The following is a 51,513-nucleotide window of genomic DNA, read 5'->3' as shown; positions in this document are numbered from 1 at the left end:
GCGCCAAAAAGCTTTATTGTGTAGCATAGCAGAATGTTCCATATCTTGTATGTTGCTATAGATACCGGCAAACTTCTTGAGCATTAAACAATGGAGTGGGAGAAAGTTCGCGCATCGTACACATTGGACACAAACGTCAACTGATTTACCAATCACGCGATATTTATAAAAAATAGAATGTTTTTGTTGTTCGATGTGTATACGTCTAAGCAAACTATCTCCTTAAAAATATGACGCCCTAATAATTAACACATGGGCGAAACAAACTTCGTAGAAATTACCTTTGTACTTTGCACTTGTTTTGTTTCAGTAATTATTAATATAACGAAAATAATGTTGTATTCTTTCTAGCTGGAAAGCTGCAAATTACGTTGTCTTAATAACATATGTACGTAATGTATAAGTAATATCGTGTTTTGAGAATGGGGAAATGACATTACTTCTTCCATAAGGGTTACGGACAAATTAGTAAATTAAATAACAGAGATATTTGCTGACAAAGTCTCTGTAAACATAATTAAAGCGGATTCCCGCATGTGATGTCGTCTCAAGGTATAATTTCGCGCAGTAAACCCGGATTTCGCAAAGACCTTCCAATATCCTCTAAGGGGAATTCAAACGAAGTAATAGGAGATTTGTTTCTGAACAAGTTATAAAACTTAAATTGTTCACGGAGTCGATAATTATGTTACCACATTGGTGTAGTAGTTAGAATTTTTGACTTCACATCGTAACGCCCCAGATTCAGATGCTATTAAAGTCTTAAGATTGGCAGTTGGTGGTGCCATGCCTTGGATGTTGTAAAATTATGGTTCATAACTGATCCAATGGTACTCTAGACATGTCGGACAACTTCCCTGTTGGCGACTCATAGATTTAAATAGTATTAAGTATGAGCTATAGGTTAAATATGAATATTGTTTGGTAATTAAGTATGAGCTATAAGTAAAATAAGAATATTGTTGATAGCTCATAAGTAGAATTTTAGTATAAATAAGTTAGATAAAAATATGTAAATAATTCAAGGGAAAAATACAGTTAAATAAATAAATAAAATGCTTCGCCGAATAAAAGGGTCGCGTAGCTCTCGTCGCGGTATACGCGCGCAGATTTCTGTAAGCGCAGCTCTCGTCGCGGTATACTGTTTGAGTACTTAAGCTCGGCGAGATTTACGCAAAATCCTCTTTTTCCTCCGCAACGAACTGGGACCCAAGAATAATCGGCGAAGCAAGAAACAAGAACAAGGCGCAGTTTCATTTCAAGACAACATCCTACAATTACGCACTAGCAGGGGTGCGTGGGTTGAGGCGGTGCCAGCGATACGTCAAACCGTCTCGACAAAACGTACGTAGTCAAACCCCACCGGTATTCAAAGCCGCGCCGAGGTTACTTTGGTTACTGCACGGGTGTTCTCAAACGAACATCTAAACGTCTAATCCCGTGCAGGCCCGAGTCTCTGAGGCGACGTCGGGATTGGCTAGAACAGTAGTACGTACGAAGTCAAACCCCACCGGTATTCAAAGCCGCACCGAGGTACTTTGGTTACTGCACGGGTGTTCTCAAACGAACATCTAAACGTATAATCCTGTGCAGGCCTGAGTCTCTGAGGTGTCGTGGGGGTTGGCATCAACAGTGGTCCTTCGAGCCGGATCCTGCAACGGTTGTCATCAAGAAGTGAATACTGCGAAAAGAAAATGCCAGTCACAAGGTCACAGAACGGGATGCAGCGAGGGGAATCGACGACGACTGTTACCTCCGCCACTACGTCCGAAGTCCGGACCACAGGCGAAGAGATAACGATAGAGCAGTCCACGTCGACGAGCGCAGCCAGCCAGCCAGATCAAGCATTGACTCTGGCACCAGCGGGTTCCACCCGGCGGGCCGCATCGAGAGCCGTATCCAGAGCCAGCTCAAGAAGACAAGCCGAGGCCAGAGAAGAGCTGGCTCGCTGCGAGCTGCGGGAAGCGCAGGCAGCAGCACGCCTGGCCAGATTACGATTAGAAGCAGAAACGGAAGAGGAAGACTCCTTTATAGAAGACGTCAACGATAACCATGAAGAAAAGGTGGCAAACTGGATGCGCTCATCGGCACAAAGGCCAGAAGAAATAGAAACAAAGAGCGACATTCGAGCAATAGCTGACGCAATAAAGGAAGCCATGACTACACATGTAGCGCCGCAACCGAAGTACATTCAAGAGCTGCCGATATTTGAAGGCGACAGCTCCGAATGGACGGCGTTTCGAGTCGTATATGAAGACACATCTCCGATGTTCTCTGGCATTCAGAATATGGCGCGGCTACGTAAAGCGATTAAAGGCACAGCGAGAGAAAGCATTAAGAGCCTCTTGTACTCAGAGGCGATGCCAGAAGAAGTTATTAACGCTTTACGCCGAAGATTTGGTAGACCCGACGCACTGGTGCTAGCTGAACTGGAGAAATTAAAGGCGCTTCCCAGAACGACGGAAAATCCCAGGGACATATGCGTCTTCGCTAGCCAAATAAATAACAGCGTGGCCGCCATAAAGGGATTGAAGAGACCGCAATACCTCTACTCACCTGAAATCGTGAAACTTATAATAGAGAAGATGCCTCCAATTCTCAGATTCAGATGGTACGATTTCACGGCTGCGAGGGAAGAGGAATCGTTCAGTGATATTCAAACGATAAGCAACTTCCTCAATTTAGAAGCGGACAAATGCGGCGCATTCGCGGTACTCGAAGACAGCAAAAGCGTACGACCGAGCGCAGCGATAAGACGGCCAGTGAAGCAAGCTACGTATAATATCGCTGAAAGGTGTAGACCTGAAGAAATCAAGTGCCCAGACTGTGAAGGTACACATAAACTGAAAGACTGCCAAAGATTCCTAAAAGCGGCAGTCAACGAGAGATGGGAAACAGTTAAGAGGCTTAAGGTCTGCTTCAAGTGCCTCGCTGGGAAGCACCGGAAAGAAACATGCCGAAGACCACCGTGCAAGTTGTGTCGAAGATGGCACCATAGCCTACTACATGTGACGTCGGAGAGCGAACAATGTCACGAAGAGGCACCGCCCGAGACAGCGACGGTCAATACAATAAGCACACCGAAAGCTATTCTTAAGATGCTCAAGGTGGAGATATACGGACCGGCTGGGAGCAAACAAGTACTGGCGCTGCTAGATGAAGGCTCAACGGTGACACTGCTTGATGAAAACGTGGCTTCGAGCATCGGCATTAAGGGTCCTCGCGAAGCCTTGAATATAGAAACTATCGGCGGAGGGCAAATGAAAAATCACGACTCCATGATTTTAGATATCGAACTGAAAGGGATCAAGGAAAGCGAGAAGAGCACACTTAAGCGGGCAAGAACTATCAAGGAGCTCAAATTAACCCCTCAATTCGTAGATAAAAGCCGACTAAAGAAGTGTCATCACTTGCGGGGCTTACTACAAGACGTGTGCTACGAAGCTGAGGCGCCGAAGCTGCTCATTGGCCAAGACAATTGGGAGTATATTGTCTCATTACAAATACGACGTGGAAAGCCAGGGCAGCCGGTGGCGTCACGAACGAAGTTAGGATGGGTTCTCCACGGCTCCGACAGCAGTGGCGTGTCGCCGATCAATTACGTGAACACATGTGCACACGCCAGCGTCGTCGAAGATAAAATAGATCAGTTGGTGAGGGAACACTTCACTATTGAGTCTTTGGGGGTTCAGCCGAAGAAGCCTTCAACGGATATCGAACAGCGAGCACTGGACATATTGGAAAGAACCAGCCGACAGTTGGAAGATGGCAGATACGAGGTCGGACTGTTGTGGAAAAAGGAAGATGTATGTCTTCCAAATAACTACGCAGCAGCTTTCAACAGATTTCAAGGCATAGAAAGAAAGCTGCGTAAGGACGCTAAATTAAAAAATGAGTATAGCGCGCAGATAGACAATCTGTTGAAAAGCAACTACGCTGAAGAAGCACCAGCCGACTGCACATCTAACAAAAAATGGTACCTGCCTCACTTCCCAGTGGTTCACCCTCTGAAAAAGAAGCTGAGAATTGTTTTCGACGCTGCGGCCAAATACAACGGAGTCAGCCTTAACGACGTTCTGCTGTCCGGCCCGGACTTACTACAGTCAATATTTGGAGTGCTACTGCGATTCCGCCAAGGCCCTGTAGCAATAGCGGCCGATATAAAAGAAATGTTTCTGCAAGTGAAAATACGTAAAGAAGATAGAGACAGTCTCAGGTTCCTATGGCGAAAAGACAAGGAAGTGCCAGTGAAGGAATACAGAATGACATCAGTGATATTTGGAGCTGCGTCGTCGCCTTGCACCGCTATTTATATAAAAAACAAGAACGCAAAGATCCACTTACATAAATATCCAGAAGCGGCGCAAGCAATAGAGCGCAATCACTATATGGATGACTATTTGCAAAGCTTCCACAGTGTTGACGATTGCAAACGAGTAATGCAGCAAGTCGACTTAATCCACCAGAGGGCGCACTTCGAGCTACGAGGATGGGCGTCGAATAAGAAAGAGATCGTAGAAGCCGACGGCGAACAGGAAGTGCACCTAGGTGAAAACGAAGAAAAGACCCTGGGACTGAGATGGCTGACGTCAGAGGATTGTCTTGGATTTAGAAGCCAATTTAGGAAAATCCCTAACGAGGTAGCGCGAGGCATGCAGACTCCAACAAAACGAGAAGTCACGGGAGCTGTGATGTCTACTTTCGACCCACTCGGACTGCTATCACCCATTCTCATCCAAGGAAAGAAGCTCATTCAAAAGATATGGCGCAGTGGTGTTGGATGGGATGACCAAATCACTGAAGACGACACCGAAGCTTGGAAGAGCTACCTAGAGCATATCGGTGGAATAAAAGACATCCGACTGCCGCGATGCATGTCACCATTCTGCACTGAGGGGGAGCTGCATACTTTTACTGACGCGAGTGAGACAGCGTATGCAGCCGCAGTATACTGGCGAACCAGAGGTAAAGGAAAATACTTGATAAACCTCGTCGCCGCCAAGTCAAGAGTAACGCCTCTGAAACCAACATCTATGCCGAGGCTTGAACTGCAGGCAGCTCTATTAGGTAGTAGACTTGCAGACTCAGTGGCAAAAGAACTCGACCTGCAGGTTACAAGGAAAACGTTTTGGACGGATTCGAGTGTGGTACTTTCCTGGATAAAGGCAGATCCCAGAACGTTTAAGACCTTCGTAGCTCATAGAATTGCGGAGATAGAGGATCTGACAAAACCGCAAGACTGGAGATGGGTGCCTACAGCGCAGAATCCTGCCGATGATGCGACCAGGAGCCCACCGGAAGAATTTAACGCGGAACATCGGTGGTTCAAGGGTCCAGATTTCCTGTCAAAAGGCGAAGAAGAATGGCCAGCTCCACGAAGTTTTAAAAAGGAAAAATGCGACGAAGACAGAACGATGGAGCAGGTGAATACACTTCGCCACAGTGAAATTACTCCGGTTCCCGAAAACTTATCATCGTGGACAAGATTGTGGAGATCGACTGCCAGGGTACTACAATTTATCGACCTATGTAGAGAAAAGAAGCCGTCGAACCTCGAGCGCTGCAATAAAAGTGCAAAAAAGAGGCGAACTTACCTTCCGATCGGCGAGACACACCTATTACGAGCGCAGGAAGTTCTAATCGCCCAATGTCAGCAAAGCAGCTTTGAACAAGACATTAAAAATCTCAAACAAGGGCGCACGACGGAGAATCGAAGCCAATTGAAAAGGCTAGACGTCACTATGAAAGACAATCTCATAAGACTTCAAGGTAGAGCAAGAACCGTAGCGGGCGTTGACAACGACTATTTAACGCCCATAGTACTGGATGGCAGGAACGCCATTGGGAGATTGATGATTAAACATTATCACGAAAAATACAACCATGGTAATCAAGCCACAGTAATGAACGAAATACGGCAAAAATACTGGATGTTAGGCCTGAGATCAGTGCTGCGTAGTATACAACAAAACTGCCAGCACTGCAAGCTAAAGAAGGGTAAACCAGCGGAGCATCCGGCGGGCAACTTACCTCAAGAAAGGCTGAGGCATGGTGAGCCCCCTTTCACGTGCACAGGTGTGGACTACTTCGGTCCAATGCTCGTGGCGATCGGCAGACGAAGAGAGAAGAGATGGGGAGCCTTGTTTACATGCCTGACCACAAGGGCAGTACATATCGAGATAGTGCCCAGCCTGACGACGGACTCTACTATAATGGCGTTAAGGAGATTCGCTGCTCGAAGAGGAATGCCAAAGATAATTTATTCCGATAATGGAACAAACTTTGTTAAGGCCAGCAAAGAACTCCAAACAGCCATTGAAGAGCTTAAAAGAGAGGAAATCGTCACAGAAGCAGAGAAGGTTGGCATACAGTGGAAATTTATTCCTCCCGGCGCACCAAATATGGGAGGAGCTTGGGAACGATTGGTGCGCTCCATTAAGGTCGCACTGGACGCTACATTAAAGGAGCGCGTTCCACGAGAGGAAGTTCTGCATACGTTGCTGTTGGAAGCAGAACACATGGTTAATTCCAGACCAATAACGAACCTAGCTGACAATTCGGAAGAGGAGGCGCTAACCCCAAATCACTTTCTCATTGGGCGATCCAGTGGAGCTGCACGCGTTGGGCATTTTCCTGATGCAAAGCTGGTGGGCAGAGACGATTGGAAGACCGTCCAACGACTCTCTGATCACTTTTGGAGGAGATGGCTACGGGAGTACTTGCCCACGCTACTGCCCAGGAAAACAACAGGACGACGGGAAGGCGAGCAGCTGCAGCCAGGCGATGTGGTTCTTATCGTAGATCGCACGCTACCACGATGCACTTGGCCCAGGGGAATCATCGAAACCACGTACCCCGGGCCCGACGGAAGAACCAGGATCGTGGACGTCGCGACCAAAGGTGGAGTGTTACGAAGACCATCGTCGAGGATCGTCATCTTGGTGCCTGCGAAGTCGCCGTGCAGGAATGACGGTGCTACGCACGAGGGGGAGAATGTTGGCGACTCATAGATTTAAATAGTATTAAGTATGAGCTATAGGTTAAATATGAATATTGTTTGGTAATTAAGTATGAGCTATAAGTAAAATAAGAATATTGTTGATAGCTCATAAGTAGAATTTTAGTATAAATAAGTTAGATAAAAATATGTAAATAATTCAAGGGAAAAATACAGTTAAATAAATAAATAAAATGCTTCGCCGAATAAAAGGGTCGCGTAGCTCTCGTCGCGGTATACGCGCGCAGATTTCTGTAAGCGCAGCTCTCGTCGCGGTATACTGTTTGAGTACTTAAGCTCGGCGAGATTTACGCAAAATCCTCTTTTTCCTCCGCAACGAACTGGGACCCAAGAATAATCGGCGAAGCAAGAAACAAGAACAAGGCGCAGTTTCATTTCAAGACAACATCCTACAATTACGCACTAGCAGGGGTGCGTGGGTTGAGGCGGTGCCAGCGATACGTCAAACCGTCTCGACAAAACGTACGTAGTCAAACCCCACCGGTATTCAAAGCCGCGCCGAGGTTACTTTGGTTACTGCACGGGTGTTCTCAAACGAACATCTAAACGTCTAATCCCGTGCAGGCCCGAGTCTCTGAGGCGACGTCGGGATTGGCTAGAACAGTAGTACGTACGAAGTCAAACCCCACCGGTATTCAAAGCCGCACCGAGGTACTTTGGTTACTGCACGGGTGTTCTCAAACGAACATCTAAACGTATAATCCTGTGCAGGCCTGAGTCTCTGAGGTGTCGTGGGGGTTGGCATCAACATTCCCTTTGGAGTATAATCGCTATGGAATAAAGAGACTCATGTTCACAGACTTGTATACTGCAATATCTGCTGCGTGCATGGTCATTCTCTATAGGGTCCAGCTGAATCGGCATAGAGAACATTATTATTCAGCCAAAAGAGCAGTGTGGTGACTAAGATTGTCATCCCTGAGGTCGTAGATTCAAACCCCTGTTCACCAATGTAGTTTATGTCTATGTGCGCATTTAACACTCGCTGACGGAAAACATCGTATGAAAACTGGCATGATTTTTGAGCCAAAAAGTCTTTGACGGCGTGTGTCAGGCACAGAAGGTAGCTCACTTACGTAAGAAAAAAAAAAGAGTGTGTGTACTTATGAACACATGTTAGAAGTTGTAATTCTTTGGCGTATGGAAAAAAATAACTAAGTGATTAACGATAAATATTAAAATTAATCAATAAAAAATTTATTAGTAAATACTATCACATAAAAGGCTGTAACGCCACAGAATAAGTGGCGAATAAGCGAAAGGTAAGGTGACCCGCAAAACAAACTCGTAGTTTGGTAATTTCTAACATCTGATTTATTCATTGAAGCACACACATATAAGAAATGGAAATGAAATAAAGGTATTAAAACTTATATGCGACAACTATCTCTACTCCCACAAGTATTTACATATATAATACTTTAAGTAAAAGAAAATTAGATTTTCAAAGTTCCATGTGTTACAAATCTATAGTATTGTACACACATTTATAGTTTATGTGTGTATATAATATTTAGTAATGCTTTTGTTAATTTGATGGCTAGAGCCAACCATTGTGGTAGCGTTTACCTAGTGCAGTATACTTGCACTTTTAACTAAATCACTATTTTGTCTCTTACAAAAATTTAGTTTATGCTGTGACAAAAAGAGACCGCTTTAGTTATGCAATAATACTGTTTATTTTAATAATAAAAATCTGTTTATTCATTTTAAGTACATATACATTACAATATGTAAGATTTGGGAACCCTTTTAAGTAAGAAATACCTGTGTCAGGGTTCCTAGCTCTTCCATAACAAACTTAAGTATAAATTCCTTAAAATATATTATATATAATCTAATTAAATCTTTTCAACTGTTATCAACACGGCTGAGTGCATGAGTGAGTGTGTGGGTGCAAATGTGTAAGGGAGTGAGTGAGTCAGTGAGTGAGTCAGTGAGTGAATGAAAAAAGTGTGTAACTACATAGTAGGGCTCAAAAGCAGCTCTAACACTGCGTAAGGTATGTTCGGAAGCCAGTCCTTAAAGCGGGCCATAGACGGACCGCATGATGCAGTCAAGACCGACTGCAATATGCGGTTTGCTCAGGAACTGCTCGAGCGGTCCGTGTATTGCGGATATGAATTTAGTATCGAAACTGCAGCCCTGTGATTCTGTAACTCACTTCACGAACTCACACCGCGGTTTTCGCATCGGCGGTCGCTCTCAAATCAGTCGTGAAGCAGTCATTTTATGATTTGGCATTCTGATAAACAATAAACTATAAGCTCCCACCTTATCAGAATGCCAAATCGTAAAATGACTGCTTCACGACTGATTTGAGAGCGACCGCCGATGCGAAAACCGCGGTGTGAGTTCGTGAAGTGAGTTACAGAATCGCAGGGCTGATCGCCGTGCGGCGACCGCATATTGCAGTCCGCCTTGACTGCAACATGCGGTCCGTCTATGGCCCGCTTTAGTCGTATCTTTACATTGCAGATTGTGTTGATAGATATTAAGCAGCCTATTTAATTTATTATTATTTTGATCAAAGGGAATCAAATTTCACGTCAAATATCCGGATTGTCTTATATTAAAAAATACATATAAAGTATTTCGAAGTTGCAACGAGATAGTTTTAACCCAAACTCCAATGAAGAGTTAATTCTTGACGTCACTACCATCGAGGCGGTTTCAATAAGCACTTTAATACAAGTTCAACTAATTTGGGTCCCCACAAAAGGTACGAATGTAAGTTCAGTTGTAAAGTTACGAAGAGATTTGCGGTATATCAATTGTTGGGACCGCTTCTGTTTTGAAATTTAGAAACTTTTCGCATAGTTTAAATAGTCCAGTGTTTTGTATAGTTTAGTAATTACCCAATTTAAATGTGTTATGTATAATCTACACTAATATTATAAAGAGGAAAGATTTGATTTTTTGTTTGTTTGAAATGAATAGGCTCCTAAACTACTGACCGATTTCAAAAATTCTCACCGTTCTTTTCACCGTTGGCAAGCTACACTATTCCTGAGTGACATAGGCTATGTTTCATTTTCAAAAAAATTAGGGATGCTTACTAAAACTTGAATAATCTAACCCAAGGTGTAAAAAAATTAACAAAAAACTTCCTAGAATCGTGTGCGCTGCGAAAACTATTAATGATAGAACAAATTGATGTATCTAAACTTTTCAGGACACATCACTATCTATAAAAAATGTCTCGACAGTATGTCTCTATCTTTTATAGTTACGTCACAATAAGCGTCTTTTTATTATTATTTCTTTATTAAAATACCACTGCTAGATAAGGCTCTTTATTCGTACCTAGGTATTGATCCTTATCAAAATAAATACCAACGTTTCACATAAGCTCCAATTTAATGGCATAACCACCAAAAACACATGGTGGATTGGTGTCCTCCTGCCGTTTCTCTTGAATAGTTTACTACTATGTAATATAACAAAAATCTTAGCCACAGCAACGCTTGGCCGAGTCTACTAGTATAATATATTTTTAAGTAATTATATATTGTTCACGTTCACGACGAAGTAGGTGGACTAACGAATTGCCGAAAAGCTCGCGGGTCATTTCATCGTTTACGCAAAAGATATAGTGTAAATAAACTTGTTAAACCGAAAAACGTTACTTAATTATTTTACATAACTTGATGTTTCGACTACACAAATACTGTTGAAAGCAGTATGACTTTAAAGTGCTCAAGTGTTTACGTAGACAAACGTGAACTCTCCATCCTTAAATACGGATGTTCGACATAATTCTATCACAGGAGTAGGCACAGGCATTAGCTTTACGTACTCATGCTACAGAATATTCAAACACCAACATCCTAACTCAGGGCTTTCGGTTAATTTTTCGTTTCAATTTCGTTTTAAGTAATTGCTTTACCTGTGATTTTAACGCAAGATCTTATGATGAAGTTGAGCAAGCTGCTGCGCTATTAATTTCCCACTATTTCAGTCTAGTGTAGCAGCATTATATACAATATATAAGGGCATATATATAAAAATGTATATATAATTCATAAATATAATTCATAAATATAATTCTCAATAACATTCGAATTGCATACAATTCTTGGAATTGGGAGTAGTGTTGGCCTAGTGATAAGCATGATGATCAGAACTAAAAATCGTGCTTTCGACTCTAAATTGACCCATTTTTCTTTCCTATTATAAGTCTTCTATAGTTTTACGAAACTAAAGTTACACTAGGTAAATAGTTTTAGTATCAAAATTTTTAATAAAAAAATTAGTGGAGCTAGCAGTCACCAATTCCACTTATGTCACTGCTTAACCGTTTCCCCAGTTCTGCACCAGAACTGGTACATTTATAAATGAAAGTGTAAAAAAAAATGCAAAAAAACATTTTAAGTGGTAACAATTAGTTAGTAATTTAAAGTAGACTTAATTATATATTATAATGATTGTTTGGCATATTTGTTGTAAATTTATAAATAAATACTATAACTTTTATTATACTTCCAATAATAACTTTGGCTTTCAACTTAGTTATCGGTGACCAGGGCTATAAAACAAAACATTCGGGACTATTTAGCATATTTTAATTAATTTTTTAATATAATTATAAAATTCGTATTTTCCTTAAATATTGCCTTGGACTACTTGAGATTTTTAGCAATTTTCGCGGCTGAATTAACCTCTCTACGTTAAAGATAGAATCTTGAAGGTAAGCTTTATAGATGAACCCGCAGGCGTAGTACTAGTACAATATAATCCGCGAGATATAAAGCCATTGTTGCTCTTTTCAAGAGAACTCATAACCGTAGATCCCGATTTTATTGCGCTTCTGTACTGCAATATGCCTTTAAAATTGAAGGCTTTATCTTCAATATACTGTATCTGCTATCATTGTTCCATAGACCCTTATTAAAGGTGAGAAATTGTGTGGTTATAATCAACGTTCTGATTACTCTTTTTATGTAAAATGTTATACATATAACCGTGAGACAAAAAAAAAATCCAAATATTGCATTTGGCTTAATAATGGACGGGCGTTTCTACTACTCTTTGTGTAGTATTCTTTCGAAGACACCAAGCATCATTATGTATAACCCTGCGTATGGTGTATTAGTATACTAAACAATAAGTCTCGATTGTGAAAAATACTCACAAAAATTAACGTCTACATGCCTTTAAAACAAGAAAGAGCATTCCTACAATTATGTATTTTACTTGCTTTAAAACTTTGGATTTTTCAATAAATCCCTATCAGATATGACAAAAAATTAATACAAAATGAACAGCAGGTGCTGAATATTTTTTACATTTGACTACGAAACGTTTTCTCGTAAAAACTTACCACTTCATTCGCCCTTATATCGTGTACGTTCGGCTACGTTCGTAGGCTTTCGTCTGGCTTCGTTACTTTGGGCGGGCTCTCATTCAGTCGCCGCTAGCAACGACTACTATCTGACGTGTTTTTTCATATATTTATTTATATACGTTAGTTATAAACCTACAATTACTAAGTAAGTGATAAAAAATTAATTGGAATTTTATTATAACTGTTAAAAGTGTAGTGATAATTTTTTCGGAGTGAAATTAATTTATTGTGAAGGAAAATCACTGACTTAAACTCGGCGGGAATGATGCCGGAGTGTTTTGCGAGTATAAAAATTTGCGAGGTAGGAAGTGCCACTTAATTTTAATTTTATTTTAATATTGAAAATTCTTATTTGATATTTCTGTGTGCACTCAGCTACAGTATAATGTATGTTAAGTTATTCCAAAATTTCATATTCACTTCCATTCGAAAATTATGAAACTGAAATATGTATTTCGACACCAAAAATAGCATAAGAATAGTTTGAGAATAACATTTCACTTTTATTCCAGGTTATATTAAACAGTACGATAATTTTAAACAAATTTAAGTGTCTTTTAAAGAAATAAATCTCCGCTCATGTCGATACAAAGCTTCTTTGTTTTTTAGTCTGTTTTTGTGTTAATTTAATTTATAAATTTATACATCATGTTTTTACATAGATACTTTTCTAGTGCTTGCTAAAGCCATTTTGCTTATAAATAATTGCGACTCATTTTCACATTGAGTTAGACTTCGATACACGATATCAATCGAGCTTTTGTTTAAATGGCTTCATTTTTAATTATTCGTCATGTTAAGATTTGTTCCATTTAAACAAAAGCGAATTCTATATTTGAAACAATTATTTGACCTAATTCTTTTTATTTTTCAAAAAACGTTCTTTTAAAACAAGGAATAATAGATAAGAATTCTTAAATCATAGTTTTTTCGCACATACAAACCTCAACCTGTATATAGAAAGTAATGAAATTTGAAGTTTGAAAATTCCAATTTCCTATGAAAATGGTTCGTTCAATAGGAGACGTCAAGCGTAAATTGTCAGTAAAGCAATAGGAGCTGAGACTTTATTAAAACTACTTGATATGTATCAGAAATTTATATTACCTTTTTGAAACGTGAGGAAAATGAAATCGCGTGGCCCCTTCAGTGGGATTTTCGGATGTATATCTATTAAGTAGCTTTGATTGGCGCATGCCGTACGATATTATAGAAGTATATGTGAATTCTTTCGATTATGGAATAAAGTTTATATTATGTAAGAAAAGGTTATTATTAAAAACAAAAAACCTTAACAGTTGTATTTAAAATACGAATATTTTCAAACTTTAAAAATCTGTCTGTTATGACTCCTATAGCGAGTACTTATAAAAATTTAAATAACGTATTAAATTACCTAATTATAAGGAATAAGTCTTGTTAATCCTAATTAAATTGATATTGAGACGACCTCATAAAGATTTTCAATATAATAATTGAAGCCTTATTTCCTTATCTACTTTACATGATTTTTCAATTACGAATAAAAAGAAAATTGGTTTTCTCGCATTTTACCTAATGGAAATTTTATCAACATGAAATTACAGATTATCTTCCTTATTCATTCCCACGGCCAGTCTAGTTAAGGTTATAAACCCTGGGGTCGCGTTTAAACCCCGGGTGAAAACCAATGTATTTTTCCATGCGCATTTAAATTCGTACGGAAACTAACATATCTTCGGAACATCAACAGCAAGCTCCATGAAAATCTGGTCACTTACTTGCTTAAAGGATCAAAAGACCAAAATTTCCTATTCCCCATGGGGTTTTCGGGACTTTATATTTTACTAGCTGACCGGGCAAACGTCGTTTTGCCATGTATATCATTTATAATTAAAAAATAGGGGTTGATCGTAGAGGGGTGAAAGTTAGGGGTTGTATGTATTTTTTAATGCTGTATCATAAAAAAAGTAAAAACTAAATTATCTAACAATAAAAATAAAAAATTTAGGGGTGGACTACATTTAGGGGGATGAAAAATAGATGTTGTCCGATTCTCAGTTATACCCAATATGCTCACAAAATTTCATGAGGACCGGTCAAGCCGTTTCGGAGGAGTTTAACCACAAACACCGCGACACGAGAATTTTATATATTAGATTTCACAAAAACTAGGACTGGTATTTGAGAAACGCTTTTCGCTTAAAAACTACCGTATAATTTGTTTCGTAGCACACAGTGTGATGACCTGAGACAGATATAGCCATTCGGGTATAAGTTGAGACAATGTATTTGATAGATGTGACCTCTACTTACCACGATTTCTGAAAAACGGAATTATTAAATATGTAGTACTTTGTTATCTAAAATCAATTAAAATAATATTGTAGACGGATTTAGATTTTATGAATAAGGGGGTTTATGGCGTTTATCTTTAGAGCGTGGGGGTAGGGGGTTAGGGGGTCTTACCGCCAAGCAAAGTAGCTAGAAATCTTTCATCCAATTTACCAATTACATTCAGTCAAAGCCGTTTAATTTCTTTTTACGTGGCATTAAATGTTCTACGACATAATTGAATCTCTTTGTGGTGTTATTTATATATAAAAAATCTGTATGATCCAACTTAGGCGGTGAGTTAATTAATTGGTTGGGTACATGATACATGTAAAATCAATTGAAATATTAGTTGCCATATAATGTTTTATAGCTTTCCATAGTCGTACCCGATAAGTTTTTTACTTATATTATTGATATAAGTAAAAAACTTATCGGGCTTAACACGAATGATTATTTCCTTTTGATGATTTGGTATTTTATTTTATTTTATTTATATATTAACAGCTCAATGGCCAAACTTAGACTAAAAACAATAAAATACAATTAAGATTTACAAAATTTACAGTACAGGGTAGCATTACCCTCTTATCCCCTCCAGGTACATATAGTATATTTTAGGAGTATATAGTATATTTTAGGACAGCCCATAGATGTGGGACAGCCCAAGAAGTTTAACGAATATTATAGGTAATTGATTCAAGAGACTATGAAGAGTTTAACACATATTTGGTAAATCAAAAAACTTGGCAATTTAAAAGATTGACGGAGATTTTCTTGCCAGTTCTTCTCGTCCATTTTACACCTTTGATTTAAGAACTGGCCAAAAATGTAAATGAAGAACTCAATCTTTTTGTGGATGTTAATTTTGATTTCGATCGCCTAATATCCTATAGCGATAATAATTCAATGAAATAGATGCATAATTAATTGTAAAACCCGTGGCTGTGTGAGTGTGCTATTTTATACATCTTGCATAATAACACAGCGTAATAATAATTTATCATTTGTTGTTTCCGACGCGACGTTGCAATGCAACAAGAAATCTTTGATGTAAACCGCAACACGCCATCTACTGGTACGAATTGCATTTAATTACAGTTTTGTTTTTGTTCCTTTCATACATTTTAGTGGTTTAATTGCCCCAAAAAGCGGGAAAACTTAAGAATAATCGTGAAAACATCGAATGGATTTCGTAAGGTTTTTGGGTAATATTAAATGAACATGGTTTCGAGTATTTCGCTGACGATGGCTAGTTAAAAAAGCTCAAAGTACTCGGATGATTGAGTTACGAAGAAACATCTTTAAAGAAGTTTATTTAAATGATTTTCATTTCAGAACATCCAATATAACTTTGCTTGGTAGCTATAAGGATTATCCAAATTTTATTAAGAGTTAATACAAAGATAAACACCAAGATGAGGTAAAGATTAAAGTAGACAATGGATTGTGAAAAGGCGGTCTTGCTGCCACGATAGATTACTTAATTCGTACGGGCTGCATGAAATTCGGTAAATTTTATCTAGTTAAATACATCAAAATACCGGAATAATAAATATAATTTCTGACTACTCTACTCCACTCTTTAGTATCGACGATTTATACTCTTCGGTAGTGAATCAATTATACACCAGACTTTGATGACGCCCACTTAGAGTCCTAAGCCCTTTAGCCTAAGTTGTTGTGTGCATACTAAGGTCTTAAATATATTCTTGCAACATTTCGATATCTATAACTCGTAGGTAGCGGTAAGTCTATTCTCCCGTGATTCAATCGTAGGATTGATATTTTTTAAGTCTAGTCAAAATACTGCTAATTGGAATCAATTTTTGCGGTTTCTTAGGCAAGCTTTGTGTAGAATATGAAAAAATAAATCTGAGTCGGCTTAGTTGGCAAAATGTCAATTGTCGATTATAAACCCAAGTGCCGTCCAAACGTGAATCTATTACAAGTTGACTTCATACGGTTTAATGGCGATTTTAAATACAGTCTCAAGAAATGGTTTATTTCAAATAAAATCGCGACTTGAAATACGTCTTGGATAATAACTCTAAGAAAAGCTATGTACAATAATTATGATGAGGTATTTCTATCACACAAATATGTCACCACATGTTCCCCGACTGTTTCATGACAGTCAATTACTCGCTCACCTCGGGCTCGTGTGTGGAAATATAGAGATGTAATCACAAATGAATATTTCCTTAATTGTATTAGGACTTTCTTCTTATAATTAATTTACAAAAATGAACGGATCTAGTGCTCGCATCAAAAGGGGTGGAGAGGGCACACAGTAAAAATGAGTAGAATTTAATGTTTATTTGATTAACTTTTTCATCGCATATGTTCCATCTCTAATCTTGGCAGATTTATGCATATTTTTACGCAAGTAAGACATTTTGGTGCCTGACATGTGCCATTGGTTTTGAGGTGTAAAACAGAGTTTGTTTATTATGTTTTCCTCTAGGAAAACATCTCTAGCTTAAGAGCAAGAGCACGTGTTATTTCAAATCAAATTAAAATATCATTTATTCATATAGGTAACTCAATGTACACTTACGAAGGTCAGTATACAAAAATTATGGTTCTTAATTTAAATTTACGGCCAGTTCTTAAATCAAGGGCGTAGAACGGTAATTGGCCATAAACGGTCACTCTTTTCAATAGCAAGGTTTTTAAAAAAAAAACAAACTATTTGTAACAATTACACCATGCTCCTCAATACATGTTAAATCAAAAAAATAATGAGTAGATAAATAAGAAAATCAAATGTTTCACTTTTATCAGCAAGGCGCAGTGAAATAGCATGTGTAGAGCATGAACTTACATAAGTTTAGAACAACACGCAAACACGTAGTATCAGGGGGAATCGTATATAAAGAACGCTATTGATGTACCGCTAAGCAACGAACAAGCCACACTTTTAACTACCAACTTCTTTCCTTCTCTCAAAATTCAACATACCCCGCATCGTGGACTAATGTGTTTTATGTTTGAATTTCTTTTTATTAAAAACAGAAAACGCAAAATTAATTTCTCGTTTACAGTTTACACTATTACCCCAGCTAGAGTCCTTACAATGCAGTTCCCACAACTGCCAAGTCGGGAGATTAATGACACAATGCTATATCTTGATATTTCGTCAAAGGAAAACCTCCGACTACAAACAATGTGATGGTTTCGGATACATAAAATGTATTAAAATTATAACATTTTGTCTCTTTAAGTAAATTTAATTGAATAACAAAGTTTGAAACAAAACACCATTTCGTATACAGAAATACGTAAAACAAATGAGAAATTATTTTCGTCTAAGCTAAGTTCAAATTAAATTGCACACCTGCCATGTACAGGTGCATTGTATTATATCATACGTATGCCCTGTATTAGGAGAATAAACATTATTAAACGTACCATTTCTCAAATACCCAATGTTTTATCATAATGACAAAACATTGGGTATTCATGTCATATTGTTAACAGAATTGTTGTTCATTTGTTTTTTATAATAACTGCTGATTTAAATAAATTACTACCTGTTGTCTGTTCTAGTTATACTCACTTTGTTCGTGTGGACACAGGTATACACATAGCATCATTTACATAATAGGTAACAGAATATATATTTGATTGATGTCAAAATTCTAAATTTAGTTACTGCCAGTTCTTAAATCAAGGCCGTAGAACGGACGAGAAATATTTATAATAAACATTTCAATTTATATGTACGAACAATCTCAACAATTTAACCTAATAAAAAACTAATAATGATAATTATTAACAAACATTATACTAATAATGATAATTATTAACAAACATTATACTAATAATGATAATTAATAACAAACAACAATTATATACTACATTTACCCTACAGAAATCAATACTTTTGCTCATATAAGCCATTCAATTAAACTGTGTGGCTAAATAGAATCGTTCCAATCACAGATAAATGAAAGGAAATACGTACATTTAGCGCAGTGCGAATTCATTTTATTTCGTTTGTAAGACAGGGATTTTCCTATTTGCTTAGTTCCCGTAATTGCCTCACATTTCAGGACCCACGAAAGTGGGTTTAGCAGAGATGAAATCTCGTTTGTAGGAGCTGTTGTATAGCCTATATTGTCTTTGGTTTACGTATTACAGCTTAAAATAAATCTCTAATTGCTTTAAGTGTGAACTTATTATGTTACTAGCTATACTCTATGGTGTTATACACGTTAATTCGATTTTAGTATAATGTTATATAGATTTCTTTCCTCTTATTTTTATTATATTTTAAAATATTTCATTAACTTAACGTTGCAAATTTCGTCGACTTCATAGTGAAGATTTTGATAAGTTTCAATTTAACCATAGATTCAATCAGAATCTAAAAATGGAATAGCATTCTCCCGTGCTTCAAATACCTTATCAATTAATTGGGTATGAGTAGCGCTGTAATTAAGATATACTCGTATTACTACAGAACATACTACTAATCTAACATAGAGCTAATGGCTAACTCTAACTACCTTAAGACACGGAGATTCATATGAAATATTTTAATTTATTAAATCAAATGTCTATTATTCTATTAGTCAAATGAATGGTCTGACAATTGTCAAACTGGGCGGGAAATTCTTATAAATGGAACGTCATTACAAAATTTAACAATTATGTTCTTTTACTCATATTTGTGATTTATTCTTAATTTATAGCTACAATTTACTTCTGTCATTATTTAATATCCAATCCAACATCCCTATGAGAAAGATTTTGTATCTTAATATCAATATTATTTTCTATATCTTAAGGTGTATTTTACGTTGCACAAATATTTAACGGTAACGGTCAAGATATCCCCCCAGGGAGATATCAGCAGAGCATTTAGTTTGGGCCGAAATACTGTGTTTGGTAACTTTTGTATTTAATAAATTTTTATATAAGGACCTAGAAATTTCGCCATTTTACGATCATTGATTATGTTATGTATAAAATTAAAGTTTTTAACTGAAATTTCTACTTGTAGTGAACAATTATATTTTATACGTAGATATAGCAGTGTCTGTTTGAATATATTTTTATCAAAGCAAAAGCAAGCCTTGACTTGTTTAAGATATCGCGGAATATGGTTAAAAGGAGTATATACTAAGAATATCCATAGCGCAAAATCACCTTCACATACTTACTCTCACTTTTACACCATTTCACAACACAGCCAAATTTGGTATCACTTAATTAAATGTATTAAATATTTTCTATTGCTTGTTCGCTTTTGCAAATTTTTGAACCTTTTTGTATGTAAAATTTTGTATTCCATCTCTGGCTATATTTTTAGTGTAATTGCTTGTTATTATATATAATTTTTGTTAGCTGATTACGAAATAAATATTCAATAAATGAAAGTAAACCAATTCCATAATAATTAAATCTTATACCATTTCCCTCGAAACGATGTGAAAATTCTGCGAACAGATTTCCTACGAGAGATTAATAAAATAAACATTGAATGGGAAATTATTAACAATACATCGGCAATGCACAATATTCGTACGATTTCTGCGACCGGATTGGTAGTTGAGTTTGTTCAACTGTTACCGAGTATTTATCTTAACGATTTATACATCGAATTTCGAATACTATTTAATTATGTTTCCAATAACATTATTAGTGCAGTTCACTTACCAAAACGTGTGATTAATTTATGTGAATTAACACTGTTAATTGTTAATTATCTATATCCATCATACCGAATATATATATCATTTAAAACATATTTTAGTTTAGGAATAGGCTGCCCGATACGATTACTCTTCTGAATAAATATTTCTTAAAATATCTTTTTAGTTTGTTTTAATCATATATTTTTTTGTATTACTTGAGATTAAGTTTCTATAATTTTCTCTTTGATTATGCACTACACTTTCTAAGATTTGGTTATGCACTTGCACTTTACCAATGTTTCTTCTCAATTTTTGTCCCATACTAGAATTGCCTTGAGGAGATCGCTTGGTAGCGATATGGCCGCCAGTTGCATCCCTTAAAATTTGTATCTATTATGTTATTTGATAATTGTAACGAAGTGTATATTAATAAATAATTTAAAACATAACCTAACATATTCCCAAAACCGCTGTTAAAATAGACTTCCTTGATGTTCTTTAATTTCCGTCCATTTAAAGTTGTAATTTGGAACTTGTAACTGTAAATTCTTCAAAATAATTCCTTGTTATACTAAATTAATATTATTAATCCAGTAACTAACCTATATGGGTCTTGATCGTAGATTGTATCCGTTTCTTTGATAATTCTTATGTTGTCGATATTTGGGCTTGAAAGATGCCGGTTTTCTCACGTTTGCGTTAATTGTAGAAGAAAGTGCTAATTATGAATAAAGAAAGATCCATTGGTGCACAGCCGTGATTCAATCACAACACCCTTAAGACTTTATACCAAAACTGGTCTTATATTTTTTATTAATTTAAATTAAAATGTGATTAATACATTCATTATTACATTCCATTCCAGCTTCTATGTGTATTGTAATTTAAAAAGTTTGATAGCTGCTTTCTTTTATCTTCATTTACAAAAGAACTCTACGTAGATTAGTTTTGGTTAAAATGTTTATCAATAAAAGAAAGTGTTTTTGAAAAAATAACAATAATTAATCAATACAATAAAATTTAAATAGGCAATTTTATGTTCAGTAAAAATATTGTTCGATCACAGTCTTCTTTTTATAAGAATAAGTAGAACGACAGAATTACAGAACAATGTGACGAAGTTTTAATCTAAGTTTTTCAACACTCCACTTAGAGCCTCGCCCCGAGTGTAAATGGCTTAAATATAATAAAGCCACAAAACGAGGAAAATTTTGCGTTTCTTTATTTGTTTTGCGTACATAAACTGGTTTATCGCATGCAATCTTTTTACTTAAGGTCAGGTGAAAGATGAAATTATAATTAAAAAAAGTATTTTGATGTAACATTTCCATTACGTGTAATATAAAAATAACATTTGGTTTCCTCTTAACAAAGTTTACCTTAGATTATGAATTTTGACAATATCATAGGCATGGAAACATAACAAGGTACTCGTAATACGGCTTAACATACTGTATGTAATCAAAAATAAGCTTTGATTAAAATAGACACGTTTTTTTTTTTTTTAAAGACAATTCACACCAATTGACCTAGTCCCATGCTAAGCTGGTGAAGCTTGTGTTGTGGGTACTAGGCAACGGATATACATACATATTATAGATAGATAGACATATAAATACATATTTAAACACCCAAGACCTAAGCACAACACCAAATGCTCATCACATCGATGTTCGTCTCAGCCGGGGATCGAACCCGGGACCCATGGATTCGCAGTCAGGGGTACTAACCACTAGACCAATGAGTCGATTTCTCTGTAAGATGAAGCTTATATATCTTCAAAAATTCATTACGTTTCTACAATTCTTAAGCCGTCGTTGGTTTCAATACAGTGTGAGAGCAAAACAAAAGATAGCGCGTTTCGTTTGTTTATCATTGGTTAAACGGAATGATGAATCGCGTGTCTATGATTGGACGAGTTGCTTTTGATTATTCATATAAACTTCAAAGCTTTGTTAGCGATGTATTAACGGGTAGTGTGTCCCGTCTATTGTTATTTTAACTTGATAGTTCAAAGATAACATCGATCTAAAGTAGGGTTAAAATTTAATGGCTAACCGATCAAGTTACGGTGACGCCGCGATGAATGATATAAGATTGACGTACCATTAAAAGCCTAGGATGGCTAAAATTTAAAAATTCTAAATCTTTTATCCAAAGCATTGGTGTTGCGCTGTTGCTTTAGAACTGCGATGCTTTGCCGTTGCCATGAATAACTTTGAAAACAAAACAATAATATTGAAATTCAAAATGCTATTTGCAACTACGGTCGCAATAATTTACTTATTTACTTACCGCAGTCGCAGCGAAACAGTGAGTCTGAGTTCTAACTTTAATTTACTTAAGCGTTGCTTGTTATACGAACATTTTACAGCTAAACTACTGCATCTACTTGACCGATTTGCCGTCAAAGCAAGGATTGAGGGCACTTACTTGGAAGAAGCTTAATAGCTCCGGTATTGATTGGCAAAAGATTACGTTATCTAATAACTGATTTAAAGTAGGTAAGCCGAAACCGGTGTATTATGGGACCCCAATGACGAAACGGGATATGTTTTTGTATTTAGAATAGTGATTGGATCATGCGTAAAAACGATTTTTGAAGTGAAATTCTTTAGGCGCATGAGGGTAAAATTTTTACGGATGAAACGCAATAATAAAATTAGCGTCACGAAGATGTGCAGCGTTTTTGTCTAAGAAAAGGGAGATACCGATTGAGAGAGAGTGAGAAGGGCGAATTACCATATATAAATTCTTTTAGAAATTTATGAAATATTAGTATTTTATATTTTATGCAAAATAATTTATTGAAATCTCAAATGACGAAACCGAAATTAAAAAGCCACGTGTTTATTATCGAAGAAATAAATTAAAAAAATTAAATTTATTATTGTATTAATTTTCGACACTTTTAACGACAGTAAAATTCCTTTTTCCTTCCCTCTAGGTCTCGGAAATCTGTATATATCGGAGATTTGTATAAAACGAACAAGACATAAAACAACAAAGGCTAGCCGATGTTTTTTTACTAATAACATCATCGTGCATGAAGACACAAAGATGAAATATAAATTATAGTTGGTGACGTAATCCTATTTGCCGATATGGTTAATAAATCACAGAAACGATATTTTGATTTTAGGGTAAGATTCAAAGTAAAGACTAAGCTAAGTATGACTTCCGTATGTCAAAAACGACTTTTATTTGATCATGCTGTTATAAGACTTCTTCATGTATAAGATCTATTCATTATATCTGTTTAAATAGGACTATCTATATCATTAATCCTATCGCTAAATTTGAAGTCTATATAATTCGATTTTTTTTATTTATTCCTTGAACTCTGAGGAGGTTAAGGCTTTATGGAAAGAAGTATTTTTTATTTAGTACTTAGGTTTTTATTCCGAAAAAGCGAACTTTCTCTATGAGCTAGAATAGCAAAATGTTCTATATGTTGGTATGTAGCTACTTAAAAGGTAGGCTAAGTAGAATAATCATATTAAGGCTTGCGGGGCAGTTACAAATAATTTTGCTTCTATTGCTTCTATAACATTTAAAAGACCTTCTATAGACAATAAGTACTGATCTTAAATTAGTTTCGAATAGCGGAGACAAACACAGTGTTAATGTTTTTACAATAAAACAAAATAAATAGAATAATTACTAGAATAAACAGGTAACTTAATCATTCACATATAAATTAAAATTACTAGAATCGTTGTTTTGTCTATCTTTGACTGAATATTCAAATTCTTAGAACTCAATTCGATCAGATACAAATTGTTTTAGAAAAAATGTATATAAACAAAGTTCGACATCTCTATCGTTTTATAGTCGAACGATCGAAACTATAAAAGTCAGTGCCAACGAGAATTTCGTTATGCTTCAGGAAATTGGAAGAAGTTGTATTGACTGTTCTCTATTTGTGCCTCCCCGGGTCTTTTTCATATAGGCTTTTATCAAATTAACGAACTCTACTGCTTTTCGATTTTCCTATGTATATTTACTTCGCCTTTGGGAACTGGTGATATTAAGGTTTATAAGTAGGTACATAGCTACTAATATGTTTAAATAATGGTTTTCAATTGGAATTGTCTATGGAAGATAAGTATTGGATATGTATATTTCTCATGATTTTATTATGGACAACATTCACATAAGAACAGTATCTTTATTTTGTCTAGTTTCACAACATTGTTTCTGTTTTATGTACGGATATATTAATCAAAAATGTCTGAAAAAGTCTGGTATGGGATGCAACCTGTTCAGACACACTGGCCCCTTCTCATCTACATGGAACCAACAGCAGAGCTGGTGAGACTTGTGATGCGGCTGAAAAAGCTATAGCCTGCAAATACAGGGGTCTAGGCTCCGAATATGATTTTGTCCCATTCGGTGTCGAGACCCTTGGTCCGTGGGGTCCTAGCGCTATAAGGCTTTTTAAGGAAATATCGAAAAGGTTATTCGACATCACAGGAGACCGAAGAGCTGGCAGCTACCTCGAACAAAGAAGTGACAGTTAAGTATTCTCAACTAATAGGCTAGTATTAGCGTATTGGTTGAGAATACTAAGTATTATTTAATCGGATAATAATCACAAAAAGATAAAAATAAATTCACTCGGCCTCTGAAATAAGATAATTGTTAAAGTTACTCTATGTTGCGTTTCTCACACCTTTACCGTGAATATTTACTGAGTAACTATGCAAAACGCGTTAGTATACGTCGTGTGCTATAATCCCCTTAGTGGGCAACGAACTAGCCAAGTACAGACAGATAACAAGCCATTGCACTCTAGGCAACCTATTTTCTATCGATATTTTTTAACTGCTGTTAAGTGTACCTTAAAATATGAATGAAACCTACAAAACACACTTAAAGTCTTCAATAAATTAAACATAACTGGTATTCTGAAATGTAGTATTTTAAAAGAATTTTGGAAATCTGTCCAATAGTTTTTGAGGTTATTATATATACTGATGTCGGTAATAGTCACTAATAAAAAAAAGGGTGCGTGTACTTATGTACGCGCGTAAGAAGTTATACTTCTTTGGCATTATTAGAAATAGTTTTTGATTGCATGAAAATAATTAATTACAATTAAATAATCAAAGACTGGAAAAGGAGTCATTATAGTCAATAAAGCTCAGTTTACATTTGAAATAATAAATAAATATTTATTATTATTCTCTTACATTAAGTGTAACATAAACTCTATTATTATTCGAATGTTGTTTTTAAATTATGTCCAATGCCGTAGCGTCTTCCGTGGGCAACTTCATTCTGTTAATTTTGTGTCACGGTGAGCGCGCATCGTAAATTTCACTCTCATCAATTTTTCACAACGCGCCTAAAGAAGTATAACTTCAAAAAACAATACTTGATCAAAAGCAAATTTAACATCCTTAGCATTGCGCGATAACAGGATGATAGATTATTCATATATTTGTGCAAATATTAGTTAATTTTTTATGATGAAACCTTTGAAAACCCAGTGAAAATGTCTAAATCCTTTCGTACAATTTATACGGCTCAATCTCGACTTGATGGCCCCAAGTTTCCATTATGCACATATCTAATCCATCTTGAATTATTTATGTGCCGAAGTTTCTTCACATTCAATCTCAATTATATATATGTATGTGTTAACAGATTTCAAACAAATACCTTCATAGTTTTTAATCTTTGTTGGGCCATCTAAATGGTTGCAGTAATCTGAAGGGGCAAGGGACAGACATGCCTGTGACCATAAAGAGCCTAAGACCCTAGAATGGCAATTTGTATCCTGCGTAATGAGACACAAAATAGATTTATGAACTTGTAAAGTACACGTACCTACATGGATACGCATGGGTGGACACGCACACAGACGCAAAAATAATGTTGCTAGCGAAAGGAGAAGATATGCTTGATTTAACATGCATTGAATTACATTTTTATTTATAAATTGTTCTGTAAAGATATGTTGTATATGAATAATCATACAAAAACCGAATAATTTAAATAGCAAAAATAAGTTTGACGTGTGTTTTTTTTACAGATGAATGAATGAAATCTTAATTGTTGAATCCAAACATCTAACTAAATAGATGTATGGAAAGTAAATGAAATGAAAAACGTGCAAAAACGCTAAACTTTATAACTAAATGCAAAATGCAAACTGTAACACTTATGTCCATTGTCTATGTCTCTTTCAAGATGGCCGACAAGTGTCTCCTTTATGTATATGTCAAAGTGACAATTAACATGTTTTGGATAAACTAATCTAGCAACTAACAGGAAAAACTTTTAGATTAAATTAATTGCTCTTTACAAAACTATAATGTATAAAAATTCATATAATTTTCTCAATTATAAAACGTTGTCAATTTGTAATTTTTCATAAATCCTGTATACATTTAAAATAAGTACCCATTGTGGAGATATAACAAAAGATTCTCTCTTCTATGGTACAAGAAAGCACTTTAATTTAATTTACATTTTCTATTGCTATTTCTTGGAATGTAAAATCTGTGCTATGGACTACTTTAAGACGAAATAATTTATAGAAATACTCAAGAATGTTAGCGGAGACTAGCGCTGTACTTAAATAAGTAAAAGGAAAATTCAGAGCCTCGTCTGTGATAGCTTGTTGTTGAAATGAAATATTGATGTTATGATCGTTAAGGAAGAAAATGTACCTATTGAATATTTTAAGAGATATGAAGAGAGATATGTCCAATTAGGTAGTAAATGCGTGTATCCATATTAATTAATGTTAAAGCAAAGGAGAAATTCCGATTTTGTTGTAGTAGTAATGAATATAAAATACTCTAAATCCAAAATCTCTAAATATACGGATAATATTCATGTTTGGATGATAATTCAAATCATTGTGTAGGTCCAAAAACAAAAAGGTTTCATACACTACTATCGATTTGTTTTGTATTTGATTCTACTCAAAAATTAAAATTGCCTATAATCTAAACAGCCTTGCGATTCTGTAACTCACTTTTCGAACTCACAAAGCGGTTTTCACAGCGGTCGCGCTCAAATCAGTCGTTGCGAAAACCGCTGTGTGAGTTCGAAAAGTGAGTTACAGAATCGCAAGGCTGTATTAAATTATTAAGATAAAAACAAAAAGACAGAAACATATTCAAAAACCCTAATTGAAGTAAGCTTATATCTGGTTCCATTTTAATGTTTCACTGGGATTCGATTGTCACTATAGCACCATGAGACATGGTGTAATGGTTGCAGTTCCTTACAAAAATTGTGTAAAACAAAAAGTTTGGCGGTTTAAAAGAGTGGCGGTTATTGCCAGTTCTTCTCTTCCGTTCTACGCCCTTGATTTGAGAACTGGCAGTAAATGTCAAATTAGAAGCATGTAATATGTATTTCTTTTTTGACGTTCATAAGTACATTGTGTTACCAATATGAATAAACGATTTTGATTTAGTCTTTGACTTTGACTAAGCTGGAGGTGGTGAATTATCAAATAAAAGGGATTTATTGACTTGACCTATTTAATTGAATGATAAAATTAGTCCGACCCAGCTAATAGAGGCTTTTACAGCCTAAATCTAATAACACCTATTCAATAATAAAGTAATACTGTCCGAATAGCTTGTAATTTGGCTTCCCTTCTTTAATTTGTATCTAAGTTAGCTGCAGGGCGAGGCCCTCACACTATTAGATAGAGGGATAAATTAATTCTTTCTTCGGACAATACTTACATCTTAATTATTTGATTTATTGATCAATATAGACTTAATGTATCTTACAACTGTAATAGCCGTGCGATTCTGTAACTCACTTTTCGAACTCACACAGCGGTTTTCGCATCGGCGGTCGCTCTCAAATCAGTCGTGAAGCAGTCATTTTATGATTTGGCATTCTGATGAGTAACAGAATCACAAGGCAGTACAGTAAGTTCGGAGGTTATTAAAATAATTGTATTTAATGTAATAGGTTAAATGGGGTAATTCTTATATGGGGTCATATGGTCACTAATTCGATATTAGGGGCTAATTTTCTTTATAAAAAAAAACTCAGAAAAAATAAAAAAAAATGTTCCTCAACGTAATTAAGAGACACGGGTTGTTTGTTTTAATTAAAAAGTTTGAAAAGGTTTTCCTAAATTTTTATGTAAAATAAAAATTTGCAAATATTGCAAAACATTGACAGCTCTTCTAATACTAATATACGTATATAGGAAATAATAGATGACAGTTCTTTTGCACTTGATAACCCTGAGGTCTAGCTTTCGAACCCCGGCCGTGCTCTAACGTTTATATGCGCAATGAACATTTGTTCGGCAAAGGAATAGATTGTGAGGAAACCGGCAAGTCATAGCCCCAAAAAAAAACAAGGATCACACATAAGAATGGTTAATAACTGCGTTAAGAAATGTAATCAACGACAGTAGAACGGTCTGTACTATGTCCAATTTAACGGTTTCGGGGCTTGATACTGTCATCTTTTATTACTGCCCGTAGACTATAGAGTTTTATTAATTCTATAAATATTTATATATTTTACGTTATCTAATATATAAAATTCTCGTGTCGCGGTGTTTGTAGTTAAACTCCTCCGAAACGGCTTGACCGATTTTCATGAAATTTTGTGTGCATATTGGGAATGAGAATCGGACAACATCTATTTTTCATCCCCCTAAATGTTAAGGGTAGTCCACCCCTAAATTTTTTTTTTAAATTTTTTTTTAAATTTTTATTTTTTTATAATACAACATTAAAAAATACATACAATCCCTAATTTTCACACGTCTACAATCAACCCCTATTTTTTTACTATACATAATAAACATGGCAAAAAGACGTTTGCCGGATTAGCTAGTAACTATATGTGGATGTATAATTGTATATAGCATTATATATACTTAATCCGTCGAGTATAAGAGAAAACAAAGTGAAAACTATGTCAGGTGCATAGGGGAAAATATTCACCGGCAACGTTGAAAAAAGGCGATGACTTGGAACTTTGAAAATTTTGTTTTTCCGGATGAATAAGAACTGATATTACTTTTTGTTTGTAAGGTAACTTCATTCTAGACAATGTATTTCACTCTTATAAATTAAACTTGTTTCCGTTATTCTTGCTTGCTAGTCGCTGAGGTGAAATAACTTTATTTACAGTATTTATACTTTACTATTCATTATTACTATAAATATATATTAAGATAAGCTACAAATAATTTAAATACATCACAAATCTTTATTGTACCTCTAAGGCATGTTCATCTTTTATTTACAATAACTTGCGTTAGCAAGCGTACTACACTAATACATTGAAACATAAGAAAAATAAATATAAGATTTAATGCTACAAGCACTTAAAGACATACATAACAGACATGAAGAGAAAAAAATACTTCAATTCATAAATTACAAAAACTAAAGGAAAAACATTTCAAAGTGTGAGGGGAGAAACTACTATATCCAGACCTAGCTCGTTTATCAGAATGCTCAATCTGGATATCGGTGAGTTTTGACCAAAACGCGATCTTCTGAAAGGAGGGCAAATGGGATGCCTACTTTACTATTACGATTAAAAGTTTCTGTTCCCTCTAGATAGGGGTCTCCACTAACTTTTTAGATTTTTAAGAAAGACTGACCGCGAGTTAATAGACCGGTAAATGGTTGATAAGTATTTTAAAAAAGGGTGCGTGTACTTATGTACGCGAAGTAAGTGTAAGAAGTTATACTTCTTTGGCTTTCTTTATTTTTTTAAAATATTTTATAATTAATAATAACTATTTAACGTTAATAATTTAATAATATTTAGTATATTATTCAATGATTAATTAATATTAATAATAATAATTATTATTTTTCAATTCATTCAATTTAATAACTAGGTATGTTTCATATCCTTTTAACTAAGTAACAATAGGTCTTTGTGATTTTTCACATTGCTAAATTTCATTGATAAAATAATTAAAACTCCTTTATTTGTTTAAAACGTACTACAAAGGTCATTATGGTCATTCAAAATTCTTGGCATAGCTGCTAACTTCACGCATATTCTATTTCTTTTTACTTGTAGATTGTTTTATTCCCATCTCGCTCGCGCACGCACGGCGCCCGGCTGGTTTAAAAACTTCATACTGATAATTTTGTGTCACGGTGCGCGCGCATCGTAAAATTACACTCTCACCAATTTTTCATAACGCGCCTAAAGAAGTATAACTTCAAAAATCCCTTCATAAGCCGGGAGTTAAACGCACGACTTAGAAAGGGTACTCATCCTTCACCACATCGAACACTTTTGCATGTGTATATTTTACGAAAATTACTATTATATTAACTATTCCGACGTAGAACACTTATTCATACTGTAAAAGTTTTTTCGTTTTTCGACAAAAGTTATACCACACACGAGATACCGATGTTCGGAATCTATTCAAACCTTTATTTATTCGAACATTTATTTAACTTCTACGATGTTTTTCTTTCAAACTCTCGTTCCGGTATTTACTTTGTTCTTTATAAGTTATAACGTGATATTTCATCACACAAATGTAGATGTAGCGAGATTCGAAATTACGCTTGTGAACTGAGGCTTATAAATCTCCGGATTGGTTTATTCGTTCTTAGAGTTGTTTTGTTCTACAACAATAGAGATTCCTTCTGATAACCGCCAACAAATGCAGCGTAATAACCTAGTTTTTGTATTTATTTACGTTATTTTAGCGTGAATTTTTTGACCCAAATATGCCATAAAAACAGTTTGTATTCAACTTTCGTTACATAACATACCCATTAATGACGACTCATTGGTCTAGTGGTTAGTACCCCTGACTGCGAATCCATGGGTCCCGGGTTCGATCCCCGGCTGAGGCGAACATCGATGTGATGAGCATTTGGTGTTGTTCTTAGGTCTTGGGTGTTTAAATATGTATTTATATGTATATCTATCTATAATATGTATGTATATCCGTTGCCTAGTACCCATAACACAAGCTTCACCAGCTTAGCATGGGACTAGGTCAATTGGTGTGAATTGTCTTAAAAAAAAAAAAAAAATCTAGTTGTCGATTTAGTTCACAATAATTACATGAACTTAAATTAGAGTAAGGTAACAATTCGTTGCAACACAAAGTAATCGGGTCGGGTCAACAATCGGGCAATGTCACAATCTCGTTTGAAAGTAAAACTAACCACTTTTAGTAAGTTATTATGAAGATTCTTGTGACGTCCTCAAGCAATGTTTTGATAGGACTGTTGGAAGTAGGCCGTTGTGATGTCTCCTGTGTTTTGTATGTCATTTGTGTGTGCTACTTATTGTTTGAACTCGAACAAGACTGGTACATTGCAGCTTTATATCATATTGTTATATAGTTTTAATACAACGTATAGAAAATAGCAGCGATAGCTGTATGCTACACAAATGTAGGAAGATTTTTGTTAAATTAAAATGAACGGTTACAACGCCCACGCGCCGTTTTTTATTAATCAAATGGTGAAACAGCGCGTGGGCGTGTGACGGTATTTTTGACGTGATAACGTCTTTAAAATCGTTTTAGTCGGGTGACATGTTCAGAAACTTGTGTCACACCAAAACCTCACGAGCACGATCGCAGGTATAACGAGAGAGTGACGGACCGATCTCCCGTCTCATCTCGAGCGCTGCCAGTCATTCCGTGAATGTATGAAGAAAAATGTATATCATAGTCGAATAAGTAAACTTGTCATTTTACACCCGAAATTTATCATCAAAAGTGTGAATAAAACGATAGATGTAATTTAAAATTTGAAAAAATTGTTATCTTCATTAATTCCTTACTTCCCAAAAACTTATATCACCAATAAGACGTTATCACGTAAACATCTCGATCGTAAACCTAAAGTAGGTAAGTAGGTACAAACAACCAATATTTTTTTTTAAATTCGATTGGACGTAGTATTCATGCTAAAATAAAATAATACTGGTATGATTATTATATTTGTAAATTACTTTTTTAATGAACAGGGGCAAGGAGGCTCACCTGATGTTAAGTGATACCGCCGCCCATGGACACTCTCAATGCCAGAGGGCTTGCGAATGCGTTGCTGGCCTTTAAAGAATTGGTACGCTGTTTTCTTGAAGGACCCTTAGTCGAATTGGTTCGGAAATACTTCAGACGGCAGCTGGTTCCACATAGTGGTGGTGCGCGGCAAAAACTGCGTTAAATAACGCTCACCTCCCCCGCGAACTTCGTTTTGCCTTTATATTTTTATACTTAGCCTACCATTTTAGTACATACCTACATATGGAACATTTTGCTATGCTTCCCTATAGAGACTGTTCGTTTTTCTACTACATATGTAGCTATTTATTTTTATTTATAGATAGAGATAGAATTTGCGGTTACCGTTATGAGGTTGTTAAAGAATTTTTCATTAAAATAACTTTAACATAGTTATGGTTATGGTAACGTGAGCTAGCACAAAACTTTTCACACTGCTTTATAAGTAACGTAACATTCAGTATTTTTACTAGTGTACATAGTGTAAATAAAGATAGCTTAGACAAGGTACTATCAATTTATATTAAAAAAAAATCTACTATTCTACGCTGTTTTGCGATAATACGTGCATGAACTAAGTTGAACGTGAAGTTTATATAAAATGCTGTATTTTTTTATATATATTCTATACTATGTACGTATATTATATCAAACTTAAACTCAAAATATCTTTATTCAAGTGGGTAACCAAGTACACTTTTGAATTGTCAAGTTAAATTAATTGTAAATTTTCATTTACTACATATACATACATAATATATATACATACATACATAGTAGTGACATTATAATCATCTGTGTAATAAATACCCTATAACTAGATAGAATTTTGTTATTTAATGTTTATGATGCATCTTGAAGTCAGTTCAAAACTACATACAAATCATGTAGAATAAACACTCAAGCCAATACGATCCCAATTCAAAGATCCATTTCATTTTGAAAGGTTAATGACCCGATTTCCATTGGACTGCTTAAAGTGCTTTCGAGGATTCCAAGTTTGATTTGTATCATGTTATAGAATTGTTTCAAATATCTGAAACCGCATCACGTTCTTATACGTGTTGTGAATAATCAAACGATTTCAATATTTTTTCTTATGAATGAAATATCGCCAAACCTCGATATCGACGACCATTAGCGACTGGATTCTGTAATATAGAACATATTTTCATTTATTTTAATAACAATAATTTATGGAATTAAAATTTCACTAAACTTTTGTCGAAGTTTTTGTATCACGCATACGAAAAACCTATTTACTTACTTCTGTTTTGTTTTTATTTTGAATAAAGACAAATACATATTTTAAAACTACGTTCGATTTTGTATTTATTTTATTTTATACTAGCTGCCCCCGCGAACTTCGTTTCTCCTTAATGTGATTTTACTTAGCCTACCTTTTTAGTACATACCAACATGAAGCATTTTGCTATGCTACCTCAGAGACGGTTCGTGTTTCCGGAAATTATGTATATGTTTTTGGTTTTTCTGTGATTTCTCTCAATTTTATATAGAGTTCAAGTCATAAGTTAATAGTTAACCAATAAAAAATAAGGATTGATCGTAGAGGGGTGAAAATTCAGGGTTGTATGTATTTTTGTTCATCTTATCACTGAGAGGTTTGAAAGATAGATAGTAGCCGATTATCAGACATACTGAATGTGAATAAAAAAAATCATAAGAATCAGTCGAGCGGTTTCGGAGGAGTATGGGAACGAACATTGTGACACGAGAATTTTATATATTAGATGATATTTTCTACATATTTGGTTAATAGCAATAATGCTTATACAATCATAAAGAAATTAAACATTGATATTACTTTTTAATATTCGAGTTAGTAACAAGGTAAATAAAGGAGAGTCGTTTCTTAACTCCACGTTTTATCTGGCTTCAGTTACTGAAGTCAAACAACACGCTTATACAAAACAATGGCCAGATCCTTTGTCCTTTTCACTCTCAATTTCGACATATCGCTGTCTCACTTTGGTTGTTTTTAAGACTTTTATCTAATAATATTTATTTACGATTTAAGTTGTTAACAGTGTTTTGGCCTAGGCTTTAGCATGCCAATCTCATTCCTTAAGTTCGAAATTACGAACTGTTTTATTAATTACTAGCTGATCCGGCAAACGTCATTTTGCCATGTTTATCATTTATAATAAAAAAATAGGGGTTATTCGTAGAGGGGTGAAAGTTAGGTGTGTATGTATTTTTAAATGCTGTATCATAAAAAAATAAAAACGGAAAAAAATATCTAAAAATAAAAAAATAAATATTTAGGGGTGGAATACCCTTAACATTTAGGGAGATGAAAAATAGATGTTGTCCGATTCTCAGACCTACCCAATATGCACACAAAATTTCATGAGAATCGGTCGAGCCATTTCGGAGGAATTTAACCACAAACACCGCGACACGAGAATTTTATATATTAAATTATCCCCGACTGGACCAATGGACTTTCTGTCTATATATCTTGTATGGGTAAGGAAAACATCGCGAGGAAACCGGCATGTCCCAATGTCTACGATATATGTCAGACTAATTACAGAAATAAAAGAAATCAAATAAATGGAAACAATCTGAGGCCAACACCCATATATATTGCAGTGGGTTATTTATTATTAGGCTTTAAGTTATGAAACAGATCCAACCTCTGACGTTTCGCTTTTGAGGTATTATTGTCATGCAGTGATAATCGAAGTCGGTATTGCTAGCGTCGGATATTTCCCCGGAGGTAATATAGACGTGATATGGCAATATTAGCCCGGGACATAATAATTTAAATGCATTTTATACGATAATGATAATGTGAAGCAAAATATTAATTAAAAGGGATTATTCTGAAAATAATTATCTATTCTACAGACTGTAGTAATCAAAGCGTTTTATTTAAAACCGTTGTTATAACGACTTAGTACAGCGATTGTCAATTATTTTACTTCGAACATAGTACTATTTATTAAGTGCATGTCTAAGAACTAATCCCAGGAACAGAATTTCATTCATTGTGATGTAGGTTGACTTTTTGTTAGGCAAACAAAGTTATGCAGGCCACACGCAGACATCATACGTGTCCAATAGTATAGATAGCACCAGTATATTTTAAATTGTATTGCAGAGATACAACAGCGTACACCAAGTAATTTCACCCCTTGCATCATATAAAATGTTTCAGTATTCAAAAAAATAAAATCTTACCTCAAATATTCGCAATATGCAACAAAAAGCTCACTTTTGTCATTCAAGGTAAAGCTACTGGCAGTAAGAGGTATATGAAAGAATTTATGTCAGAGATTTTAATAAAACGTATGTCATTTTGTAGTGGCACCGGGTTAAACGGGACACAGGTAATGCTTAAACTCAGTCGACCTATTTCATATTTCCAGACACGACGGGCGGGGTGAACTGGGAATGTTTTACTTTTTACCTTCAATATAAATCACCTCGTATCAAATTTAGGTAACACAATATCTTTGACGGGGCTCACGGGTGCAATTTACTTAGATCCTTGCTATATAGAAAAGTTCGATTTGGTTAGTTTATGTAGTAGAATATTTACTTGTGATTTTATAAAAAAAACATACTACAATCCTTGATCCGTAACTTCTATAAATGAATTATACAGTTAAATTACTTATTTAATTATAATTCAGCATGTTAGAAAATAAATAAAATAAGAGTAGCCTTTTACAAATATTACTCAGTATCATACACTAGGAATATATATCGAATACTAGGGTCATATAGAAATAGAAAATGTAAAAGAATTCTTTAGTATAAGCACATGGCTACGAGTGCATTGTGGCATTTTCTCACAAACGGATGAGCGACCGAGGAATTTTGTTTGATGGCACTTACCACTATAACAGCTCGACATATCTACATCTATTTTCTGTCTAAATGTTCTATTTAAAAGCCACTTGATGATGTGATGCAGATTTGGATAAAGACTTCCTCATAAGAAGTTTAGCTTGCCATATTTTTATGCGAACACAATTGGAAGCTCAACTAAATACAGACTTATTTACTGTCCAACTTATTTTAATAAATTCGTATAATAAATATGTCCGGACGGCTAAGGAATAAGGACGGATTTAAAATTTTAGTTTATAAGTTTTTATTGTTAACCAAAATTAACATTTACGGGGTTTTTACAAGTGATACATGTATCTTATGTTCCATAATAAACATACAAATTGATAGTACGGAAAATATTGTGAGACGTTACACGCAAAATTCGACGGCGTTTGTCAGGCATACGAGGCTTACTTACTTACTTATTAAGAAATAATGTTGGTGTGAAAAATAAAACAAAAATCTCATACTCTTTTAATTGATTAATAACACAGGCCTACAAAAACCTCTTTTTTATTTTGGTGCAGCTCCTTTTGTATATATTGTCGATAAAATAGGTAATGTACAATATATTGGCATACGTCATAGATTATAATCTATTATGTGAATAATAATTAAGACTGTAATAATTGTCATGTCATAAAATATGTTCAATAACTGTATTACCATTTATACGTAACATAATATTCCAAAATGAAATCAGTCGAAAAAACTATTTCGCCACCGAATCAACAAAAAGATTGTGGTAAAATTAGATTAAGTAACTTTTTGGGTTTCCCTAAATCCCTTTGGATTGTGTTTTGCTAGGTGAGAATGAATTTATACACAAAGTACACAATTCTGGGGACCATTTTATGTTGAACATGTATATTTACTTTATTCTGTAATGATGTTTATTTCATAACTTAAATTTATTTTAATTTTGATAATTATTTTACAATAAAGGGGTTTTTCTGAGTAATATTCAACATTGTTAAGGTGCCGTGGAGGCTTCGAATTCCGCCAACAAAATTGTTTTGGCTTGAAATGCTTAGTCTCAACAAGGACCAAGACTTCTAAATCAGCCATTTGAATTTCGAATTTGCTCGTTCGAAATTTGTTTTGCGAAAAATTAAGAAATTTTTAAGATGTGTGTGTGAGATTATGTGTGAGAGAGTGTGTGTGTATGTGAGAACAACATAATAAATTTTAGTTAAAAATGTAGCGACATTAACCGTCGCTTTAGTAAACCCTAATCAGACACTATATTATCGCTATCATAAAACCGAAAATTAATGTTCTATCGAATAGCAATTAAATCAAATTATCGTTCAGAATGCTGATGGTGACAAGGAACCAATGTTATTGGCGACCCCTGTGATGAGGGTAACCGCAAAATGTCACACTGAATTCAAACTTTGTCAATAAATGCGTTTAAAGGATCTTTCAGTAAGGGTTTGATTTGACGTTCAATATATTTTTTCCTAGAAAGTTACGGGTTTAAGGTGAATTTTTAAAAATAGAATGTCTTTAATTATTATTCTAATCTAATATTATATTTCCTCATTCATCAGTACAATTCGACTTATGTCCGTTCGAGAAAAGAGCGCACTAATTCTTAAAAGACCTGCAACGCACTTGCGAGCCTTTTAGCAATGTGAGTGTCCATGGGCAGTGTCACTTAACATCAGGTGAATCTCCTGCTCGTTTGTACCCTGTTCTTTAAAAAAAAATCCTCGTGGATTTTGGATTTTATGTCCACCAATTTTCTGAGTACATGAAAAACTTATCAAAATCGAGCGCCTGAATGCATAATCGTTCATAAGTGGAAACAGTTGAATAAACAGAATTTTCTACGTGTACTTACTCACAATGTACTATGAAACCTTAGTAGAGTCGTGCACTAATTCCTCTTGATATGTTAACTATTGTAAGCATTTTTCTACTAGGCTATCTTTAGCCTACTTCAGCACATATTATAAAATAGAGTTCTTTGCCGACTGCGATGCACTCACTCGGGTTTCGCCAATAGTTTTTCATGAGGAAAGTTTATGTATACCGTAATATGAATATATAACTGACTGTTTATACAATAAAGATACTCTATTCTCCTACTGTGTTTTGTGGGCAGTATAGTGAAAGTGCTATAATTTTGTCTGATGCTTAGCGTTTGTTACTTTATTATTATGACCATTTGTTACAATATGTCAAGTGAAGCATGGTTGCAGTTCCTTACATTTCCTTGTACAAAACTTGGCGTTTAGAAAGCGGAGAGCTTCTTGCCAGTTCTCGACCGCTCTAAGCCGTTGATTTGGGAACTGGTAGTAAATGTGTAATGAGATCTTTGAAATATTGACGTTCCGAAGTACATAGTTACCAATATGATTTGATACGTTTCTCTATTAAGCGTGCTACACGGGCCTAATGAAGAAATGTTGTAAAACTCTCCGAACTCATTTTAAATATAGATCGTTTGCACCCAAAGCTGTAGGCAACAGCTAGTGTAATAATGATTTCGGTTCTGATTAGGGTTAAGCACTGAGCGACAGTTTTGTAATTAAGTTTCATCGGTGTTAAATTGACTTTAAATGCGAGTTCATTGTATAATAAAAATACAGTTCACATCGCTCGCATTTGTTATTGAGTTTCAATTGTTTTAACATTTTAGAATTTTATATCACGAGGTATTCCTCCTTACATATCACCAGCGGTAGGTAGCCTAGAGAATCAAAAACCCTTGTATTAATTTGTCAATATTTTTGTATTGTACAGTCAAGATCACAATGTAAGTTTTACTTGTGTTCTCTAAGGCCTACAACGCACTAGCGGCTGGCCGTGATGCGGTGTGCCGCTGCGGCAGGCCGCAGTATATACGGTCTGCCGTAGCGGCATGCCGTATTCCGGCTAACCGTCCCTATTGCGGTTCTATTGCGGTCTGCCGCAATCGTCACTCGTCAGTGCTTCTTGAAATATTACAAATTCAAATTTAATGACCTGGAATAAGTGATACATGTATCTTATGTTCCATAATAAACATATTTTATTTTTTTATTTTTTACTCTTTTAAAATAGGTTTACAATATTTTGTTTACATTTGTTAAATAATTATATGTGATGACGTAGGTAGGACGGCTAACCGCGCCGAGTGCGTGGAGGGGACGCGGCGCGCCGCATCATTCAACCGGTGCGGCTCGCCGCAGCTCCAGATCAACCGGAGCGGTTGACGGTTGACCGCAAGTCAGTGCGTTGTTATCGTGCGGTTTCATATAATAATCGATGTGCGGCCCGCCGCAGCGGCACACCGCATTGCGGCCAGCCGCTAGTGCGTTGTAGGTCTAAGACTATGAAACCGATAAACTTTTCACCAATAGATTTTATTATGTTACTTTACAATAACAATTATTGTTGAAGTGATCGCAATCATACATAGAAACAAGAAAGAGTAGCTACGGCGGAATATAATATATTTAAATTTTAGACATTTCGGTTCAGTAGTGGCTCAACGACACGTATTGCCCTAGATTAATCATAAGAACACTAGATTAATCAAAAATACCTGAATTTGAACACGTATATTGTATTAAGTATTAAGAAATTCCAATATACGCGCGTTTCATTCACTGTCATATAGAGTAGCGGAATACAATATTAAATAGTTACTTGGTATTTCTATTTTTTTTTGAACTTTAAGGAGTTAAAGAGATAGGAGTCATATTTAGCTCTAAATCTCGACTATGAATCTTACTTTAAAGTCCTATCTAAGTATATAAAGGTTTATTTTTATTAGACGTCTACAACTGTTTTGTAAATTGCTGCCCTTAGAAACCCGTTTATACAACTTTTATTTCAAATATTAACCATGAAAAAGTAAATATAGAAATATTCGAAAAACAAATATTTATCTTACAACCATTGCCAAAACGTATGACATTCAGAACGGACGAACACTTGACGAAACTATTGAAGCAAAGGTCACAGAGGACTCACTTTGATCCCACTCATTTAATTTGCCGCTGGTTTTATGTAAAATAGCGAGTCTGACCTCATTACAATTGCCTCTGTCCTTCAACTAGGGATTATTCTCCTTGATGTGATGGGCCTTTATTGAAGCGAATACCGCCTTAACGATGTAGACGCATCTGTTTATACGTATACTGTAAATTGCATGAATTAAACATATTTGACCCGGGATAAGCGTAGTCCAAATTATTGCTTAAATTACTTGGGTCAATTTACCTCCGCATATATTCCGACCCTTTCTGTTCAACTGTTTATTGAAAATACGCGTTACAATTTATTTTCGCAACTATGTTGATGCGTTTTTAATTGATTCATGTGTTGTTAATTTGTTTGTAAGTGTAATAATGGTTTTAAAAGTGTGGCCAAGCTATAAATGATGGTGTATCAACTTTATCTGCAATTGTTTGTTATTAATGGCCTTTGTTTTGTATATGTCACATAATTGATACGCATCCAATTTGTTTCTAGAAAACTATTTGATCTGTGAGTGAATGCATCTATTTTGTTAGTATCTTATGAAGAAATAAAAAAATATAGTAGCCGTAGTGTAATATATATGGGAAGTTCTCAATTCTACAAGCAAATTCTTGTTTTAATCCATACATTACAAGAATTCCTTGTCGATATCGTGCTCCTCACATAAATTGTCGTGGTTCATGGATCTTTAATGTTTTAAATTTGTTTGTATGGTCTTCTATTCAAGTAATTATTTTTCATCTGTACCGGAACACTTTTAAGCGGTCGCTAACTATATATAAGTCTGATTCTACATTTAATACGTAGCAGTGAAGAAAGAAAACATTCATAATCTCTTGCCGCAACTCATAAGGAATACAAACAAATGAAAGAAAAAAATAGACATGATTAAAAGCATTGCAGTAAAATGAGAAAATACACTAGCCCCAACACTAGAATTCCCTATGTCGTGGGCAGTTAGTCTTTCCGTTTGACACACTTATGATTATAAGTACTTGACGTAATAAATTCTACATAACACTTACTATAATTTATATAATGTTGGACAAGAAGTGTAGTTTCAGTTTGAGCATAAGACTGGGTTAGAAGATGTTGCATAAGATTAATAATAATAATAATTTATTTGCAAGAATATGGTAAAAAAATTTATGATGGTACAATCTAAAGTTCGCATATTCTGCCACTCATAATGGCGTGCAAATTTGTTCTAAAAGGAATTTTAGACAGAACTTACATACATTATGAGTAAAATCTTTATAGTCTATCCTTATATTTAAATATATAATATTAAAATATATTATTACGTTATCAATTTAATATTAATTATAATGTTTCACGCATATAATCATTAATAGAATAATATTTTTTTTCCAAAAGTATCACATTAAGTCGATTTTTAAAACTCTAGTAGAAAGATCTTTTAAAATTTTTGGTATATTATTATAAACTTTGATTATAATTCCAGATTAATTTTTGGCATAGGCAATCTCTCCCCATGTCTAATTTTGTTGTTAGATGAATATGGTGATCGCAAGAAGTGCAACGCAAAATAACTAATACAAGTACAAAATGCGCATAAATGATCTTCAACCTATTTTATACAAACAACTATGTTAGCAGAACAAAAACTCATTTAATACATCTGCTACCAAATAAAAGTGATAGATTCGTGAAGTCCTCTATCCCGGAATTATTGGAATCTAACATGAGGGTGTCGTTATTAGATTTACAACTTTGTTAATACCGAATCTTTTCCAAGCAGTATATTTTCATTTAACGAAGGAAAATATAGAAAGTTTTTCCTCTTACAAGCGAAGCGATATAGAAAGTTTTATGTTATTTTCTGATGGCTTTTACAATTGATAAGTATCGATTTTGGCAACAAAGAAGCAATTAGGGCATATTGTACTCATTATTTAGTCATTGCAATATTTTACTTCCGTAAATGTAATGGTGTAAAGATATTCATAGCACGAAATGGGCCAATATAATTATTTATTTGTTTAAAAAGGTTTTTCCAACTGGCATTACAATAAATCTTACAAACAAAAATAACAATAAACACTAATTGTATTTAACAGGCAAACACAGCATGTTATAATTAATAACTATTACTAACCATATTATTTACAAACTAAATATGTGATTTTAAAAGCGAGAAATATAAATGATAAAATTACAAATTTTTGGAAAAGCGAATCTGTGAGTAAGAGAGTTAGAAGGGGTCATTTTAGGAGAAAATTTATTAGCTACACATGGGCATATAAAGGAAGGTTTAAGTAGATTAATAAAGATTACTATTGGTGAGGTACTTCAAGCTACAATCTGTAATAATAATAAATAATCAAGTTGCGCTACTGCCCTATATGGATCTTGGTCTTAGATTACGTCAGTTTCTGTGGCCATTTTTATTTTTTAGGCAAGGTGAACCTTCTGTCTGATATATATCGTAAATTATTGGTTGTTTCTTCTCCATGTTTGCCTTGATCGTAGGAGCAAAATCGATTAATGGTACGCCGTGATTCAAAGGACCTCAAGTTTGAAGGGTCACACTGAATTACAATCCATTTATATAATGCATATATTACGGCATTAATGAATTATAATTATAAACATTATGTCTTATTTAGTCGTTTCTAAAGTATTATAAATACAAAAGACTAGCTATCTGAAGCATATAAGTTCTAGTCTTCTTTTTATGAATTCTCGTAGGGATAAAAACGAATAAAGATTGAACTGAACAGAAAATTCGTAATTTTTGTGCTTATTCTAAGTTGTTTTCGTTACGTTAATGTCAATTCTTTATAAAAGTTCATAAATAGCTTAGGAAAGTAGGTATGCGACCACGCTCAAGCCAGTCACGCGATTGCATGTAGTAAAAAGGGCACACTACAATTACATACCAACTGACCCTTAGTTATTTCGCCGTTACACGCGAATGTTGCCATTTAATCGAAAAATCTAAACTTTATTCCTGTTCGAGGCCATCAATATCCTTAAACAATCTGTAGTCTATGGGGAATTAAATGTTACCACCCTTACCTCCCTCATAGTGATGCCGATTTCATTGCCTCTATTACTCAAGTTTTTGTCTAGTTGTAAACTAAATAATTGTTATAAGTTGAACATATGTATACCATTACGATCGACCTATATATGTAAAAAATCATATTTTTTACTTGTTTTAATGCAGTCCACTAAAATTATACACACAAGAAATAGTCCTTTCAATCTCCTTTCTAGTTCGAAATTAGTCATAAAAGAAAACTCGACGTCATCAGGTCTGGGCCTCAGATTTCTGTATCTGTTTCATGATCATTTGTCAATCTAATAGGCAAGTAGGTGAACTGTCTCCTCTGCTTGATATCAGCCGTCGACCAAAGTACATTGGTGCACAGCCGGGGATCGAACCTACGATCTCAAGGATGAGATTCGCACGATGAAGAAGCCACTAGGGCAACACTTGAAATTGTTTAAAAAATTAAAAAGTAAATAAAACACTAAAGCAAAGTATAAACTAAATGTTTATTTAGACTTTTAGTTGTTTTTCCAGTTCACTAGCTAAAACTAACATTTCTTCATAAAATAAATAGCGCGCTCTGTTAGCTATTACGTTAACAGAGTCGGTAAGAAAGATTTGAAATCCCTAAGCGTATAGAGGATTTGTTAGTAAACCGGGTAGACATTTAGAAATTCACGTTGTAGACATTATGTAAATCCTGGTACCTGCTGTAACCTAAGTGACTACGTGAGATCTGTTTTTTATATCAACTAACGATATAATCATTTAAAACAATGACTTATTATTTAAGAAGTTATGGTATTCAATTACTGGTTTCAACTAGCTGGCCTGGCGAATATCGTACCGCCTAACAGTCGATTCTTTATTTTTTTTAAATACTTATTCTGCTTTTCGGGACACCGGTCTAGCTAAAATAAAAAAAAAAGCTGAGAAGAAAACAAATACATTATGTCAAAAAATAAAAATTTACCTTCCCGGAACCCCCCCACTAACACTTGATCTTTATGATATGGTATTAAAGTTCAAATTGACTTTTAAGTATTATTACGAATATTATGTATGGGAATATAGAAAAGTGTTGTTTTAAGACTTTTTCACTCATTTTTTTAAATATTTCTCTCCATAAGAACCATCCTCGTACTTCAAAGAATATTATAAAAAAAGAATTGGCCAAATCGGTCAAGCCGTTTTCATGTTATGTCGTGACAACGGAAAACGGGTTTCATTTTTATATATATAGATTATTTATCCTTTTTGTAATGCTTACTAATATAGGTTTTGGCCGGATTGCTTGTTTCTTTAATATTTTGTTTATAATCTGTCTCCGACACATGTCGACGATTCTTGAGATTGTGCCATTTCCTCACGATGTTTCCCTTCACAGTGAAAGTTGGTACATAGGAAGAAAATAAATTGGTACACAGGGATTTGAACGCACGACCTCACAGTTAAAAGTAGCACGTTCTACATGGATCAATCTCTATCTCACATTATAAGTCATGAAACTACTGAGATTATAACTTTTATGAACCTAGATAAAAATATTTTTTTTTACAAATGCAAAGATTTATTCAGTATCCATTTAATTTACTTACATTTCAGTCTAAGTAAATGTGATTCTTATTTTCTTTTGTATCTTTACAGATATCGAGAAGTATTGGAGTTTCTTACTTCCTGAAAATTTGAGGTAAAATATTACGTAATATGTTATTTTGCATATATTAAATTATTAAGAGTACATTTTTTATGTTCCGATTAAAACACTAGCTTAATGGTAGTTTTGTTTTTTACTATACTAGGTATAAAGAAAAAAAAATTGTTATAGGACTGCGGCCGATTAGGGGATGACGCGCGGCGGTGAAGACGAAAAGCGCGGCGCGGGTTGACCTGCCGCGGGGGATGTGGGTATTCGTGATGCTGGCTTTGGCGGCAGCCGTCAGTGCCGAGTGTCCACGTCACTGCGAGTGTAAATGGCGCAGTGGAAAAGAATCGGCACTATGCGCCAGAGCTGGACTAAACGCAGTCCCACCGCGCCTAGACCCCACCACACAACTACTGGATTTAGCCGAAAACCGACTGACATCTCTTCGTGATGACGCTTTTGCCTCAGCTGGACTTCTTAATCTTCAACGTTTATACCTTCCCGCGTGCAATATACGAAGTATTAAACAATACGCGTTTCGCGCTCTAGTAAATCTTGTAGAACTGGACCTGTCTCGGAATCGACTAGAATCCATTCCGTCGCACGCCTTTGATTCAATTCGAGAACTTCGAGAGCTTCGACTCAGCGGAAATCCTATCACGAAAATTAAAGATGAAGCCTTTTCAACTTTACCGCATTTAGTGAGACTTAGTCTTATATCTTGTAAAATATCTGAAATCGAGCCAAAAGGCTTTATCGGTTTAGAAGCTTCGTTGGAGTATTTAGAGCTAAGTAAAAATAAACTTCAAGTACTTCACGTCGCAGTCTTAGCACCTTTGAGGTCACTCAAGGGCTTAGAGCTGGCAAATAATCCATGGGATTGTAATTGTGTGTTGAGACCACTGAGGGATTGGATGATAAGAAAGAATGTTCCTGCAACCGTCGTGCCAGAGTGTGCGCTACCACCGCGCCTTCTTCAACATTCATGGGATCGATTAGACCTAGAGGACTTTGCTTGTCTTCCTGAAGTAACTACATCATCTAGCAATGTAAAAGGAGTAGAAGGTGAAGAAGTAATACTGGCATGCAAAGTGACCGGTATACCGGCACCAAGAGTTCGATGGCTACGTTCAGGGCGGCTACTTGCTAATAGTACTAATGCAAATTCCGGAAGAGCATTCTTATTGCGAAGTGAAGGTCAAACTAGCACTTTAATTATAAAATCGTCAGATGTACAAGATTCAGGACTATATACATGTAATGCTGAGAATCGAGCAGGAAAAGTAGAAGTTATTTTAAATCTAATTATTGACAGAAAAATACCCGTAAAAGGTTTCGGGGGTCGGGCTTTAATGGCCGGAATGGCTGTATCAGCAGTGATAGTTTTAAGTTCGTGTTTAGTAGGACTGTGTATTTATGAAACTCGTAAAAAGAGACAAATAGATAGGTGGAATGAACAAATAGTGACATCAAATCATAATGAAAATAATTATGAAAAAATTGAAGCTACTGTAAAAAATAATGTAGAACGATCCACTCCAATAGAGAATAGAAAGAGAGGTGATTATAGAAACGTTCCTTCCCATGACCCAGAAGAAGAGTATGATGGTTATAGAAAAGGAGAAGGTCGAGGTGAAGAGAGAGAAGTGACTTCACCAGCAATGGCTAAAACTTTTCGTCGAAGTGAATTCGAAGTAGCTGGGTCAAGATCTGCTGAAGTTGTTCAAGATCTACACATCCCTCGCCTGAGCCAGTATGCGACAAGGTAGGTATAGCACCTAATTACTTATACCATTTTTCATTTAGATCCTTACCAATATTGTAAATACGAGAAAAAGCAATGATACTCTTTATCACTTTTACTTAAAATAATTTCATAGAAATGGTTTAAAACTTAGTTCGTAAGCTGATCATTTGATCTTTATTCTTGGTGCCAAAAACTTGAACCCTATTTCACAGAAAATTTATTTACAAATAAGAAATAATTACTGATTAAATAATTTAATCTCAATTTTCGTAAAATCATAGAAATAAGGTATTTGGGTAACCTCATTTACATTCAGAAACTGTAAATACATTTCAAATAAAGTAAAAGCTTAGGGTAATTATATTAAAATGAATCTCATCTTATAAGTTTGCTATTAAGACAAAATATAGACAAAGAAAAAAGCTAAGGATTATGTTACTGTGCTCCAACTTATTAAATTGTTCACGTTCTATATCTACGTAAAATGTTCTTTTCAATATTATTTTCTATTTCATCTATAAAGAGAAAAAATTATCGGTATATCTATGTCAGGGAATTTATTGAGTATATCATTAATTCATATTTTTATTTCAGATCACAGAAAAACGTCGAAGCCATGCAAAACTCCAAGTCGACGGGCCTTTTAAGTGGTCGCGTCGAGATGTTATCAGAAAATAGCCGATTTAACAACAACGCTCGATCGTGTCCCCAGCCTCGAATACGTGAACGCCTGGATAACGATCTTTCTGGGAGCGATAGCGAGAAAAATTACCCTGATCTTATAGAGATGAGTGCATTAGGTACAAGTTCATATTTGCGTGATACAAAACACGATCCGTATTATTTTTATACAATGCCGAGAAGAAAAGATGGAGATAGTCGGAGCCCGCTTCTGAGTAGTCGTAGAAACAGTTCTGGTGGCGATTCAGTAACATATCTCGATAGAATTGAGAAAAATCGACAAAAACCATCTGGTAGGTCAAATAGTTTTTTAGATCTATCGAGCGGCGGAAGTCGATTACGACGAAATCCAAGTTTGCCAGCGTCACCCAACAGGGAGCCGCTGACAGTTCCGTCCGCCACTCCTCTTTTAGATCTCTCAGGGCTACGAGATTATACCCAAACGAGTCCTCCCTTCGAAGACTTTGATTTTCGAGCGTCTCAACTAGAAAGATTTTTAGAAGAGTACAGAACTCTAAGGGAACAATTATCTAGAATGAAAGAGACCAGAGAGAACTTGCAAAGAACCAGAGCAGTTGAAAATGAAGAATTGAGGTCTATTCTCAAGGGAAAACCAAGTATAGCAGTAACTGAAACTTCTTCTTCGGTAGCCTTGACTGATCCTGCATCTCCTCTTGCTCTCAGTCCACCCGAATATAAGCCCCAACAGTCTCGACCGGAATGGTTAACGACGTTACTTTATCGCAATTAATATAAATATAATTTTGTAAATATAGTCAAAGGAACTGATAAAAATTGAATTGTTTTTAAGTAAAGTGATAATCATAGTCATCCTTTTAAAAGTTGAAATAAATTTTGAAGTCGGCTTGAACGTTTTATTTCTCCCTTTGATGACTGAAGGTTTAACTTCAATAAGGTGCGAAATGTTTACAAAAAAGTGTAATTAGATTGCCAGTAAATGGCTTTATTTCGTTCATTAGGCTTGGAAAGGAGCAATGAAAATGAACGCTTAATAAGAGACTATAGATTTAGTACCCAATTAGTGTGACAGCGGCCTTTGTTCTGCAGTCGGAATGCCACAAAGCAGGGAGGAATTTCATCGGTAATAACGATCTCTGCTCCACATTTTTATTTAAATGAAACAGTAAATGTCGTAGTTCTATTGATGGATGTGTCCGATATCTGTTTTCAAAGATAGAAAGGCAATTTCCTTTTTGCTAACCAATTGTGCTAACATATTTGCGTTTATCTCCTTTAATTAAACCCATAATAGAACTAAAACTATCCACGTAATAAGAACACAACTGAATGACTGAAATAATAGCCTAGTCCGAGTCTCATTTCCTGTGAATGTTCCAATAAATTTACGAACTATGAAATAATGAAAAAGCGGGCTAAGTGAATCTTTGCCGTCTACCGTCTATATACACTGCATTCCAGATGTATCCCGGCGCAATGTTAAAATACTACGAGCTAAATTGAGGATCCAATAGACAGAACGAGAGTTCGCAATTACAGCTGTCCGAGCGAATTGTGCGCTCGACAATAAAAGCGATACTTTTATTGTGGCTGTAAATTGCAGGCGCGTTGGCGGCGCGATGTCGTGTCGTACCCGTTTTCTTTTAGCCTAAGGACTTTTGTCTATCCAATTTGACACTTATTCCCTATATAGATGAGTGTTCACCTAGTGTTCTATTCTTCCCCAGCTTAAACATCGGCTGTGCACGAATGTTTTTTTTTAAGTGTGCAAAGACTTGCACGTATGACATTATGAGGAAACAAAACGAACGCGTAATACACAGAAAGCTCTTCACTTAAACAGACACAAAAGTATGTTTGTCTTTTCATAGTTACGGACTTACTATACATATCTTAAAGTTATACACTTTGTTTGTTATGAGAAGTTACTCTTTTAAATAAATATATTTCTAAACAATACCATTGCAAAAGTAATTTGCTATTTAAAGGAAAACGTCTATATCAGAATATCTCTATCAGATTATCATATATTACATACTAAGCCCGTTCCTGATAAATATGCATTTAAATAAGGCCTTATCAGAACCGGAAGTCCTTCCATCTATCACTGCAGAGGTCCTTAGTACAGTATTTTTGAACAAGTATTTTTATTTATGTCTGTCTTTATTAATAATAAGAGTGACACTAAAACCAATTAAGGCGGAAACATACTACTAAAACGCGACGCGACGTGTCGTGTCGACACCCGATGTCCATCGTGCACATTACCAACGCGCGACACCACGACACGCTTGCAAATTCAAAAGTCATTTAGCTGATTTATTCCCCGCGCAATGTGCCAGCAAGTTTTTACCAATTTGAGGTTCAGATTCGAGGAATGTTTGCAGCGCAATGGTGCACACCTGGATGATGTTATTTTTAAGAAATAAATTTCCCAGATGTCTATTTTAATTGAAATAAAAAATTGTGTGTATTGTATTTAGTTTTTTTATTATATTTTTTTCAAATTCGCAAATCTTTCTGGCCCACCCTGTATTTTTCTAATAAACTGAATTGATTAGCAGGTTATTTGTATTAAACTAACAACATCCTAACTCCCTGTTTTTGTCCTTGTATTGAGGTAATCTCATGTCATATAAAACAGAATATTGTTTTACCAACTCAATTAATTGTTCGTTGTTCATTTCGCCAAATAAATCCAAAAATATCTAAGTATATAAATTGACATTCGTGTCACAAACTCGAAAGCATTGACGCATGACGTCATCTTCACAACATCCACAACACGCCGATCCAAATCGATTGGATGTTACCGCGTGTGATCACATGGCGTGTTGTCTATGTGCATCTGACCATATTAAATATATGGGATTGATAAGTACTGACATGCGTCGGATGGCGTGGTGTGGCGTCGCGTTTTGGTAGTATGTTTCCGCCTTTATGGCCTCGGGTTGCACGTGTTGCTATTAATAATAATAATAAATAATACATCGTTTATTTGCTAAGAATGTGGTACATTCACATTGATTATTTATTAAAAGAACCGCATTCAACCATGTGAAAATAGACATGCAATGTTATAATGAACAGTTATGATATTTACAATTGTTAAAAAACTTATGGTATAAATACTCTACTACACTATAAATTTGCCTTTAAAAATAAATCCCTTCTGTGCCTTACTAACATAGTATCTTTACATAAGATAAGAAGCCAGTTCAGCGCAAAATGGTTTTGCATATAAAAAATAGGTATCTACCTCTAAGATAAACCATGTCTCAGTGGTTAAGTATACAGTGCTATTCAATAAATTGTTACTCATGAATCATAATCCTCCTAAGGTGAATCTCCGCTTCAAAGCCTATATTATTGCTACTACAGAGATTGGGAGTGGCTTGTGTCAATAAAACATTTTCTGCTTCACAAAACTTTCATTTACGTCAAATAAAAGAGTCGTATTTGCAGTACGGCCGTGATACGAGTCAAGGTGAAATAAAGTTCGTTATTTTAAAAAGAAAATAGGCTACAATGAAAGTAAAAAGTATAACAAATAACAATGCCAACCGCACAAACGACCTCCGCAATGGAAATTAAATTTCTGGAAGATGTATTGAGCTCTTTTTAGTCGGTGCTTTTACTATACTTTTAACATAGTCTTTTTAATATATTAATAAAGTTCTGTCTTCTGTAAGTAGTAGCTTTTTAAAGATTTCATGAAGATTGAAGAAAAAATTTCATAAAATTCAATTTAATATACACAAAAATACCTTATAATACTTTTATATGTATCAAGCCTTAATAAATACGTTTTTATATGACGAAATTAAAGGCGCTAATCATCTACACGCGTGCTAATATTAACGTTTTAAATTGAAATTAAAAATCTTATAATATGCGAAATGATTCGATCGGTTATCGCACGTGTATGGAATAATTTATAAAATTTTAAAGTTCGATTCCCAAATCAATAATTAATAAAAAAAAATTGTGTAGATGTGAAAAATTATTTTATAATTAGCGTTGTTATTCAAATAACCATGACCAGTATGTAGGGAAAAGAGTAAAGGATATTACTAGGGATTGTAATGTTTCACTAAAATTACATGAAGCTTCGCACATACGCCTCAAACCTCGCTTATAAGCTACATAAGTACAAATGACTTTTTCATTACTCGTTGACGCACAAGTAATAAATGTCACAGATCAAACGTCCAACTATAGTATTCTTTAAGAACGATCTTCACGTTGTGATTTATTGATTTTCGGTAGTCAT

General features: G+C 35.0%; 1 protein-coding gene across 1 annotated transcript; it reads left to right on the top strand.

Moving 5' to 3' along the window:
• Positions 1-12,439: 12,439 nt before the first annotated feature.
• On the top strand, positions 12,440-48,126 carry LOC125059897. The gene is made up of 4 exons (XM_047664581.1): positions 12,440-12,666; positions 44,836-44,878; positions 45,017-46,598; positions 47,175-48,126. The coding sequence occupies exons 3-4, from the start codon at positions 45,091-45,093 to the stop codon at positions 48,010-48,012; spliced, it is 2,346 nt and encodes a 781-aa protein (XP_047520537.1). The 5' UTR covers positions 12,440-12,666; positions 44,836-44,878; positions 45,017-45,090; the 3' UTR covers positions 48,013-48,126.
• Positions 48,127-51,513: the final 3,387 nt, after the last annotated feature.

This window comes from Pieris napi, chromosome 20, assembly GCF_905475465.1.
Source record: "Pieris napi chromosome 20, ilPieNapi1.2, whole genome shotgun sequence".
Taxonomy (NCBI): domain Eukaryota; kingdom Metazoa; phylum Arthropoda; class Insecta; order Lepidoptera; family Pieridae; genus Pieris; species Pieris napi.
Note: the sequence above shows the minus strand (reverse complement) of the source record. Positions and strands in the feature narration are given on the sequence as shown.

Bases quoted from the DNA above. Each gene is read 5' to 3' on its own strand.
- LOC125059897 (XM_047664581.1), top strand. From the start codon at position 45,091: ATGTGGGTATTCGTGATGCTGGCTTTGGCGGCAGCCGTCAGTGCCGAG. The intron at 46,599-47,174 runs GTAGGTATAGCA...TTTTTATTTCAG, and splicing joins CTGAGCCAGTATGCGACAAG to ATCACAGAAAAACGTCGAAG.